At 37.7% G+C, this 71982-nt stretch overlaps 4 protein-coding genes and 1 non-coding gene across 5 annotated transcripts; 3 read left to right on the top strand and 2 right to left on the bottom strand.

Moving 5' to 3' along the window:
* The first annotated feature begins 21270 nt into the window (after nt 1-21270).
* On the top strand, nt 21271-24474 carry LOC113311963. Its single transcript, XM_026560745.1, has 5 exons — nt 21271-21753; nt 21937-22173; nt 22355-23165; nt 23273-23645; nt 23730-24474. The coding sequence occupies exons 1-5, from the start codon at nt 21271-21273 to the stop codon at nt 24472-24474; spliced, it is 2649 nt and encodes an 882-aa protein (XP_026416530.1).
* Nucleotides 24475-40650: 16176 nt separating this feature from the next.
* Nucleotides 40651-41289, top strand: LOC113311962. The gene has a single exon (XM_026560744.1). The coding sequence runs from the start codon at nt 40651-40653 to the stop codon at nt 41287-41289; it is 639 nt and encodes a 212-aa protein (XP_026416529.1).
* Nucleotides 41290-52162: 10873 nt separating this feature from the next.
* LOC113311961 lies at nt 52163-52618 on the top strand. The gene has a single exon (XM_026560743.1). It carries the CDS (start codon nt 52163-52165, stop codon nt 52616-52618), a length of 456 nt encoding a protein of 151 aa, XP_026416528.1.
* Nucleotides 52619-56679: 4061 nt separating this feature from the next.
* Nucleotides 56680-56768, bottom strand: TRNAY-GUA. Its single transcript is given in 2 exon segments — nt 56680-56715; nt 56732-56768. It is a non-coding gene; the product is annotated as a tRNA-Tyr (tRNA).
* Nucleotides 56769-61145: 4377 nt separating this feature from the next.
* Nucleotides 61146-62998, bottom strand: LOC113308160 (probable xyloglucan endotransglucosylase/hydrolase protein 32). Its single transcript, XM_026556640.1, has 4 exons — nt 62646-62998; nt 62459-62559; nt 62108-62325; nt 61146-61805 (listed from the first exon to the last, which is right to left on the bottom strand). The coding sequence occupies exons 1-4, from the start codon at nt 62860-62862 to the stop codon at nt 61439-61441; spliced, it is 903 nt and encodes a 300-aa protein (XP_026412425.1). The 5' UTR covers nt 62863-62998; the 3' UTR covers nt 61146-61438.
* Nucleotides 62999-71982: the final 8984 nt, after the last annotated feature.

The following is a 71982-nucleotide window of genomic DNA, read 5'->3' as shown; positions in this document are numbered from 1 at the left end:
TTGAAGATAGAATGAATCCTTGTGTATTTCGCAGTATTGATCATCCCTGATCCATATTCGTATGTATTACTGTGAGGCTCTGTAATGTGTCTTATGTTGAGCACGATACAACCAAGTTGATTATTTTTTATTAGCTTTGTTGGTTGTTCCGTAAGGTACTTTATGTTGAGCATTTTGAACTAAATTAATCATCTTGTTTGGTTATTTAGTTATTGCTCCGTAAGTTTCTTATGTCGAGCAAAACAATTGACAATTAAATTGATTACTTTCGTAATTAGCTTGGTTGTGTATTCCAATTAGATTAATTATGGGATCTCTTGTGTAATCTAGTTGAGTATTTTCGTGTCTCCGTAAGTTTACTTATGTTGAGCACAATCAATTAAGTTGACCACTTTTGCGTTTAATTTGATTGTGTATTCCGATTAAATTAGTCACGGGTTTACTTATAATTAATTTGATTGAGTTTTTGGATATAAAAAAATAAATCATTCTTATGGTTTTTGGTGTCCAATAAAATCCTTATTTTCTTTCGAAATTAAGGTCGCTCTTGTTGTTCTTTCGGGAATGACATCAAATGGAGGAGAGTTCTTTTGAACTTGTGCTTAATGGTCATATCTTGAGCGGTGTGCGGCTGTGGAATTTTAGAGGGGTTATCTTGTATCTTTAAACTCCTTGATGAATGCTATTAGCTTCGGCTATATGATTGCATCTAAATAAGATGATGTGTGTTCTTTCTTTTTAGTCATGAAATGTCTCTTACGGAAATTTCATTATGATCCCGTTCTTGTACCTTTGCCAATTTTATTGAAAAAAATGGGGAGAATTAATATGTAGTTCACACTACAAATACATATGGTCTTCGGGTCATTATGTAAGGGGGAGTGGTTTCCATGTGAGATGGAGTATTGACTAAGGGGAGTGATACATATCACCATAGTATTATTGTTGAAGTTGTGATACAATTGAACTTTGACACTGTGTAATAATACTATGACACCGTATAACAATGATCGAGACCGATGTTTTCTCATTTTTATAGCTACGGATCTTCAACAGCGGTGTTTCTAAACTTACAACCTTAGGGATCATAGGAGTACTTGGAAGTGACGAAGATTTCGTGGAATGTTGAAGATTAGACATGTGGAATAGGAGCTACTTAAGTTTCTTTATCTATTTTTGTATTCCATATGTATTGATAGTTTTGTCACTAAAATTGAACAAAGGGGGAGATTGTTAGATCATTTCTCGGTCGAACTCGCATGCGTTGCTATCTCAAGCATATTTATCAATGTTAGTGATCAAAACTATAAGTCTTGATTTCTAGTCTATTATAGCCAAGTCTCGGACTAGGATAGAAAGTGTAGTTGAGCTCAAGGATTTCATGGCGATTCATCATACAAGTAGAAGAACTACTCAAGGAACCGGTGGAACTTCTCGACAAAAAAGTATGTGAATACTTGAACTTATCTGTCACTCAAAAGTCTATCTACTCTATCTCCTACTTCTTGAGACAAAAAGTCGTATGCTATATATATAGACTTAGATTATACACATTTGGTATTTCGAGCCGAGTATACCTCGCCTATATATATCTCGAAATATGTGTTGGTAAGCTTTTCATTTCGACCAAGTTTATCTTTACCTAGTGACGAAAGTCATGATATGTTTCAATCACTTTGAAAATTGCTTTGACGAGAAATGGTGTCACAACTATATAACGTCCTCTAAGAATGTTTCAATGATTGGAATGAGAGTTTGTATTACATAACCAATGATGGACATAAGCATTGTTGTGGAAACACAGTTATGTATAAGTCCTATTCCTTGAACCAAAGTTTGCGAACTTTGTTGATCAAGAGAAACCGAAAGAATGGCTTGTTGCCAAGTCCACGAACTCAGTCCGCGAACTGCCGAAGTTCTCAAACCCGAGAATTTCTGCTGGAGTTGACAAACTACTTGCGTGAGCTAAGCCCGCGAACCCAGTCTGCGAACCGGCGAAGTTCTCATCCCGAGAATTTCTGCTGGAGTTTGTAAACTCTGTCTGGTGTCTTAAGTCCACGAACCTAGTCTGCGAATTTGAGAAGGTTATATATCTGAAGATGATTTCTGAACTTAAACTTTAAAAAGACTAAGGAATGTAGTTTGTAAACCGTGGCTATAAAATTTCATGAACCGATTCAAGTGAATCGAATCATCTTTGCTTCAATTGTGTCTTGTGTAGTCATATAAGATTTCCTTGCAATTGAACAACTCTCTAACTAGTTCATTTGAGTCATTTGAACTAGTTATGATGAAGAAGAACATGGTTGATATGAAATGCTCATATGGATAACCTTTTGGTTAACTATTGTTGAACCAACAATGTACACGTTTGGGTACGGTTAACAAACCTAGAAGCGTGCAGTTCATTTGTGTATAACAAGCTAAGTTTTCGATCTAACGGTTGAGAAATATTAGCTTGAATCTAAATCAGGTTTTGATCTAACAGTGAATATTGATTGCTTTGTTACCAAGGCAAAACCCTGATTTGAAAGAGTATATAAAGGAGACATCTAATATTGTGCAAAACTAATCCCCACACCTTACGTGTGATACTAGTTTGCGTACTAGAGTCGATTCTCCTTTAACCTTTGGTTTTCTTCTTCTAAAACCAGGTTAACGACTTAAAGAATTCATTGGGATTATGAAGCCAGACCGATACTACTTTTATCGTAGTTGTGTGATCTGATCTTGCATCTTCTATCGTACGAGTACAATCAAATTCATTTGCTTGAGAGTTGATATCTCCGATAGGCAAGATATAAAAAGTAATCACAAACATCTTCGTCTCATTTTTTGTGATTCCACAACATCTTGTTTCGCTACCATGCGATTAAGATTGTTGTGAGGTGATTCATTAATCTAGGATATTCTTCGGGAATATAAGACTGGATTATCAATTGGTTCCTGTTCACCTTGATTATTATCAAAAGACGGAACAAAAACTTTAGGGTTTTTCTGTGGGAGACAGATTGATCCTTTGATAGACTTGTCTGTGTGAGACAGATTTTGTTATTTTCAAAGCCTGCGATTTTGGGTCGTAGCAACTCTTAGTTGTGGGTGAGACCAACTAAGGGAATAAAGTGCGCAGTATCCTGCTGGGTCAGAGGCGTAGGGAGTACAACTGTACCTTGGATCAGTGGGAGACTGATTGGGGTTCAACTACAGTCCAGTATGAAGTTAGCTTGGAGTAGGCTAGTGTCTGTAGCGGCTTAATACAGTATGTGTTCAATCTGGACTAGGTTCCGGGGGGTTTCTGCATTTGCGGTTTCCTTGTTAACAAAATTTCTGGTGTCTGTGTTATTTCAATTTCCGCATTATATTGTTTGATCTTTATAATTGAAATAATACAGGTTGTGTGTTAGATCAATCAATTGGAGAATCCGACCTAACGGTTTTTGATTGATATTGATTGATACTTGGATATTGGTCTTTGGTACCATCCAAGTTATTCATTGTATTTTATTAGTACTTGCAGTTTCTGTTTGAGGAAATCAAATCAAGAGAGAGATATAAACTCGTTGATATACTTTTAATTGATTGAGTCTTGTTGATTCTATTAAAAGTATATTCGAGTTTGTCCATACAGATTGTTAAGCGAAATATTGGGTGGTGTTGTTAGACCCCCGCTTTTTCAGACACATAGATCTACGTCAAACTGATATATATCTTCCTCAGATATGCCTGAAACGACTGTCAGTCGATAAAAACACCTTGAAGATTGTATGTAATTATTATGGAGATATATAACAAGTAATTTAATTGCCTAAAACAGACCATCAAATATGCAAACTAAAATATATAAGAAAATATTTTGGTAATCACCAAAATAGGGATTATAATTTATTGTAGAAGATAAAATAATTACATACTAGTAGGAGATACTTATCTTCCCCCTTAAATTCCTTGAAAAATAAAACTCTCACGGTGAAGGATGATGGAACCCTCGCTTCTTATTGGCTGAAATATGGCTTATCTGAAGCAGGAGTAATGGTGTGGACACTTGGCAAAGTCTAATTGGTGAAATTCCTATTTGTGTGATGGAAACCCACTCTCCAATTGGCTGCTATGCTTAAAAATTATTACACTTCCTTTACACCTAACACTTAATTGTACAGGGTCGTGTAACCTAGTGTGAGCGGACAACACCTCACGTCGACGATCTGTTTTAATCCTTTTTAAGTAAACGTTTACTGTGAAATTTGATTACACTAAGACCCTAAACACCATGCACAACCTAAATTATTCCCTCCCATTGGTCTTCATATCTTCCCTTCCTCTATTCGGAACTCCAATTTTTTGTGTTATTTCTGGATGATCGAGATTAATGTTGAGCGTTAACCGATCTTTGTGCATGAAATCAAATGATTTTGAATTGAGTTTAGAACTAGATGAAAAGTTTTATACGTCCAACTACCGCTCTTTTACTTTTTTCCTCTTATATATTCTCATGATTAGATACGTTGTAAATATCTTAATCTCCAATCATCACTGCAACACTTTGTGTTATCAATTAGTGGTGTTGCAGGTAAGTAATTTACATTACTGAAAAGGAGAGGGTACCAAGTACACCGTCAACGTTATCGTTCGACACTTGTATGGACAAAACCTAATACAATTGCAAGAAGCCAACTTAATGATCCTTGATAATATGTATATATAGTTTATAATCGGTAACTTTTCTGAATCAGAAAGTCTAGACTCAGGAGTCCATGAACCTGATTATTAACGAGAGTACTTGGACATTCTCAAAAATCAATATCCAAGATCAATCTAGTCACATCTAAATAATCAAATCGTAATTCTGCCAAATATGAAACTTATTATCTATCTTTCAAGATGTGAATTCTACAAGAACGAGTCTCGTAATCGATCACAATTAATATGGATTTAATCTACTAGAATTGAATGTGTACTACTTGTGTTATTCATATTATAAAGATAAACAATATAATGCGGGAAAGGAAAACATACAACACACCAGAAATTTTGTTAACGAGGAAACTGCAACTGTAGAAAAACCCTGGAAAATCGTCCAGATTTGAACACCGAACTGTATTAATCCACTACAGACACTAGTCTACTATCAAACTTTAGATTTGAGTGTAGATGAGACCAAATCCACTCTCCAAACAATTTAGCTTCGGTCGTGCTCCTTACTCTTTACGCAATTAATTCCCTTAGTTGACGTCCTTTACATCCTAAGAGTTGCTTCAGTCTAAGTGAAGACTTTTGTTACTAATCCTCCTCTAACAGATATCCCTATTTGATTTCCATTTAGATCGAATAGATCAGGCTTGAAAATATATTTGCAATAGACAAAACTATCAAACCTCACAATCCCGGAACACTTACACTTAGTTAGCTGAGAATCTTGGATTTTTAACCACCTCTCGAGAACAATCGTGAACTAATCAATTAGGAATCGTTTTTAGATATCTATCTTGAGGAATCACAAAGTCTGAGATGGAGAGAATATTGCGATTTTTATCTATCTCATTCCTGAAAGAGATTACTAAAACCTCAATAACAGAATGAACAAGATTAGGATATACTAACTATAATGGTAAAGATAGTCGGACCTGCCTTCACGAATCATTAAGTGAAGTTTTTCAGCCGTAAACCTAATTATATTTATCAAAGTAAACCTAGGTCAATAGAGGACGACTCTAACAATCAACTAGGACACAGAAGTGTCAGGGACTAAATTTTTCAGTTGAATGAGTCTCTCTATTCATAGTTTTTCAAGATTGAGGGTTGTTTAGAATTCAAGCTAAGATAACTTAGAGAATCAAGCAAACATTTTCTCTGTTTAGATGAAACACTAGTTAGGTTTTCAAGTAAGCATGTGAAACTTATCTTGAAATCACATAGGAGAATATATATTGTGGCCCGGGTTCCGGAACCGTGTATAATAATACTTCTTAGCAAATATGCCTTTTGAACTTGAAAGCAATATTGTGTTCTTTTAAACACTTAAGACTTGAATCATGATGCATATACACAAGGTGTTTTAGAGATCATAGATGTCTTAGAGGTATATATGAAAGTCATAGCAACGCTAAACATATTTATTAAAACAGTCTTTGATTATATGCTAATACGTACTGAGATTGTTTGTGAATTGGTTCGTGAACTGGGTTAGTGAACCGTTGGCTATTTCACAAATTCAGATCACCACAGTTTATGAACGGGTTCGTGAATTGTCCCATTCAGAATTCTACGGTTTACGAACTTGGTTCATGAACCTACCTATATTACGGAACTTCAGATATCCATGGTCTGCGAGATGGTTTGCCAACCTACCCTGAGTACATATTTCAGTAGTTCTGATACACTCTCTTTTGATGTTGAAATATTTTCATTTTCCATAAATATAAAATATCATTGCTCGGGATATTTTCAAATGATCCATACAACAAAAAATAGTTCTTGAACAATAAATTCTTCTGAACTAAGATTGCTAAGGACCAATGAATATCCATTGCTTAAATAATATTACGAGATGTTTAACAAGACAAGCTTGATTTGAAATATCTTCTTTACAATTTTAAATCTACTAGAAGTCATACAACATAGTCTAATGATAGAATGATAATGCATGTGAGTAAATTAAATGGTTCAGTTTTCATATACCTCTTTGTTGATGAAGTTTTCCAAATGCATTCGTCGATTTTCAGTCTTCGAGGGTTATTCAGTGATGTCTGATACTCAACTACCAACCTCCATACCTAGTCCGAGACTTGACTTTAGTATATTAGAATCAATATATAGTTTTGTTCATCTAACATTGACAACAATCTTGAGATAGCAAAACATGCGAGTACGACCGAGCGGTGCTCTAATAATTACTTAAAGACATTAATTTTATCAATGAGTCCTAAAATTATTGATGATGTTCTACTCATGCTAAAGAAATAGATGACAGGTAGTTATTCCTAACTTCCTACTATTAACCTGTAGATACCAAAAATCTATTGTGCCACGTCGCACAATATTAAAGGTGGAGCAGCTTATTATATTGCAACAACCCACACTACATCTCTCCTTAAGATGCTTAGTTATGAAGCTCTCTCCCTCAACGTGTGGCGTACTATTAAAGGAGGGAGTAGCAAAGAATGCTACAACGGAGTACACCAAATCACTACCAAGATTGCTTAGTTATTAAGCAATAGGTTGTAGTATAGGCACGTGGGTGTGTCTGTCTGTCAGAGGTAGCTGAGCAGTCTGCACAACTTTTAGTACGAAGGAGTATTCCTCAACCACGTGGTCTCAGATTACGTGGCATCCTCTGACTGACGAAGGTACGCGGCCAATGAAGGTACGACTTGTATGAAGGTTTCACAGTTCACGATGGCACGTGGAGGAAGCTAAGGAGGCATCGTATGATTGGAGATGGTGTGCCGCCAACGAAGGTACTAGATTGACCAAGGACCATCATATCTCGATGGAACAGAAGACAACAAAGATATCATGGACACAAAGGGATCTATAAATACCCATCCTTACCACAAGAGAAGGGGGACAATTGGGTGAGCTAGGATGAGGGAATAAACTCACTTTCTCTCTCTACTTCCTCTTTTATTTTCTAGAGCTTCATACTTTCTTCAATGGAGTTCTTCCACCCAAATGTAATAAGATCAATAAACATATCATCTTTACCCGTGGACGTAGGTTAAGATTAACCGAACCACATAATCTCTTGTGTGTTGATAACTTAGATGCACTTATATTATATTCTCTCTTATAGATTTACTTACTGATTTATATCTGTTTTCTGAGTTATCTCTGTATTTTGAGCTATCTCTGTTTTCCGAGTTATCTGTTCATCTGAGATATCTCTTTATTTAGCTTATTTGCTTACTTATCTCTGTTTTACAGAGATACCTTTGTTTTCTTAGCATCTGCTCTTGCAAAGTATCTTTACTTACTTAGTATATGATCTTCTGAGTAGATCTCATTTCTAACATACCTTTTACTTACTCAACAATATCAGTTCAACTGAGGTATCCATACTACTTAGTATATGATCCTCTGAGCTGCTCATATTACGTAGACTATAGGAAAATTAGTAGTCACAGTTTGGCGCTAGAAATGAGCTGGACCGAAAAGCTCTCGATTTTCATTATTTTTGCTATTTTATCATCTTTTTTCTTTAGATCTTTGTTAGAAGATCGGATCTAAGAATAAGAGAGTTGGATCTTACTTTTTAGTAAAGATTTATCATTCTTTGACAAGTTTTCGAGTATTAAACCTTGGAAAAAGCTTGAAATCTTACGAATCTACAAAAAGTGGTTATGAAACACCATTAAAAACACTTTTTAAAGCTCAGAAAGCTATTATTTTATTATTATTTGCTTGCTCATGATCAAACTCTTTCTAGATCTCAATACCTTTGTCTTCGAGGGAACCTCTGTAAAAGTTTTGGAGTAAAATCCCTAAGGTTATTTATGAGTTGAGGGTCGTTTTCTTTCGCATACGCCTTCTTTTACCCAGCTTATGGTATTTTCTGTCATTTTTTAATATCTGAGCAAACCTTCTCTGGATCTGGATACCTCCGTTTCCGAAGGAATCTCAGTAAAAAGTTTTGGAGTAAAATCCATAAGGTTATTTATGAGATGAGGGTCGTTTTCTTTCGCATACGCCTTCTTTTACTCAGCTTGCAATACTCTCTCCCGTTTTGAATATGAGGTTCATTTAGGAACTAAGTCCCAAACATTGGACAGTTCTATTAAATACGAACTCAGCAAACATATCTCTGTTAAGTTCTATACTAAACTTTTAATTTTTTTATTTTTTTTATTTCCGTAATGGTGCTACTAGGAACGTACCCTACCCCTTTTTCTCTTTACTCTCAGAAAACGGAAATACGAAGGTCAAAATTACGAAACCTTGGAGCGAAAATAAAGCTTATCTTTGGCTCGAATGTATTTAAATACATTCTCAACAACCAAAGAAAATTACGAAGACTGTCCTTGGATCGTATGTGTCTAAGTACGAGCATCCAAGGGAAAAGATGGATCTTATCTTTGGCTCGAATGTATTTATATACATTCTCAACAGCCAAAGACTATTACGAAGATTGTCCTTGGTTCGTACATACCTAAGTACGAACTGCGAGGGGAAAAAAACAAAGGTTCTCTTTGGCTCGAACGTGTCCATATACGTTCTCAGCAGCCAAAGAAAAAGGCGAAGGCTATCCTTGGCTCGAAGGTATCCATATACTTTCTCAACAGTCAAGGACAAAGATAAATACTATTACGAAGATTGTCCTTGGTTCGTACATACCTAAGTACGAAATGCGAGGGGCAAAAAACGATGGTTCTCTTTGGCTCGAACGTGTCCATATACGTTCTCAGCAGCCAAAGAAAAAGGTGAAGGCTATCCGTGGATGGAAGGTATCCATATACTTTCTCAACAATCATGGACAAAGATATAGACAATTACGAAGGTTGTCCTTGGATCCTACGTATCTAAGTACGAGTATACAGGGGCAAAGACGAAGCTTATCTTTGGCTCGAATGTATTTATACATAGCTTGAGACAATTATGAAGGTTTCCCTTGGCTCGTACGTATCTAAGTACGAGTATACAAGGGCAAAGACGGAGATTATCTTTGGCTCGAATGTATTTATACATAGCTTGAGACAACTATGAAGGCTTCCCTTGGCTCGTACGTATCTAAGTACGAGTATACAGGGGAAACGAAGGAGCTTAACTTTGGCTCGAATTTATTTATAGATAGCCTGAGACAATTATGAAGGCTGACCTTGGCTCGTACGTATCTAAGTAAATGAAGACAGGGGCAAAAACGAAGCTTATCTTCGGCTCGGATGTATTCATATACATTCTCAACATCCAAAGACAATTACGAAGGTTGTTATTGGATCGTACGTACCTAAGTACGAGCATCCAGGAGCAAAGGTGGAGCTTATCTTTGGCTCGAATGTACTCATATACATTCTCAATAGCTAAAGACAATTACGAAGGATGTCCTTGGATCGTACGTACCAAAGTACGAGCATCCAAGGGAAAATATGGAGCTTATCTTTGGCTCAAGTGTATTCATACACATTCTCAACAGCCAAAGACAGAAACGAAGGTTGTCCTTGGCTCGTACGTATCTAAGTAAACGAATCCACGGGGCAAAAACGAAGCTTATTTTTGGCTCGTGTGTACTCATACACATTCTTAACAGCCAAAGACAATTACGAAGAGTGTCCTTGACTTGTATGTATCTGAGTACGCGAATCCAAGGGAAAATACGGAGGTTATCTTTGGCTCGAACGTGTTCATACACGTTCTCAAAGACTATTACGAAGGCTGCACTTAGCTTGTACGTATCTAAGTACGAGCATCCAGGGGCAAAGATGGAGCTTATCTTTGGGTCGAATGTATTTATAGACATTCTCAACAGCCAAATACAATTACGAAGACTGTCCTTGGCTCGTAGGTATCTAAGTTTGAGCAACTAGGGACGAATATGAAGCGCAAGGATAAAGGTTCATAATACAACTCGCATGGAAGGACAAAGCTTTGTTCCTCTAAAATTCTTAAGCTTATCGCTTTGCGAATTTCTGGGGGCAAAAGAATGTCATCGGAAGATATTACCTGCTCAAAGTTTGTAGCTTTGTATACTTAGTCATACGGAGTTCATCAAGCAACATCTATGTGAGCTACTATAACTGGGTAGCATCAACATCATCAACGAAGGTCAATCCTCCCAAAGCAGACCTATAGAAGAGGGTGGAGGTCATGCTAATTGAAGACAAAGATATCATCAATGGTTGTATTTTATAACTTAAGTCTGAATCCGAAGGTATGCAGGGGAGTGAAGCTCGTTAAAGGCATACTCACCACTTGCAACCATACATGGGAGCGAAGACCGTTAAAGGCAGATTCACCACTTCCAAGCATGCATGTGAGCGAAGCATGTTAAAGGCAGACTCACCATTGCGAAGAATGGGTTATTCAATCCAAAGATACGAATGTACAAGTCAACAAATCCCATGTGCGTAGGTGAATACATACTCAAAGAGGCTACAAACCGTACTCAGCTACGAGGAGTCACACGATGACGCATAAAAAGACGCAACTTGTCAACCACCACTATTGCGATGCTCCCAGTCTAGAAATGCACGAAGCCTGTATACATTTGTATACCCACAAGTGCACAACTCAAATGCAACGAAGAACGAAGTCTGTTTACATATGTATACCCCAACTCTCCAACCTGAGGAACATACGAAGTGCCAAAGACTAATGCAAGGGGAAGTTTGTTGCAAGAAGAAATTCTTCAATACTAAGAAGAAGCAACAATTCAATCTTAGAGGGTACCCTTCGAATACACAGGGTGCCATAGGAATTTGTATTTCTATGAAGGAACGAAGCCTACAAGAGCAACTCACTGCAACCATAACGAAGCCTACAAGGGGCATCTCACTACGTGCAATGTACCATGTGAGACCCATTAACTAAAAGGAAGCTCCCCAGAATGAACATGTAGCCGACACTGACGAGGATGCAACCTTAAATTACACAGACGAAGGCTCCATAAATGCAAATACTTTTCCTTTCAAAAGCTGCAAGAACTAGATTTCAAAAGCAAAAGGGGACAAACATACATCAATCATGGCGCCTCTATAACATCAGTTAAAAACAACAAATACATGGTGAAGGTAATACAATTGTAAGGTATGCTTATATACATAGCAATCAATATAAAGCTTGGATTTGGAATATAGCTTTTAATGCGTGTGAAATGAAATAAACATACAAAAACAAAGGGTTAGAACTGACACCCACCATCAGAATTGACGACAAAAATGAAGAGTTAGAAATGATACCCACCGTCAGAATTGATGGTGAGGCAAGGCACGGAATAACTGCGCATATGTCGATCTTGGATCCTCAGGGCAAATGAATCCCACTAAGAGGAAAATAATAAGCAATATATCCCACAAATAGAGATACCTTGTCGAAGTAAAGCAGCCTTCGCGTTGAACGTGTAGGGTTACAGGAAAATTATTGCCCACGTAGGGACCCTCACCACCACGGTACCTTTTGGCCAAAGGATATCCTGGTAGGACGTTGAATGTCCCACCAAGGTTAATCATACCTTAGCACCGAACGATGACTTGATTGTGCAACAAACTAGACATATTATGTCATAAATATTGTGCAACAAAGCAAGAAAATGTTGTAACACACATTACCAAAAGGTGACAAATACCAAATGGCCTATGTACGTATTTTATTTACGCAGGTACAACAATACGGCGAAAATCTTAACCAAAGATAAAGGTTCCAAAAGGTATCATTCCATTGCAAAGGTGTGAAGTTACAACAACGAAGGTACACTAGGAAACAACTCCTTACCAGGCAAGTAAAGAGACATCGTAGAGTCACCTTAGCCGAAATAAAAACTAAAAGGTAAATAATATACACCTGAGCAATAAGTTCAAACTTATCTTAAACTCAGCTACATGCTATGAGGGGATACCTTCTGGCCACATTATATCTTGCTCGGGTGCCGACTGGTTCAAAATGATAGCAAAAATACCTAAGCAACGAGCGAGAGGTGAAAACTACTATCCCAGTCTCAACTTTCATTAACGAAGGCGTGGACTTCGTAAACAAATACATACATACATACATACATTCATGTATTTGCGTGATAATAGTAGCATCAGAACCTTGTTCAGTACTTCGAGGGTACCTCAGTAAATTACTTCGATACTTATATACTTCGAAGGTACCTCAGTAAATTACTTCGATACTTCTCTACATTGACAAACTACTTCAATACTTCGAGGGTACCTCAGCAAATTATTTCGAAGGTACCTCAGTAAATTACTTCGATACTTCTATACTTCGAGGGTACCTCAGCAAATTACTTGGATACTTCTATATTTCGAGGGTACCTCAGAAAATTACTTCACAACTTCAATACTTCGAGGGTACCTCAGTAAAATACTTCGATACTTCTCTACATCAGCAAAATACTTCAATGGTACCACAACGAGTTTACTTCCATGGTACCTAAGCGAATTATTTTGATACTTCAAGGATACCTCAAAAAGTTACCCCGAAGGTATCTCAGCTAACCAAGTCGAAATTTCCATGATATCTCAGCGAAATAAACGAAGGAGGATAAGTATTTTTTTCTTAAGGATCGTTCTTCGAACAACCCTCAAGAAAAGGGGCAAACTATAGATACCAAAAATCTACTGTGCCACGTGGCAAAATATTAAAGGTGGAGCAACTTATTATATTACAACAACCCCCACCACATCTCTCCTTAGGATGCTTATTTATGAAGTTACCTTCCTTAACGTGTGCCATACTATTAAAGGAGAGAGTAGCAAAGAACGCTATAATGGAGTACACCAAATCACTACCAAGATTCCTTAGTTATTAAGCAATAGGTTGTAGTATAGGAACGTGGGTGTGTCTGTCAGTCAGAGGTAGCTGGGAAGTCTGCACAACTTTTAGTACGAAGGCGCAGTCTTCAACGACGTGGGCTCAGTGTACGTGGCATCCTCTGACTGGCGAAGGTACGCCGCCAATGAAGGTACAACTTGTACGAAGGTTTCGCAGTTCACGATGGTACGTGGAGGAAGCTAAGGTGGCATCGTCTGATTGGAGATGGTGGGCGCCCAACAAAGGTACTAGATTGACCAAGGACCATCATATCTCGATGGAACAGAAGACAACAAAGATATCCTGGACACAAAGGGATCTATAAATACCCATCCTTACCACAAGAAAAGGGGGACAATTGGGTGAGCTAGGATGAGGGAATAGACTCACTATTCTCTCTTATTTTCTAGAGCTTCATACTTTCTTCAATGAAGTTCTTCCACCCAAATGTAATAAGATCAATAAACATATCATCTTTACCCGTGGACGTAGGTTAAGATTAACCGAACCACGTAATCTCTTGTGTGTTGATAACTTAGATGCTCTTACTTTATATTCTCTCTTAGAGATTTACTTAGTGATTTATATCTGTTTTCTGAGTTATCTCTGTATTATGAGCTATCTCTGTTTTCTGAGTTATCTGTTCATCTGAGATATCTCTTTATTTAGCTTATTATTTACTTATCTCTGTTTTACAAAGATACCTTTGTTTTCTTAGCATCTGCTCTTGCGAAGTATCTTTACTTACTTAGTATATGATCTTCTCAGTAGATCTCATTTCGAACATACCTTTTACTTACTCAACAATATCAGTTTAACTGAGGTATCCATACTACTTAGTATATGATCCTCTGAGTTGCTCATATTACGTAGACTATAGGAAAATTAGTAGTCACATAACCAAAATCATTGAAGGAAAATATGCCTTTTAAGGAATTAGTGTGTTTTTTTATGCTAAGAAACACATCCATAGATTTAGAAAGAAGAGAAGTACAAACATCATTCAGTTAAAATTTGGAGTTTGGGATGTTATCAAAAATTTAATAAAGAAACACACCCATACTTCTAAGGAATTAGTGTTTGAAGTATAACATATTCTTCGCTGATTTTTTTTTAGTTAAATCTGTGTCGAGGCTACCATTCCTAGCATGTTTCTTTATTAAATTTTTTATAACATCCCAAACTCCAAATTTTACAGGATGCAATAACTTCCTTTATTGTGTTGAAGTATTATGTTACTAGAATCATGTTCATAACGTCCTTTATAGTGATCCCAGGAACACTAACTGAATACCTTATTACATTTTCTCTTTTCCCATCGAGAATGGCTTGACACCACCGAGCAATACCCAATCCAAAATTGTATATATTCAGTCTTACCCTTGGGAATCTTAACTGAGGCTTATGTATTTTAGCTAAAATACTTGTATATATTACATTGTATTTTAGCTAAAATGTGTGACTATTTATTGTCGTATACGTTGTTTCCCATATTTTGTAGACTTATGTCAAACCAATGTTTTTTTCTTTTTTTGATGCCCTAAACTAGTGGTCCCGAACTACATCCAAACTCCTTAAATTGGAGTGGATTTCAGCAATTACAAGGTTCAAACCCTACCTCCGCAGTGGGAAGGATTTGCATTTTTTCTCTGATACACAAAATTGTTGATTGGCATGTCAAACAAATATCTACATTTTTGGAATTTGCACTTTTTTCTGATACACAAAATTGGTTAAAAAAACCAAAATCAACAATTCCTGAGTGAAAAGGACATTTAGATTTTGATACTGTTTAAGTGGACAAAAATGTAAAAATAGCAAGGATGTAAACAGTTTCATCCTACCCATTTTCAAATATTTTTTTTACTTTTATTTTACATCAGGATGCATTCAGTTTCACCCTCGCTATTTTTTAAGTTTAAGTCATGATGAATCCAGTTTCATCCTTGCTATTTTTTTGTGTCCATTTCACCCATACTAATTTTTACTCGTCCATTTAAACCACGTTTTAAAAATATTTGGACAAATAACCCATTTTCCGTTTCTGATAACAACTAAGATGTTAGCCGTCTTCATGTTCTTCTTATGGAATATGGGTGATCTTTTAATTGTTTCTCCGTTTTGTTTGAAGGGGGTTTCGGGATAGAAGAAAAATCAATTACAGTTCATAAATAAGGGAAATCTGGAGCTAGTTGTACACGGTTTTTTTTTTGTCCATACTAGAAATGAGGATGGAAAAATATTGGCATTTACAAATGAAATCATTGATGTTCGACTCGTTTTACCCGCAATATGTGTTAGTAGAAGTTCGATCGCTTAATGGGATTGGGAATAGACCTGATGGAAATAAATTCAATTTTGCAGTTCTTTCACTATACAAGTTTTTGATGCAGAAGGTAACAAAGTTCCATGTGACTTTTGTTTGCAATAGGTGACATTGTGTTTAGCGATGGAAGACCAACTTTAGCCTTATGTTTATTAACACTATCGACAAAACAGAATTTAGTATTCTCAATATGTCGAGTCTATTTTTGAGTGTTATCCAGTGTCAACTATTCTCGATTTGGTCATCTTACATTGTCCCATTCTATTTCTTCAGTTTACCATTTTAGCATTCGACTGAATATATCAGCAGGCACATATATTAGATTTGAGGTATGTTATTTTGATTTTAGGCAAAGCTACACACAAGTTTGAGTTTAATCGTTCAATACGTATCGTTGCATACTATAAGAAATTAATGAAGTAAATTACATGATATGTCTTACTAAATTCGGAAAATGGGTCATTTGTCCAATTATTTTTAAATCACGGTTCAAATGGACGAGTAAAAAATAGTTTGGGTGAAATGGCCAAAAAAAAAATAGTAAGGATAAAACCAGTTTCATCCTAGCTTAAATTTAAAAAATAGCAAGGATGAAACTGGATACATCCTGTGTAAATTAAAAATAAGAAAAAATATTTGAAAATGGGCACGATGAAACTGGTTACATCCTGCCTATTTTTACATTTTTGTCCATTTAAACAGTATCAAAATCTAACTGTCCATTTCACCCAGGAATTGTTGATTTTGGTCTTTTTAACCAATTTTGTGTACTAAATTATTAGTCACTAAGAGAAAAAGTGAAGCTCTGATCCGTCACTGTGACGTCAGAATTTCTCAAGAACATCAGATGCAATTTAGTGATTTCTATAGCAATTCTAGGAACCCCTGCTCTATCATTAACTGTTTACTAAGCTTCTTCATTGTTCTTCTTACTAATTGGTGCATTTCCATTACAAGATTCAAAAGCAAACATTTTTAGAAAACTGAAATCATCATCACTGCTATTCACAATACCAAAAACAACTTAAAACATATTCCAACCCCGCCTGTCATTCTTACAGACTTACATCTTAATTCCCACTACCCAATTTACAATCATCAATACCAGCACCAAAACATCTCCGACCATAACAAACATCCATCTACCATCATTCACTTCACAAAAAACAATATCATTTCCCGTAACCCACAAAAAAGAACAAAAGCTTCACTTACCAAAACCAGAAGAAAAGGAAGAACCACCAAAAGCCTCTTTACCAACATCATCAGCAAAATTCAAAGAACCAGGAGTAAGCATAGAGGCAGCCATTTGGGAAAAAACTTGTTAATCATAATCAAACTCTTTTCAGAGTCTGAAAGCTTGGCATCCCTCTATACCCCAAAGGAGAACTTTAATAGTCCTCCTCATCGTAACTCCAGTCCTCCTCATATCGTTCGCTACAGCTGCTGCCTGACGAAGCAGGGGATGTATCACTATCTCCTGATGACGAATCTTCATCACTTTCTTCATCCCTGGATGCGTCAAGGAAATCTTCATCAGAATCACTGGAACAAGCAACTCGAGGGTGACTTATCGCAGGATTCTTCTTCTCAACTCTGGGTTCTCCTTCATGCATGGTTCTCACAAATATCTTGGGATTGGCTCTCTCAAACTCAAAACGCCTTCGTAACTTCCAATCAAGATATTTCTCCATCTTTCTCTTGTCTTCAGCAACAGCGTAATCATCCTCACTGGTATTTACTTCTTCCAATGGGTACTCAAACCCTGCATCAGATCCTCCCTCAGAGTCACTTTCAGTCCCACTGCCATATTTCAGACCTTTCTGGTACTTTTCAGATCGCTCATCTTCCTTCCGATCAACTCGTGCAAGATGATATGGTAACCATGCACTATAAAGCGACTAAGTTTCTTCTTCTTTTTATATTCTCTTCCTCTCTTCCTCTTCTCTCTGTCGATGTGCCTCTTCATTCGCACGCCTGTTTATCTCAGATTGAACTTCATCCCTTAGCCTCATTAATTCATCCATCGGAAGTGAAAAAGCTTGATTTTTGGCTATTTGGTACTGATCAGAAGTTGCAGCACCGGCCGGAATGGGGTTACTGGAACTTGCCATGTTTAGAGATCTTATATCTAATTCTTTTTTCTTCTGGTCAAATTGCTAATGGTTATGCTAATCTCATCCGAAACCAGCCTTTTAAAGGGAAAAATGCTTTCATTAACTGCCATTTATGGCCTTTGGTTATCAGTCCCGTCGCTTGGTTACTCACGCCCCTTCAAAGCCATGCGTACTCCATCCAACTTCCTCGTCATAATTACCCTACAAACCCCTATTTTCAACACCTAACCTCTTCATTAGCCATAACTTCCCTTGGAACTGCCTTCAAGTGGTGCATTGGTAGGTCATCTAACTTCCACAAAGCAATTTGGGGTCTAATAAAATTTTTGTGTTTTTTGCAGACTAGAAGAATGCAGCATCAGTCGAGAGGCACCATTGCGGTCTGGGGCATGTCTGCCAGATGGATTACTATCTCTAAAACCAAACCCATGTCACCAATCGAACCCCAACAACCCCCCAACCCATCACCTACATCAGTTCTTTTTCCCCGATACCCATCTGTACTACCCATCCTATATTTATCCTACCATTATTACTCTTGGCAGTTTGCTCTACTATACCTATGTCTATCAAAAAAAACACAAACACATTAAATATCCACCAACCCCAAATTACATCAGGCTTACATACCACCATCTTCTATTCCAGGAAAACCAACAATGTATTATTGCGTTTGTCCCTATATGGTTCTTTTATCATCAAACTCACGTGAATATCTCAAATCTAAAGGTACCCATAAAGTATGGATACAAAAGTAACACTTCGTATGATAAACTCCTCCCACAACACAGTCTTTGCAGTACAACTACAGATACATTACACCAAATTTCTCCTGAAATATTTCCTGTTAATAGTCAACAATTTTCTCATTCCCTTTTTAAGGTTCAAACATATAAACAAACAAACCTCTCTTGCCTTCTCTCTATCCATATTGTATGTGATCAATATCAGTACAGTACCACCAAGAGATTCTTTTCTCTACAAATGTATTTTATATTAGTTACCTATAACACTGATCTCAATCAAATTAATTCATATATACCCAATTCTCTTACCTGATGGAACTCCCAAACTCTACAGAAAACACTCGAAATTTGAATACTGATATTCAAACCCTTTCTACTCAAATGGCTGAGAAACTAACTCTACCATCTTCTCTTGATGAACCAGTTTTCATAGACAAGAAAGTTGTTCTAGATAAATCTGATAGTAACTGGAAATGGTGTATGGTGGGATACTTATGCTGTGAAACCCTGGTCCCTACTTCTTCTATCCGTTTCTACATATGCAATAACTGGCCTTTAGTTCAACCCCCTACTGTCACCACATTCAGTGGCTTGCGCAACAAAATTTTTATTCATTTCTTAGCTGAAGATGATTTCAACAGAATTAATTCTCAGAGACCTTGGTTCGTTTGTGGTTATCTAATGGTATTGAAAGTGGTTCCAACTGAAGGGTGGCCAGCAAATCATCAACTCTATTTCGATGAAGAAATAATGTGGTTCATTCTATGCAATATTCCAAACGAGTGTACTAGTTTGAAGATCTCCAAAAACTCACTCTCAAAATGGATGAACTCATTGATGCTCAAGCTCCTTTTGGCAAACATCCCCTAAAGAAGAACGTCAAAGTGTGTCTCAGAATTCCAGTGCAGATAGCTTTTCCAGTGGGCATTCCCCTATTTACCAGTGGTAGAACTTAACCATTTCTGATTGAATGTAGATACATCAAGGTGCCAAGCGTATTTTTGCACTTCATGTCGTGTTCTTGATCATAAAGATCAAAACTGTCCTGCTTGGAAATTAAAGCAGAAAAAAATCAAAGAACTTGATGCTTTTAGCAACAAGTATGTATTCCCAGCCGTCTCCAGGCTAATGATTCCTTCTCCAACAATAATCAAGCAAGTAGATTTTCCCTCTGCTTGCATTAAAGATACCATCATGCAACAAACTGAAACGGTACCAGAAACTCAAATTGATTCTCCTGTACTTGAAATGTGCAATAATGGAAAATCAAAGGATATTGATCAGCGAATGGAAAATACTACTCAGAAGGGCTTGTCAGACACTTCTCAGATGGGTCCTTTTGTAAACAGATCCACTACTCTGAGGATCTTTGATGTTGGTCCTGTTCAGCAACATTCGACTCAACTGGAGAATGGCTTACCAATCATTCTCAAACAGGTTACTACTCAAAATGTTACTGTTGAAGCTTCTATTTATGGTTCCGAGCCAACCCCTAGTGGTCCGATTCGTACTACCAACTCATCAAGAAGATTCAAAACTGCTTTTGTCCCAAATACCAACCCAATCATCACTAGAGGAGCACTTCACTCAACTGGACATGATGCTCTAGCAAATCTCAAAAGAAAGATCAACCCCAGAGCTGATTTGAGGAAACGTACAAGGGTTAATTCTAGTTTTGCTAGCATAGTGGTTATCCCTGAAGAACATGATACTACAGAACCTGATTATGCTCAATTGTGTCCTCCAATTACCATATTAGGGGATTTACCAGCCATTGACCTTCCTACCTGTTCTCTCAATACCCAACCAGTGTTTAATTCCTTTGAGAGCTACAATGTACCTGCTGATAGTTCCCCAAACGACAATGGTGCCTGTAATAATTCTCTTCTCAATACTCCTACTTCTAGTCTCGATTCCTCCCAAAATGCTTCTCAAAGTGGTGATGATACTAGTGTTTCTCTTGGTGATGGATCTGACTCTACCACTCAGGTAAATCAACCTCAACCAACCTCTTCAATTGATACTTCAAATAATAATATAAACCCTTTCCCTGTTAATAACATCAACCTGATTGCTTGGAACATTAGAGGCTCTGGAAAGAAATCTGCTAATAAGGAATTTAGTCACTATGTATGAATATCAACCCAAACATTATTTTTCTCTCTGAAACAAAAAGGAACAAAGATATGGCATCCAGAAAACTTAAAAATATGGGTTTCCTATATACCTTTAACATCCCTAGTGTTGGTAGAAATGGTGGTCCTGCTCTTGCTTGGAAGAAGGAAATTCATCTCAACATATTATTTCATCCAGTATGAGGGGTATCTATGTTACATCTACTGACATCATTCATTCTAAGAACTTTCACATTCGTTTCATGTATGGTGAACCTACTAGTAGTCTTAGACAAGCCTTTTGGGAACAACAATGTCAGCAACCTAATGCTCCCTTAGATGAACCTGTTTTCTTCATAGGAGACTTTAATGCCCTCTTAGGAACTGAAGATAAAAATGGTGGTCTAGAAGTTGATGATCCTGATTTTGAAAACCTTAGAAATTTCTTTTTTGTTTTTAATTTGCATGATCCTGGTTTCTCTGGACCTAGGTTTACTTGGTCCAATATGCAACAAGGTCCTGATTTAATTCTTGAAAGACTAGATAAATGTCTAATAAGCCAAACTGCTGAAGATCTTTGTCCTAAACTTTGTGTCAACAATCTCCCCAGGGACTCTTCTGATCAATGCCCAATGCATATATGTTTTAATTATGAGGATATTTGTATGCCTAGACCCTTTCACTTTATGGCTATGTGGATTAAGGACCCTACCTGCAGAGACATTATTGCTAACTCTTGGTCAGTTAATATGGTTGGTTCCCCTGCCTACAAGCTTAAAGCTAAATTGTTAAGTACTAAGAAAGGTCTAAGAGATTGGAATAAGTCTTCTTTTGGTAATATTCAAACCAATATATCTACCATTAGAAAAGACTTAGTTGATCTCCAACTCTCTAACCCAACTGATACCAATAATACTTCTAGACTCAAAGCTAGACTTGAGTACCTTTATAATTTAGAAGAGTTATATTGGAAAGATAAATCTAGGGAGGTCTGGCTCATGGAAGGTGACAGAAATTCACCCTATTTCCATAGAATAACTCTCTTTAGGAGAAAAATAAATGTCATTAGTTGGATTAAGAACTCCTTGAATATTATTCTAACTGATAGAGATAGTGTTGGAAATTCTTTCATAGACTATTTCAAAAGCCTTTATTCTTCCCACCCTCAATAGTTTCAAGATGAAATTCTTGCCGACCTTCCTATTAAATTTTCTGTTGAGGATATTGCATTGTTAAATATGCCTCTTACTCCAGAGGAAATAAAGAATGTTGTTTTCCAAATGGGAGGAAAAAAGGTTCCTGGACCAGATGGTTTTACTGGTCTTTTTTACCAAAAATATTGGGATATTGTGGGAGATGCTGTCATTGATATGACACAAACCTGTTTCAGGACATGGCATATTGCTAAGGTTTTTAACCATATTAATATTGCTCTCATTCCTAAAGTCCCTCTTGTGAACTTGTTACTCAATACAGGCCAATAGGGCTCTGTAATTTTATCTATAAATTCTTCCAAAAACTCTATCTAATAGACTAAAACCTTTTATGAAAAATATAATTTCCCAAAATCAAAGTGTCTTTATTCCTAAGAGGAGTATTTCTAGTAATATTCTGCTTGCCAATGAGGCCATATATGTTTTCAACCATAATGACAAAGTTGAAGGCATAGCTGCCATCAAACTTGATATGTCTAAAGCTTATGATAAGCTTGAATGGGATTTTGTAGAAAAGGTTTTAACTGAAATGGGTATGTCTAACCAATGGGTTAAGCTCATAAACCAGTGTGTGCCCATTGTCTCATACTCTGTCCTTCTTAATGGGAGCCCAACTGGTTTTTTCCAGCCTGAAAGAGGTCTCAAACAGGGAGACCCTCTTTCTCCCTATCTTTACATCATTTGCTCTGAAGCTCTATCTTCCTACACTTATAGTCTTCAAAAAAAGGGTATTTTAGAAGGCATCAAAGTTTGTAAAGATGCACCTGAAATGACTCACTTTTTGTTTGCTGATGATTCTCTCTTATTTTCTAAAGCTATTACTCAGAATTTTCAAGTCATTAAAGACTATCTCCAAAAGTACTGTCTAGCCTCTATGCAAGAAATAAATTTTGAAAAAATTGGCATTATGTTTAGCATGAAGAATCCTGAACATAGGAAAGCCTTTTTGGCCAATATTCTAGAAATTTCCAGCAGGGATTTAGGACAAAAATATCTTGGCACTCCTACTGTGTTTCAAGCCTCTAAAATCCAAACTCACATGGGTATTCTCCAAGATGTTGATGCCAGAATATCTATCTGGCTTCATAAGCTCCTATCCCAAGCTTCTAGGACTACTCTAATTAAGCACATTGGCCAGGCTATCCCCCTTTTTCAAATGGGATCCTTTCTTATTCCTAAACATCTTTGTAAACAAATGGACTCCCACCTCTGCAAATTCTGGTGGGGGGAACCTTAGACCCAAAAGATAGAAAGTTGCATTTGCTTGGTTTGGACATTTTATGCTCCCCTAAAGCTGAAGGTGGTTTGGGTTTTAGGAAGGATGAATTAAATAATCTGTCTATGCTGGCTAGGAATGCCTGGAGAATCCTGGAAAATCCTAATTGCTTATTGGCCACTGTTCTTAAGGCTAGATACTTTCCTAGAGCTGATTTCTTGAATGCCAAGTGTACTGGTAAGTGCTCTTGGACTTGGAAGTGTCTTCATGCCATAAAGGAACTAATCAAGCCTTTCATATCTTGGATTGTTGGGGATGGTCAATTTATTGACGCATGGTGTGATAAATGGATACCTACTTTGGATTCTGCTACACCCAACCCTCTAGTCCCTCCTGATCCTAGTATTAAAGTGTCTTATTTTATTGATCCTCAATCTAGAAGTTGGGATGTGTCTAGACTTAACACCCATTTTGATAATGCTTCTGTCTAGAAGATTATCACTATTCCCTTAAGCCAGCTTTGCACTCCTGACAGGAGGGCTTGGGATCTTTCAAAGAACGGTAAGTTTTCTTCTAAATCTGTCTACTTGGGTCTCAGAGGCCTTAGTCCTTCCCCTTGTAAAAACCTTTGGAAGCGTATTTGGAAAGTTAGAGTTCCTTACATAATTCAGGTCTTTTTATGGAGAGCAGCTAGAAATGATTTGCCCTCCAGAACTATCCTTCACACTACAATGCCTATGCATAGTGTGGATTGTCCTAGGTGTTCTGATCCTCATGAAACTATTATGCATGCTCTGGTCACTTCTCCCTTTGCTAGCAGAGTCTGGTTCATCTCTGATTTCAACATAAAAACTCAGTTTTTCCAAAATAAGTCTTTTATTGATTGGCTTCTTTTCTGGTTAATTGAACCTCAATCTAAACTCCTTGAGGATGATCAATGTCTTTTTGTGGCTATTTTATGGTCTCTTTGGACTAGTAGAAACAATTTCATCTTTCAAAACACTAGGGAAAATCATACTTCTGTCCTTGCTAGAGCCAAAGCTATGCTTCTCACTAGGAAGACTAGTTTGCCTGGCTCTACTTCTTTCTCTGTCAGTATTTGTGATAAATGGATGCCTCCCCTTATTGGTTGGATTAAATGCAATACTGATGGTTCCTTTGATATTATCTCTGGAGTAAATGGTGCAGGGTATGTGATGCGATATTTCTCAAGAAAAGCAACCTTTTGTGCATCCTTAGTTTTTGGAGGAACGTCTAACTCACATCATCATAGAAAGTGATGCCAAGTCCCTTATCGACCAATTTTCTGCTAGGAGTTTCGAGGGGAACTCACGTACGGATGATATTTTTAAAGACATTCAGTTTTTCTATTTTAAGTTAGTTGCCTGTGTCTTTACGTTCCAACCTCGTTATTGTAATTTTGTAGCTCATGAGCTTGCTTAGTGGGCTAAAAACAACAATTCCACCATGTACTGGTCTACCCCTCCTATCTGGCTCTTACCAACAGTTGAGGAGGACCATTATCCTTGTTGAAGGCCTTCGTCTATAAAAAAAGAAAAAAAAAATGTTAGTCACTCATAATACCCAGTTCCAGAAAAGACAAGTCTTCTATAAGGAGTGAGAAGCTCTGCTCAGTAAGCATGACGTAAGCCATTTTTTTTCTCAATGAATGTGTCGAAAATTCCCTTATGCAATTCTCAGTTTCTCCTAGAAATTCCGGATCAACTCAACTCAGTCTTCTATTTCTTTCAATCTGTGGATTTCTAAGCTTTTTCATCAATATTGCCATCAAATTTTGTGCTCCCAAGACTAATTTCATCTACATTGAAATCAACAGGAAAAAGCATCCCTACAATATTCAAAGTACTTTTCAAAGATATAACATTACCAATACCACAACTGGAAAAGAACAGGGAACAAAGTACTTAGATCACCAATTTTTACAACCTTTTGACAATCTTGAACTTCACTACACTCAGTCTAAACACACTACATCCAAGATTTTCAACAAAACAGACCCCACCACATTCAGTAAAAAACACAATCATTGTTCAACATCAAACTACTAGCAAATTAAAAAACAAAGACGGTCGCCAAGAGAAGAAGCAGAAGCAAAAGAAGATTTCCGTCATCCATATCAACAACAAGAAGGAGAATAACAAGTACCGAGAAAGCTACCTTGTAAAAAACTTGTTAATCAACTTCAAAATTAGTCCAAACTCTGAAGATATGGTTGTTCTCAGTACCCCAGAAGTGACCTCTAAAAGTCATCTTCATCGTAGCTCCAATTCTCCTCCTCTGCATATTGATCACAGTACACACTTCCTGTTGATGCAGGAGATACTGGACTGTCATCTGAAGATGAACTCTCAACTCTGTCACTTCCTTCACTCTCATCACTCTCATCCTCCAGAATCTCTTCATCATCACTTGACTCCCCTTATTGCATAGTGTTTGTGGGTAAAAACTGTTTCTGCTGGTTTTGGCCAATTTGGGTGTGTGGATGAGAAACGAGCCTAAACCTTAAACAAATGCACTGCACGGGAGTACTTTAGATTCGAGATATCAATATGTACAATCCTGGCCTAAACACAGAAATGGCCATTTCAGGCTTTCTTCAGTCACAAAGTGAAGGAGAAGGGTTGGTCTTAGGGAGGGAAGCGAAGAAAGTTTTGAGACCAGAATGGTTAATTCTAAAGTTGTAGCTATTTTATGACTTGTATCAGAATGTGGAACTGGCTTGTGGAATGTAATTTATCAGTTATTTGGTGTTTTCTGGATACTGTGTTGTTGTTAACCAAACTGTTGCCATTTGGCTGAAATAGGCAGAACCTATTTATACAAGTCATATTGAATGCACCCTGATCTCGTAGAAAGTGGGAATGATTGCGTGATGGAAAAGTGGGGTCGTGTGTAAATGCCAGAAAACCACGTTCCCATTATGAAGGAGACGAGTTAGTTTACACCCACTACTTCTTGCCGCCACTAACTGTCCTGCTTTCTGACACTTTCGTATAATGGGCGTGTTGCACGCCGCACGCTGTAAACCGCCAGACCAATACCCTGATGAGTATCCCCCAGTTTCGTGGAAAACGTGTAGCAGGTTGCTATGTGTAGAAAGTCAAAGTCAGGAGACTTGCCGCATGAGAATAGTATGTGATGCTATTAGGCTTGTCTTGGCCGGTCGCCTAAGACTTGCCACATGCCTCTCAATTCTGTGGCGAATTTGGACGGCTAAGATTGTGACCCATGAGAAAGGGTGGCCATTGATTATGGTCACATTCTGTTGGCGTCTGATAATGACACAATGGCGTGGTTGGCATAGTTTGTGCATGCTAGTGGCACGGTGGTGCAAGTAGCGCCTGACATAGCCATGGCCGCTAGATTTTGGCATATTGGTGTTAGACCCAAATATGGTTGGCAATATTAGTTCTAGTTGCCACATCAATCTCAATGCTCTGGGTAGCATGATTTGGCTTGGTTGGCGTAGCAACTTCACCTAAATAATGGTTTGGCGTGACGAAACCCTAATTAGTGCGTGTGGCATGCGGTCGCGGCATGGTAACGCTTTTTGTGAAAACGGCTCCATAGTCATGCCAAAGGAACTATAGTAAGGCCATAATGTGGAAACGGCCACAAGAGCAAGAATTGCTATGAGTGACGATGATATGGCGTCATTCCTAGGGTTTCCTGGGTCCCGCATGGCTCGTGGCATGTTGTGGGGACCAAAGTGGCATAACTTGAGCCACAACTGGAAATTAGGTTTTTGTTAATGCGCCTAAAGCAGAGTCGTTCTTCTGACTAGAAAACCCTAATTTAAGCACATCATGGCGTTGGCCACGAACTGGAGGTAGGTTAGCACGTAGGGCGATATTTACAACGCGTTGGAATGTTTTGGCATGATGCACGTTTGGCGTGGCGGAGTGGCATGTTGGCATGTCGTTCAGCCTATTGGCGCAACATGGCACGTTTGGCATGTTGGCACGGTTTTTGGAAAACCAATGGCTTTGTGGCCATTTGGCATAGTTTGCATTTTTTTAATATTGTGAAAAGTTTGGAGTAACCTGATTGGTTAATATAAGAGAGGCCGGCCAAGCATGGGCGTGGCCACACTTCTGGTATGTGTGTGGCAGATTTAAAGTGACCTGATTGGTCGATGGGGAATATGGCCGGCAAGTATGGGCCCAGCCAAAACTCATGTGCGTGTGGCAGGTTTAAAGCGACCTGATTGGTCGATGGAAAGAGGGTCGGCAAGCACTATGGGCGCAACCAAGTGCATTTGGAACACAAACTTGGCGTAGTGGCCAAATGCGTGTGGCGCATTTAGAGCGACCGGATTGGTCGATGGAAAGAGGGCCGGAAAGCACTATGGGCGCGTCCTCATTCCAAATGCGTGTAGCGGATTTAAAGAGACCTGATTGGTCGATGGGAAATAGGGGTCGGTCAGGCAACATGGGGTGTGGCCACTTGCAAGTGGCGCCGGCTGGTCTATGGCATGGCCACACCTCCCTTTGTTGTTGCTCCTATCCCGCGGCTCTTTTTATTCCTTGTTTTCTGATTTTGGGTAGATTTTGCACCTACTAATCCATGGTGGATCAATTTCCTAGTTCGCCTAAGCTTAATTTCGACCGGCAGAGTCTAATATACTGCGCAGGGCGCAAAACCCTAATTTTTGCAAATTAGTCAAGGTAATATCTGAATCTTGTGAATTATCACAAACTTTATTTAATTCTATGTGTTGACACAAAGTTCTTTTAAGTTTATTGCCAGAGAGCAGTATGCTTTCCGACTGAGTACTTTTATGCAAGGACCTTAACCTTGATACTTGGAAATTCGTGTTACTCTGCTGCGAGTGAACACAAATTGTCATGCCATATCAATATTAAGGGTTCAGCCGGGGAACATAGCACAGAAAACATTCAAAGAAACTTATATTAATTGAATAATATAGGCAGGGTGCCGAAATTTACAGAATATATGGGATTGTTGCTACATGCACCATTCTGGATAAATTTCATGAGAAAATATTGAGTTGCTCAATAAATGCGCCAGTGGCGAGGTTGAACACTCATCTGTTTTACATGGCTCCGTTTCTTTGGAGAGTGACGGCATATCAAATGCGAGGATTTTATAATTTTAACCCTGAACTAAAAACCACCATCAACATTAAGTCCCCTGCTTAGCACGTAACAGTGGCATTGTTGTGGGGTAAGCATGAGATGGTGACAGATAAGGATAAAATCAAAAGGGAAAAACATGCGGAGATTGCCAGGAAAATTTTGACTGACCTTTGGCAAGAGGCATGAGTGGTCCTTGATCCTTATGTTGGCGTATTTCTGGCTTGTCCACAGGGAGTTGGTGCTATGGAGTGTTTGCGCCGGTTTGGCCACGGAGCTTTGCGTCACGGAACATTGGCGTTGGTTTGGCCATGGAGCGTTGCAGGTTGAGCGGCTGGTGTTCCTCGTGCTGGCACACTGCTAGCTTGGCCACGGAGCGTTGCAGGTTGAGCGGATGGCTTGGTTACAGAGTATTGGAGGTTGAGAGAATGGTGTTCCTCGTGCTGGCACGCTGCTGGTTCGGTCATGGAGGTTGGTGCCATGGAGCGTTGGCGCTACGGGCCCAGCCGCCTTCTTCCGTGCATGGTCCAAAAGAAAATCCCTCCTCTACTCGAATTCCAAAAGCGCTATGCATATAAAAGGGCGTGATAACTTCCTCCCCTTTCATTATTCGCTCGTCTGCTTCTTGCGTTCATTTGCAGCAGCTCGATCATAGGTGTGCCAATCGTCTTCGTATTTTTAGCCCGGAGTGTAATATCCGTGAGTAGTTGATTAAACTTGGACATTTAGCTCAGTGTTAATGACTTTCTTTGTTAGCGGCGGTAAAGCGAGCGTCAAAGGCAACAAAGCAATCTCCAATAGTTATAATCAGCAGTAAGGCGAGCCAGGAGAACTCAAGGTAGGTTCTCTTTTCTATTTTGCGCATGTAGCCACCCAACAGTACCATCGATCTTCTCCAGAATGTGTAACAAACTCCATTGTACTCTTGGGATGGATGGATGAAATATATGCTCGACAATGATCATGTCAGGGATAATATTGGAGAGTGTAGCCATGTTGTTGATCCTTCCTTGACTTAAAGTTATTTGGTGTGTGGACTGCTGAGTCGGTGTCTGGAAGGCTTATTCTTGCCTTTTTGATTGCGGTGATGATATGTTGAAGATGCTTGTATGGTCAAAATCTTCAGGAACCGCTGGGTGAAGTAGAACAGGCTGAGAGGCATTGCGTTGCCGACGTGCTGCAATCAAGTCTCCAAAGACTTCATTCCAAGCGACATCATTCGAACCATCTTCTGAGTCTTGGACTATTCTATGGAATGTGATGCAATGAGCAGTCCTCAGTTACACTTCCGTCTGGTCATAGATCTGATGGCGTGGCCTGATATGTGAATACCTCCTCGACGTGCTTTTGGAGTCTTTGACACACGTGTGCGGCTTCATGTTGAGGAATTCTTCTATTGCATTTGCTGGTAAGGTGGTTGACGAATTGATGAAGGCGACAATCTTTTGGATTTGTCATTCGTTGATCAGTAGGCGGGAGTCGCACTTGATAGCTCTGCATTGTATCCAACTTCTGGCAGCCCATGCACCCCTTCCATAAAAAAATGGAAATCTAGAAACACCGAATTTGGCTTTGCCGGCGATATGCAGCTTCATGCAGGCCTTAGGTAGGCGGTGATGAGTTCTGAGTAGGTGATGTGGCAGACATGGTGTAGTTGGTATGTGTGGATTGCTGAGGCGCGACTTTCCTCTTTGATTCTTCACTAAAAACAACGCTTATGAATGCCTGAGCCAAATACTGCTTGTTGGCCAGGCGCCTTCCAGATAAGGAGGTGGTGATATCCTTGCGCTACATCTTTTAAGAGTGGTGACCTTGTCACGGTTATGACTTCTTGTGTGACCGTGTCACAGTTATGACTTCCTATGTGACCGTCTCTTCTGAGTTGAAGAGGTCCTTGACAATGAAGGAATCTCATGTAGAGCCTTAGTCCCCAAGTTTGGTTTACATGTTTCTATCTTGTATGATCGGTGAGTTGACCATGATAAAGATATCATCTTGCATCCGTACTGGTGACTCTATTACTTATTCCATGTGAAACTAAAATATGGAGAAGTATGGATTACCTTTGTAGTGGTTGTTGCTATGGTAAAGCTCTGGCTGGTATCAACAAACAAAAAGAAAAATTTCTTGGCAGTAGAAGCGACTACATTGTCGTGGGAACAAAAATAGGTTGGCTGGAATTGCATGGGTGTCCATGGAAGCAAAGGGATTGGTTGGATGCGTAGGCGAGTAAACTGCCACGACCACGAGCTTTGGCGAGATGAATCAAAAAGTGGCCACAACTACGAACCTTGGCTAGTTGTGATCACGATCCTTGACAGGGAGGAGTGTGGCGGCTAAGGCACGATCTTTGGCAGGGAGGAGTGGCGACTTCTGGAGAGAACGTTGAAGCGGCTTCTGGAGCGAAACGTTGAAGCGGAGCGGCTCTTGGAGCGAAACGTTGAAGCGGCCCCTGGAGCGAAACATTGAAAGCGGAGCGGCTTCTGGAGCGAAACGTTGAAGCGGAGCGGCTTCTGGAGCGAAACGTTGAAGAGGCTCCTTCTTAGTTGTTTCCATGTTCGTCTGAGTTTTGGCAAGAACTTCTTGTCTCTCCATTAATTCGATAATCGTAATGGGAAGGTAGGTTTCTTATGGCTCCTCCAATCTCTCGTCCTGACGAAGAAGTGGTGGCAGCCCTAGTGATGATTGGAGGCGTCATGCTCGAAGAAATATTAGGAGTAGCAGTGGCTCTGGCTCTGGTAATAAGAGGTGTCACGTCAAAGGGGATGCTTCCAGTGCTGCTGGTGTTGGTGGTAGAGGATGTAACGCCATGGGACGTGTTGACTGCGCTTGCGGACGGTACATCGGCGTTGGCCATTCCCTTTTTTCTCTCGTCCGATACAGACACATACTCTATTTGCTTAGGGGTCTCTCCACAAAACTGAATTTTCAGGTTGCAAATCCGAGTTTATTGTGTGACGCAATCCTGGCCGCGAGAAGTCCCCAGTCATCCTTTATTGTCTCTGTAACATCTCTATGTCGATTCGCGTCAAGGCGGAGAACCTCCAGTCCCCAGGCGTGATTCCCCTGAATCAATCTTTTCCTGGATAATGCGCTTCAGAGCGTTGCATTCGTTGGTAGGATGATGAATAAACCTGTGATAGTAGTTGGACTACTCCCTCTCGTACCCAAATTTCCAGTAACTCTATAACTCTTCTGATAGACAACAGGAAACGTTGATATTTTGAGTCTGGCTTCTCCCGCATCAGTAGTTGCTGTGGCAAAAATTCTTGCAGGCTTTTGCATGAAGCTCTCTTTGAGGGCGGAACTGACGCTTGAGCGATCATTGATTCATGAGCGGACCGTTTACTTCTACCGTATTGCTGAAAGGTAATTTCTCTTGAGGGGCATACGTCAGCGACGACGACACGTGGTGGCTGAGCTGGATATTGTTCATTGGCGCAGTGTTCGTTTCCATAAGAGTCTTGGTAGATTTCCCCCTCTTCAGGTGCTTCTCTCTTCAGCAAAGAAGTCGTGTACGGACTGTTTGGACAACTCTTTGAACTTCTGCGAGGGTTTGGTGATAAATGTTTTCCAGCAAGGCTTCATAGGCTAGCTCTTTACCTTTGTCTTGTAGATGTTGTGGCGCACCTGGCAAGTCTCCTCCCCTGGTCTTGTAAAATTGTCCTGGCTCTCTGTGTTGGCAGAATCCAATTGGCCGCTCTTATGCTGCTCCCTTATGATGTGGCTACATGCTCCATCAGCATCCTCATTGGTAGAGGCGCAGGCTTTATCCAAAGATTTGACATACTTCGTATTACTCTTGAAATTGGCGGGATCCTTCGGATAAGCCTTTGCTGATTCTTCCCACAATCGGCTTATTATACTCTTCAGGATACAAAGCGTCTCGTTTTGCCTCCTGATAATATCGATTTGGCTGGCAACCATATCCTCTAGGATTTTTTTTCATGTCTTCCATGGTAGTTGGCTTCCAGATATTCATTGCTTCTACAAGGTTCGAATGACCCGAATACATCTGGAAAGAATCTTGGACTGAAATGGGTTTCAATTAACGATTTAATTGTGCCTAAGACCAATTGGGATGGAAATGAAATTGAGAATTAAATTTGCAACCGATAGATTTAATCTCCCACTGTGGTCGCTAATTGTTTGTGGGTAAAAACTGTTTCTGCTGGTTTTAGTCAATTTGGGTGTGTGGATGAGAAACGAGCCTAAATTTTAAACAAATGCACTGCACGGGAGTACTTTAGATTCGAGAGATCAATCTGTACAATCCTGGACTAAATCAAGAAATGGTCGTTCCAGGCTTGCTTCGGTCACAAAGTGGGAAGTGAAGAAGGTGTTGAGACCAGAATGGTTAATTCTGAAGGCGTGGCTATTTTATGACTTGTATCAGAATGTGGAATTGGCTTGTGGAATGTAAGCTATCAGTTCTTTGGTGTTTTCTGGATACTGTGTTGTTGTTAACTAAACGGTTGTCGTTTGGTTGAAATAGGTAGAACCTATTTATACAAGTCATATTGAACGCACCCTGATCTCGAAGAAAGTGGGAATGATTGAGTGATGGAGAAGTGGGGTCGTGTGTAAATGCCAGAAAACCACGTTCCTATTATGAAGGAGACGAGTTAGTTTACACCCACTGCTTCTTTCCGCCACTAACTGCCCTTCTTTATGACACTTTCTTATAATGGGCGTGTTGTACGCCGCACGCTGTAAGCCGCCAGACCAATATCCCGATGAGTATCCCCCAGTTTGTGACATGTTTGATGTCTCGAGTGTTTTCGTGGAAAACGTGTAGAAGGTTGTTATGTGTGGAAAGTCAAAATCAGGAGACTTGCCGCAGGAGAATAGCATATGATGCTATTAGGCTTGTCTTGGATGGTCGCCTAAGACTTGCCACAGACCTGTCAATTCTGTGGCGAATTTGGACGGCTAAGATTGTGACCCATGAGAAAGGGTGGCCATTGATTATGGCCACATTCTGTTGGCGGTAATCAATGGGGAATACTCATCAGGGTTAAATGCTAATTTTCTGAAGCTGCTTCCTAAAGTTAATAATGCAAAGAAAGCTAAACAGTTCAGGCCAATTGGTCTTATGAACTTTAGCTTTAAAATTTCACAAAAATCCTAGCAACAAGACTTGGAAAAGTAATTCACAAGAAAGTATCACCTCAGCAGGGAGCCTTTATCAAGGGGAGAACAATTCAGGAGCAAATTGCCTTAGCATCTGAGATGATAAATGAGATGGGAGTCAAAAGAAGGGGAGGAAATTTTGGATTGAAACTTGACATCACCCAAGCATATGACTCACTGAGTTGGAAATTCATGTTTCAGGTATTAAGCAAATTTGGTTTCACTGATAAATGGCTTCATTGGTTAAAGATTTTAATGCAATCAGCAAAAATCTCAGTGCTAGTTAATGGAGGGCCTGAAGGATATTTTCAAGTTGAGAGAGGACTGAGACAGGGTGATCCTCTCTCACCCCTCTTATTTGTTATAACTGAAGATGTTCTTAGTAGAAATATATCTACAATGGTACAAGATGGGAAAATAAAGTCAACGGTAAACAGAGAAGGCATACAACCATCTCATATCTTTTTTGCAGATGACATTTTTCTTTTCATTAATGCAGAAAAAAGGAATGTTAGGAAATTAATGAAGCTTCTGCAGTCTTATCAAAATGCTTCTGGCCAACTAGTAAATTTGGATAAGAGTAAATGTTTCATTGGAGGTACTAGTGAAGCTAGAAGGATACAAATTGCAGAGGAATGCAAAGTAACATTATCTGACTTTCCAGATAAATACTTGGGAGTAAATCTGGTACCAAGTAACATTAAATCATATCATGTATGGAATGTAGTAGAAATGATGCATGAAAGATTGGCTGGATAGAAAGGAAAATTGCTATCATTTCAAGAGAGGCTCAATCTGATCAAGTTTGTTCTTTGCAGTCTGCCAATATACTCAATGTCTGTATATAAATGGCCAAACAGGGTAATAAAAGAGTGTGAGAAAATAATAAGAATTTTTCTATGGTCAGGTGATCCCTCAACCAGAAAAGTAATAACACTGAAGTGGGGGAGGACTTGGTTTGAGGAGATTGGAGGTTATAAATAAAGCTCTTTTAATGAAGCTATTCTGGAAAATGAAAAATGGATCAGATGATTGGTCTAAATTCTTTCAATCTAAATTCAATAATAAAAAGGGTGAATGGATCACATACTACAAGAAATCTTCAATTTGGCCAGGCATGAAATGGGTGATGAATGAAGTAGAAGAACATACAAGATGGATAGTTGGTAATGGAAAAGACATATCTGCATAAAATGATAAATGGGTGGTGGAGAAATCATTGAAGGAAACATTCCCTGAAAACAATTATATCAAGCAATTCCCTGACATGAAAGTTGCAGATTTTCTTTTGGATGGAGAGTGGATTATTCCTACAGATTTCTAGAGATGATTGGAGTAAATGAATTTCCTGTTACAAATAGTGATAAAGACAGAAGGATATGGACTGGTACAATAACAGGTGATTTCACAGTATCTTCTGCAGTTGAAATCATTAGACAGAAATTTCCTCCAATTCATTGGACTACAAAGGTATGGAATAACTCAGTTCACCCAAGTATAGCTAGTAATTTGTGGAAATTAGCTAGTAATATAACTGCAATTGATGATAATATGAAGAAAGGGAATTTCAACATGGTTTCAAGATGCATTTTCTGCAAAAATGAAGAGGAAACTAGAGAACACATCCTTTGGTTCTGCAATTTTAGTGAAATAATCTGGAAATGGCTTGGAGACATGTTTAGTTTCAAAAATCCCAAATCTTTTGAAGATGTTTTGCAATTTGCAAACCATAAAAGTCATGCAATTAAAGAAATCTGGAGATTGACTTCATTTATAACAATGAAAGAGCTCTGGTTCCTACGAAATGAATGCTTATATGATAAAGGAAAATGTGATATTATGGTCATTAAAAGAAAAGTATTGAAGACTATCTCTGACAGTGAAGTAAGAATGAAGGCAATGATGTGGAACAATCAATATGATCTGCAGGTGCTAAGAAGTCTTGGTTTAAAATCAAGAAGAGTTAAAAGACTCATTGTCAAAGAAGTTTTCTTTACACTTCCAATGCAGGGACAAATACTATTATGTTGTGATGGGGCCTCTAGAGGAAACCCAGGTATATATGGATATGGAATAGTTGGGAGAGATAGCAATGGCGCATTCATCATAGCAATATCAGGTGTCCTGGGGATATCAACTAACTATTATGCAGAAATCTATGCAGTTATCATTGCAAGAGAGTGGGCTATTCAGAACAATTTCCTTAATATTGTTTTCAGAACAGATTCAAAGGCAGTGATTCAAGCATTTGCATCACAGAAACTTCCTTGGTTTGCAGAGACAAGATGGAGAAAAATATGCTCATCTGTGACAGATTGGAGTTTTATACACAGCTACAGGGAGGTGAATTTCTCAGCTGACAAAGCAGCAAAGAAGGGTGCAACCTTAAACAGGGGAGAAAAACATATTTTTGATAGAAAACCAAATTTCTTAAGTTGTCTGGAAAATCCAGATCAGACTTATTATAGAATTAGCTAAACTGCCATTTTAATGACTTCTTTTTTGTTTTTCTTCTTTGGTATTCTTTGATTTCCTTGGTTGTTCTTTTGTAAATTTCTTTGGTTTTTAATAAAATTGGTTATTAAGCAAAAAAAAGGCACATTTTATTGGCGCCTGATAATGACACAATGGTGTGGTTGACATAGTTTGTGCATGCCAGTGGCACGGTGGTGCAAGTAGCGCCTGGCGTAGCCATGGCCGCTAGATTTTGACATATTGGTGTTAGACCCAAATATGGTTTGGCAATATTAGTTCTAGTTGCCACATCAATCCCAATGCTCTGGGTAGCATGATTTGGCTTGGTTGGAGTAGCAACTTCCCTAAATTAGGGTTTGGCGTGCCGATTTGAAGCGACCTGATTGGTCGATGGGAAATAGGGGTCGGTCAGGCAACATGGGGTGTGGCCACTTGCAAGTGGCGCCGGCTGGTCTATGGCATGGCCACACCTCCCTTTGTTGTTGCTCCTATCCCGCGACTCCTTTTATTCCTTGTTTTCTGATTTTGGGTAGATTTTGCACCTACTAATCCATGGCGGATCAATTGCCTAGTTTGCCTAATCTTAATTTCGACCGGCGGAGTCTAATATACTGCGCAGGGAGAAAAAACCTAATTTTTGCAAATTAGTCAAGGTAATATCTGAATCTTGTGAATTATCACAAAATTGATTGAATTCTATGTGTTGACACAAAGTTCTTTTAAGTTTATTGCCAGAGAGCAGTATGCTTTCCGACTGAGTACTTTTATGCAAGGACCTTAACCTTGATACTTGGAAGTTCGTGTTACTCTGCTGCGAGTGAACACAAATTGTCATGCCATATCAATATTAAGGGTTCAGCCGGGGAACATAGCATAGAAAGCATTCAAATAAACTTATATTAATTGAATAATATAGGCAGGGTGCCGAAATTTACAGAATATCTGGGATTGTTGCTACATGCACCATTCTGGATAAATTTCATGAGAAAATATTGAGTTGCTCAATAAATGCGCCAGTGGAGAGGTTGAACACTCATCTCTTTTGCATGGCTCTGTTTCTTTGCAGAGTGACGACATATCAAATGCAATGGTTTTACAATTTTAACCCTGAACTAAAAACCACCATCAACACATGGTTCTGACAAATATTGCTGGATGGGCTCTCTCATCATCAAATCTCCTGCACAACCTCATGTCATGATATGCCTCAATTCTCTTTCATTCAGCTGCAGTGTCGGAACCCTCTTCACTGGTGTTCATCTCCTTTATTGGTTATTCAAACCCACTCTCTGACTCTTCTTCAGAATCACTATCATTGGCACTCCCTACACCCTTTGGTTTCTTTGCTCTTTCTGCTCGCTCTTCCCCTTTCCGATCAACTCTCTCAAAGTGTTTCACCTTCCAAACCTCAAACAAAGCGTCAATCATCTCCTCTTCTCGCCTCTGTCGATCTAACTCTTGTGCAGCAATTTCTTCAGCTTCTCGTCTCTGTTGAATCCTTTCAATTGCACGATGGTATAATTCCTCCAACAATTCTATCCTCAATTTCTCTATCTCCTGATCTTGCAAAGCCAAGGAGAGAGTTTTGGCTTGTTCATATTCTGTCGATGTTGGTGGTGAAACGACGGGAAGAGGATTCTGGGTATTATCAGGGAGGTTTTGATCACCATTGCTTGCCATTTTCTAAATATATCTCTCTTCTCTTAATCTTTGCCTTTTATGGTTATAATTTCTCCGATCATCCGATAAACACATTTTATAGCCTCCTAATTAATATCGTTCATAGCCATTTATGGCGTTTGGTTAAGAGTCATGTCCCTAGACCATGCACGCCGGTTCAATACCCCATACACAGTACTCAAAGTCATCATGATGATTTTAAAATTATCCCACATAACCAGTTTCCTCTAACCTTTCATTTCTGGCTTAATTGCATCTCTTCGGCTTCTCCGCCCAATACACCAAACCTAATTCTCTAACCACTTCTAGCCCATATGGTTCCACCATTATGAATGAAATTGGTAAGCTACCATGCCTTATATTTTCTATTTGGGTTTTAATCTTGGTCTATGATTTTATGCAGGTTCGGATATTATAGCACCTGTTAGGAGGCACCATTGGCTTTTGGGGCACGTCGAGTAGTTGCATGAAGTTTCGCAATACCAACCATGTCACCATAAATGCTTAAAACTCTATACCCAAAAGTAACCAATATCCTTATCATGCCAAGTCTCACCCCATCATTATCACCTACATTCACCCACTGTTATTTCATACCATCCCTCATTACACCTCATCTACCATAATTACATTTGGAAGCATTCATAGTATGCTACAATTTTCAAAAGTAAACAATAATCCAAAAATGTACTTCAAGACCTATAAAACTAAATTCCACCTGAATGAGTATTATTTTTATTGTGCCTCTACCATTATTACGAATGTCTTACTATCCTACCTGTTGAAAACGCTCACATCAATGAATTATCAGTAGGACACAACTATCACGGGCTCTGCAGAAATCACTGATCCATTTCCCAATGCCACTGCCGGTGAACGTCACCAACTAATACCTATCCTGAATCTTTCACAATTTCTTTCTCATCTTACCAGCAGAAACTATAATCTCATTATCATACTTTCCTTTTTTAAGGTTCGATCTTCTAGACGGGTTTATACTTCTTTATCTCTGAATATCTCTATGACTTGTCTTCATTCTTCTCTGATACCCATTGTCTTTTGGCATTATCAACTTCAAATATAAATTCAAATATAATTTTTTTATTTGCATCCAATCCTAGTAGTGCAGATACATACTTATCTCTTAAGTTCACCATTCCTTTTATTGATTATATGGAGAAGTCTAAGTCTGCAAGTGAAGCTCATTCTTCTTCTTCTATTCAAAACCTCTCTTCTGAAACGGCTGAGAAGCTTTCTTTACTCAAAAACCTTCCTGCTTCTCTTTATGAACCTGTGTATATTAATAAAACAGTTGTTCTAGCTGAAAATGATAATAATTGAAAATGGTGTATGGTGGTTCATTTATGTAGTGAAACTTTAGTGCCCACCTCTTCTATCAGATACTACATCTGCTCTCAATGGCCGCTATCGCAAACTCCTACCGTTACGAACGTCAATGGCTTGAGAAAAAAAGTTCTGATCATATTCTTAGCTGAAAGTGGATTTTATCAGAGACAATGAACAAGGCCCTTGGTTTGCCTGTGGTTTTCTTATTGATTTACGAGTCATTCCACCAGCTGGTTGGCCTGCAAATGCTCAAATCTCTTTTGATGAATAAATGATGTGGCTCATTTTGTGCAATGTTCCCAAAGAATGTGTTGAGTTTGAAGACCTGAAACAGCTTACTCTCAACCTTGGAGAACTCCTTGATGCTAAAGATCCTTATGGCAGTCATCCTCCCAGAAAGAATGTAAAAATCTATGTGAGAATCCCAATCAACCGAGCTCTCCCAACTGGTATTCCGCTTCTTACTAGGGGAAGAGAAGAACCCTTTCTCATTGAATGTAGGTACTTCAAGGTCCCAAGAAACTTTTGTCACTCTTGTGATCGTGTTATTAATCATAGAGATGTTGTTTTTCCTAACTGGCTGGAAAAGCAAAAACTTATCAAGGAAGCTAGCTCATCTGCTTCAAAGAATGTCTACCCAGCATCTTCAAGACTAATGATGCCATCTTCTCAAGTACAGAAGCCTCCAGAAGTTACCTCAACCACCCTTGCAGTTAATTCTTCTTCTACTCAAGATGAAGTAGTACCCGATTCACAAAGTCAAATGTTGATATCTCCTGGCTCAGTGGATAAAGGAAAGGCTACAACTATTTACCAAAATACAAGTTTCTCTAATTAGGAGTCCCCTAACTGCTTGATCAATATGGGCCCCTTTTGTAGTATATCCACTTCTCTCAGGATTCATGAAGTAGAAACTGCTCAAACTAAGCAGCTCATCCCTTTGGTAAATGGTTTACCACTTATCCTGAAGAAAGTCCATATTAAAGTTGAAATCCTACCTATACCTAATCCATTACCTGAGTCTGGTAACTCAGGACCCATTCGCACTAGTAACTCGCCTAGAAGGTTCAAACCGGCGGCTACCCCTACCCAGAAAGTTGTTATTCCTATGGCAGCTGAGCATGATGCTCTATCCAACTTAAAGAGGAAAATTAACCCCCGTGTTGAGCTCAGAAAGAGAACCAGATCTTCTTTTCCTCTCCTGGTTGATCCTGTTGCTATCTTCCTCAAAATTGATAACTATGAAACAGATTACTCTACTCTCTGCTCTCCCATCACTAAATTGGGGGATATATCCACCTTCAACTTATCTCAATGCACCTTCAATACCCATCCCTCTCATGGATATTTTGTAAACTTCACTGTACCTACTGATGATACTTCAAATGGTAATGGTGTCTGCAACGATTCCTCTCATGAGGATGCTGATCTGAACCTGGATGCTACCCAAGGAACTAACTCTGCTAGTGGAAATAACAATTCTCAATCTAATGGGAATCAGGGCTCTGCCAATCCGGTTTCTTCTTCTCCCACACCCATTATCTCTGCTTCATCTCATACTGATCCTTCTTGTTTTTCCTGTTGATAATGTGAACATTGTTAGTTGGGATGTGTGTGGTCTTGGAAAAAAAATCAGCTAATAAGGAACTTAGTATCCTCCTTAGGAATATTAACCCTGACATTATTTTCTTATCTGAAACAAAAATGCAAAATGACTTTGCTGCTAGAAAATTGAGAAATATGGGTTTTCCTTGTACTGCTCACGTGCCTTGTGTTGGAAGAAGTGGTGGTCTTGTGCTGGACTGGAAGAAGGAAATTGATCTTCTCATTGTTTCCACTAGTAATAGGGGAATCTATGTCACCACTAAGGATATTATTCACTCTAAAACTTGCCACATTTATTTTATTTATGGAGAGCCTAATACTGCATTGAGACAAGCTTTTAGGGAGAACCAATGCAAATTACCACCTATACCAATAGATGAACCAGCTTTCTTTATAGGTGACTTTAATGCTCTCCTAGGCCCCGAAGATAAAAATGGTGGCCTAAAGGTTGTTGATATTGATTTTGTTAACCTTAGGAATTTCTGCATTGCTTTTGATTTACATGATCCTAGTTTCTCTGGTCCTAGATTTACTTGGTCTAATATGCAACAGGGTCCTCATATTATCCTTCAAAGACTTGTAGATGCTTTATTAACCCCTAAGTTGAATCTTTATGTCCTAAGTTTTGTGTTAATAATCTTCCTAGGGATTCATTCCTCTGAGCACTTCCCCATGCATATTGGTTTTAATTTTGAAGTAACTTTCTTGCCTAAACCCTTCCATTTTATGGCTATGTGAATGGAAGATCCTACTTGCAGGGATATTATATCTAGTGCTTGGTCTGTGAATGTTACTGGTTCCCGTGCTTTTAAACTAAAAGCTAAACTCCTTAACACTAAAAGAGGCCTTAGGGATTGGAACAAGACTTTTTTTGGTAACCTTCAAACCAATATCAAAACTACTAGGGAAGAACTGCTAGACCTCCAAATTCATAACCCTACTGATTCCTCTTCACATCTAGATAAAGGGCTAGACTTGAATACCTATATAATATTGAGGAAATTTATTGGAAAGATAAATCTAGGGATATTTAGCTCTTGGAAGGAGACAAAAATTCTCCTTATTTCCATAGGGTCACTCTCTTTAGGAGAAAAATGAATTCTATCAGTTGGATTAAAAACTCTCTTGGTATTCTGATCACTGATAGGAACAACATAGGTACCTCTTTCTTGGATTACTTTAAAAATATTTATCCTCCAAACCTCAACAATTTCAAGATGAAATTCTGGATTGTTTACCAGTTAAATTCTCCCCTGAGCATAACTCCTTGCTCAACCTCACTCTAACTGCTGAGGAAATAAAAATTATGTCTTTCAAATGGGTGGTAAGAAAGCTCCTGGTCCTGATGGCTTTACAGGCTTATTCTACCAAAAAAATGGGATATTGTGTTAGAGCATTGCTCGGTCGAACTCGCATGTGTTGCTATCTCAAGGATGTTTGCCAATGTTAGTGACCAAAACTATGAGTCTTGATTTCTATCCTACATAACTAAAGGTTTCGGACTAGGATAGAAAGTGTAGTTGAGCTCAAGAACTTCATGGCAATCATCATACAAGACGAAAAACTACTCAAGGAAATGGTGGAACTTCATCGACTAAAAGGTATGTGGAGACTTGAACTTATCTGTCACTCAAAAGTCTATTTACTCTATCTTCTACTCTTGAGACAAAAGTCATTTTGATATATAGACTTTCATTATACACATTTGCTATTTCGAGCCGAGTTTATCTCGCCTATCTATTTCTCGAAATGTGTGTTGGTAAGCTTTCGCTTTAGCAGAATTCATCTTTCCCAAGTGACGAAAGTCATGTTATGTTTCAATCACTTTGAAAATTTCTCTGACGAAAAATGGTATGTGAATAACGGCTATATATAACGTTCTCTGAGAATGTTTCAATGATTGAAATGAGAGTTTAGATTACATAACCATTGGTAGGATATAAGCATTGTTGTGGAAACACATATAATGTATAAATCCTTATTCCTTGAACCAAAGTTTGCGAACTTTGTTGATCAAGAGAAATGGAAGTGGCGTGAGCCAAGTCCGCGAACTTGCGGAACTTCTCGGACCGAGATTTTCTGCTGGAGTTTGTGTACTCCTTCCATGAGCTTAAGTCCGCGAACCCAGTCCGCGAACTTGAGCAGGTTATATATATAAAGTCGGTTGTTCTTGAACTAATGTTTAAATAAATTAAGGAATGCTTTTGCAAACCGTGGCTATAAAGTTCATGAACCGATTCGAGTTAATCAAACCGATTTTGCTTCAATTGTGTCTTGTATAGTTGCATAAGATTTCCTTGCAATTGAAGAACTCTCTAACTAGTTCATTTGAGTCATTTGAACTAGTTATGGTGAAGAAGAATAAGGTTGATATCAAAGTAATCATATGGCTAACCATTTGGTTGAATTGTTGAACCAACAAATGTTAATGTTTGGGTACGGTTCATAAACCCAAAATTGGACATTTCATTTGTGTGTGACAAGCTAAGTTTTCGATCTAACGGTTGAGAAATATTAGCTTGAATCTAATCAGGTTTTCATCTAACGGTGAATATTGAATGCTTTGTTACTAAGCTAACATTGATTCTTAACCCTGATTTGAAAGTGTATATAAGGGAGAACTCTAGCAACTGGGAAACCTAATCCCCACACATTCTGTGTGATACTAGTTGTGCTAAGATAGAGTCGATTCTCCTTCAACCTTTGGTTTCTTCTTCTAAACTAGGTTAACGACTTAAAGACTTCATTGGGATTGTGAAGCCAGACCGATACTACTTTTATCGTAGTTGTGTGATCTGATCTTGCTGTTTCTATCGTACGAGTACAATTGTAATAATTGGCTTGAGATTTCTATCTCCGATAGGCAAGATAAAACGTAATCACAAACAAACTTCGTCTCATCGTTTGTGATTCCGCAATATCTTTTTTTGCTGCGTCGATTAAGATTATTGTGAGGTGATTGATAATACTAAGCTGTTCTTCGGGAATATAAGTCTGGTATTATTTATTGGTTATTGTTCACCTTGATTTATCAAAAGACGGAACAAAACTCGTAGGTATATTCGTGGGAGACGGATTTATCTATTATCGTAGACTTTTCTGTGTGATACAGATTTGTTTATTAAAGTCTCCGACTTTAGGTCGTAACAATTCTTAATTGTGGGTGAGATCAGCTAAGGGAATCAAGTGCGCAGTATCCTTCTGGGATCGGAGGCGTAGGAGCACAACTGTACCTTGGATCAGTGTGAGATTGATTGGGGTTCAACTACAGTCCAGATCGAAGTTACTTTGGAGTAGGCTAGTGTCTGTAGCGTCTTAATACAGTGTGTGTTCAATCTAGACTAGGTCCCGGAGTTTTTCTACATTTGCGCTTTCCTCGTTAACAAAATTCTGGTATCTGTGTTATTTCTTTTGCGCATTATATTTTGTTATATAATTGAAATATCACAGGTTGTGCGTTGTAAATCAATTAGAATATCCGACCTTTTGGTTGTTGATTTAAATTGATTGACACTTGGATATTGGTCTTTGGTACCATCCAAGTTATCTCTATAGTATTTGATAAGACTCGCAGATTTCTGTTTGCTTGAGTATATATCAAATCGAGAGATTGAGATATAAACTCTCTGATATACTTTTTGTCTAGATTGAGTTTGTCTGTCTAGTTGATTCTCTAGAAAGTATATTGGAGTTTGTCCATACATATTGCTAAGCAAAATATTGGGTGTGGTTGTTGTACTCTCGGATTTTCAATTGGTATCAGAGCAGGGAATCACGTTTAAGACCTTACAAGTCTGTGTTTGTAGCGATCTGAATCTATGGAAAGAGGTGATATCTCAATATACGTACCACCAGTCATCGATGGAGGAAATAACCTCAACACCCTCTCCAAAAATACCTCTCTTGGAAAGGTAAAAATACTTGATCCAAATTCTGTTCAAACTCTTGCATTCAATGTTGTTTCTGACACAAGTGAAACCTATAACTTGTCTTGGGATGATGAATGTTGTTCAAATAGTGATTGGTTCGACAAACCATTGATAACAGAAAGGATCAAGGATTTTGTAAAGAGAAGCATGAGATGTGATAAACATCCTCTGTCAGCCTTTGCTGCTAATGATTCTGAGAAAGAAAAATCTTTAAGTGTCAACATTTTGAATACATCTAATGGACGTGATGAAACCGCAGCTCTCGCAGCAGAAACGTCCACATACTCAAAGTCTGATTCAGAAATTGAGTCTGACACGGAGATATTTGAATTCTTGAATAGAGGTTCTTCAAGAAAATCTTCAATTAAAAGCTTCATAGAAGAAATTAGAATCATTAATCCAGGTGAAATATCTCGAGATAGACTGTCTCAATGATAAACTCACCAGAACCATTGTTCTAAAGGAAAAAGAGATTGATACTCTCAAAGATGATCTACAATGATTGTCTGGAAGTTCTGTTAAAATCTCAGCAATGTTATTTAGTCAGAAAACCTTTGGAAACACAAATGGTTTAGGATTTAAAAGTAAGATTGCAAGTATTGTCAACCCTGTTTCGAAATGTCATGGGAAATTAAAGGTTGACAGTTGTGATAAACAGAAGTAACTTCAACAAGACAAAGGATCCTCAATTTGTTCGTTTTGTGGAAATTCGAATCATGTTCAAAGCTCGTGTTGGAGGTTCAAGAGGAACAACAAAAGAATGTCCAGCCTGCAAAAGAACATGCAAAAGATGAATCTGGATAATCAACATAAGTCTCATAAAACCAATGATTCCAGAATCAGAAGAGGTAGGAAACCTGTTTATACAACAAACCTTGGTAAATCACTATGTGATAAAAAGGGGGAGCGTTTAGCTCACAACATCTCTGTCTAGTCCCAGAGACGTTCGCATCCTCATTTTTAACTTGAGAAAATCAGGCTCTGCATCTTTGTGGCTCAAGTATTGTATTTATTTTTGTTAAAAAATATATATTCTCCTAACAATATAGATAATGAATCTTTAAACAATGAAAGACTTATTCTTCTAGGGTTTAGACGTTCACAAGTCTATTTATTTAATTTGTAGACTCCTTTCTTTTTTCCTAAAAGGATACATTTTCATGGCTCCTATAACTAGAAGCATCAAGAGCATAGATGCAGTCGAAGCAATCAACGTGTATCTGTGTAAAGGAATCTCTTCCTCAAGGGTAAAGAAAGTGAAGACTACAAATTATGGAGAAGGTTCTTCCTCTAACTACCTCTTGTCTTTTTATCATCATGATGATAACTTTAAGGGTTTGGTGAAAGATTTCATCAACAAAAGAAACAATTTAAAATCTCAAATTGTTTCATCTTTAGAAGAGATAGCTCACTATGAACAAATGTTGTCTCTAACCAAGAACACCTTGCGTGGGCTAAAAAGAGAACTTAGTGAGTTGACTGATATTTCTGAAGATTTGGAGGAATTGAACGATCCCATAATCAATGGGTTTTTCAATAATGAGAAGGAATTCTCAGTAGATGCTCTGAGAAAGATCTACAACGGCTAGTAAGTCTTCGGATGAGAATTTTATGTTCTTGTTTTTATTAGAAGAATAACTAGAGTTTGGAATAGCCATTATTGTGACTACACATAACTATGTCCAACGTTTTCATCTTCATGTTTTTAGATTTATTAGTTTAAATTGTAAACTTGTTTGGAAGATGATTTTTGCAGTATTAATCTTTTTGGTTTTATATATTGCAATATTGTTGTGGGATGTGTTTGTTTACGTCCGTGAACATGACCGTCCCATATCTTGTCAAAAGTAAAGTCTTTCGTATGTCGATATGCATGTATTGATAAAAGAATGAATGGACTTTTGACAAATACAAAAGTTAAGCCTATATTGTCAATTATTGATATAAGATATGTTAAAATCTTTTGTTTGCAAAGATTATGTCTATTGTATGTCATTGTGCAAATAGTGATGGAAAATAGAATGAATCCTTGAGTATTCCGCAGTAATTGATCTTCCCTGATCCATATTTTATGTATTACTGTGAGGCTCCGTAAAGTGTCTTATGTTGAGCATTAAACAACCAGGTTGATTATTTTTGATTAGCTATGTTGTTGTACCGTGAGGTACTTTATGTCGAGCATTTTCGACTAAGTTAATCATCTTTTTTGGTTATTTAGTTTTTGCTTCGTAAGTTTTCTTATGTCGAGCATGACCAATTAAATTGATTACTTTTGTGATTAGTTTGGTTGTGTATTTCAATTAGATTAATTATGGGTTCTCTTGTGATTAATCTAATTGTATTTTTAAAGTCTCCATAAGTTCACTTATGTTTGAGCATTTGTCGATTAAATTAATCATGAGTTCTCTTGTGGTTAATTTAATTGAATTTTTTGGATTCAAATTCATACTTGTATGTGATTTGTTATGTCCAAAGAAATCCTTTTGTTCTTTCGAAATTAAGGTCACTCTTGTTGTTCTTTCGGGAATGACATTTAATGGGGGAGAGTTCTTTTTGAACTTGCGCTTAAGCGCCAAATATTTGTGGGGAGTGCGGCTGTGGAATATTATAGGGGTTATCTTGTATCTTTAAACTCCTTGATGAATGCAATTAGCTTCGGCTTTATGATTGCATCTAAATAAGATGATGTGTGTTCTTTCTTTTGGTCATGAAATGTCTCTTTCGGAAATTTCATTAGGATCTTGTTCTTGTACCTTTGCCAATTTTATTGACAAAAAGGAGAGAATTAATATGTAGTTCACATTACAAATACATATGGTTTTCGGATCATTATGTAAGGGGGAGTGGTTTCCATGTGAGATGGAGTATTGACTAAGGGGGAGTGATACATATCACCATAGTATTGTTGTTGAAGTTGTGATACAATTGAACTTTGACGTTGTGTAATGATACTATGACACTGTATAACAATGATTAAGAACTATTGTTTTGTTGTTGTTGTAGCTACGGATTTTCAACAACGATGATGCTAAACTTACAACCTTTGGGATCATTGGAGTACTTGGAAGTGACGAAGGTTTCGAGTAATGTTGAAGATTAGGCATGTGGAATAGGAGCTACAAAAGTTAATTTATTTATTTTTTTGTATTTCATATGGACTAATAGTTTTGCCACTAAAATTGACAAAGGGGGAGATTGTTAGAGCATTGCTCGGTCGAACTCGCATGCGTTGCTATCTCAAGCATGTTTGTCAATGTTAGTGATCAAACCTATAAGTCTTGATTTCTAGCCTACAAAGCTAAAGGTCTCGGACTAGGATATAAAGTGTAGTTGAGCTCAATAACTCCATGGAAATCATCATACAATACGAAGGACTACTCAAGGAACTGGTGGATCTTCATCGACTAAAAGGTATGTGGAGACTTGAACTCATCTGTCACTCAAAAGTCTATTTACTCTATATTCTACTCTTGAGACAAAAGTGGTTTTGATATATAGACTTTCATTATATACATTTTTTATTTCGAGCCGAGTTTATCTCGCCTATCTATTTCTCGAAATGTGTGTTGGTAAGCTTTCGCTTTAGCCGAATTCATTTTTACCAAGTGACGAAAGTCATGTTATGTTTCAATCACTTTGAAAATTGCTCTGACAAAAAATGGTCTGTGAATAATGGCTATATAACGTTCTCTGAGAATGTTTCAATGATTGAAATGAGAGTTTAGATTACATAACCATTGGTAGGATATAAGCGTTGTTGTGGAAAAACATATATGTATAAGTCCTTATTCCTTGTACCAAAGTTTGCGAACTTTGTTGTCAATAAAAATGGAAGTGGCGTGAGCCAAGTCCGCGAACTCAGTCTGTGAATTTGCGGAACTTCTCGGCCCGAGATTTTCTGCTGGAGTTTGTGTACTCCTTCCATGAGCTTAAGTCCGCGAACCCAGTACGCGAACTTGAGCAGGTTATATATATAAAGTCGGTTGTTCTTGAACTAATGTTTAAATAAATTAAGGAATGCTTTTGCAAACCGTGGCTATAAAGTTCATGAACCGATTCGAGTTAATCAAACCGATTTTGCTTCAATTGTGTCTTGTGTAGTTATATAAGATTTCCTTGCAATTGAACAACTCTCTAACTAGTTCATTTGAGTCATTTGAACTAGTTATGGTGAAGAAGAATAAGGTTGATATGAGAGTAATCATATGGCTAACCATTTGGTTGAATTGTTGAACCAACAAATGTTAATGTTTGGGTACGGTTCATAAACCCAAAATTTGACATTTCATTTTTGTGTGACAAGCTAAGTCTTCGATCTAACGGTTGAGAAATATTAGCTTGAATCTAATCAGGTTTTCATCTAACGGTGAATATTGAATGCTTTGTTACTAAGCTAACATTGATTACAAACCCTGATTTGAAAGTGTATATAAGGGAGAACTCTAGCAACTGGGAAACCTAATCCCCACAAATTATGTGTGATACTAGTTGTGCTAAGCTAGAGTCGATTCTCCTTTAACCTTTGGTTTCTTCTTCTAAACCAGGTTAACGACTTAAATACTTCATTGGGATTGTGAAGCCAGACCGATACTACTTTTATCGTAGTTGTGTGATCTTATCTTGCTGTTTCTATCGTACGAGTACAATTGTAATAATTGGCTTGAGATTTCTATCTCCGATAGGCAAGATAAAAATTAATCACAACAAACTTCGTCTCATCGTTTGTGATTCCACAATATCTTTTTTCGCTGCGTCGATTAAGATTATTGTGAGGTGATTGATAATACTAAGTTGTTCTTCGGGAATATAAGTCTGGTATTATTGATTGGTTCCTGTTCACCTTGATTTATCAAAAGACGGAACAAAACTCGTAGGTATATTCGTGGGAGACAGATTTATCTATTATCGTAGACTTTTCTGTGTGATACAAATTTGTTTATTAAAGTCTTCGACTTTGGGTCGTAGAAACTCTTAGTTGTGGGTGAGATCAGCTAAGGGAATCAAGTGCGCAGTATCCTGCTGGGATCAGAGGCGTAGGAGCATAATTGTACCTTGGATCAGTGTAAGATTGATTGGGGTTCAACTACAGTCCAGACTGAAGTTAGTTTGGAGTAGGCTAGTGTCTGTAGCGGCTTAATACAATGTGTGTTCAATCTGGACTAGGTCCCGGGTTTTTTTTTGCATTTTCGGTTTCCTCGTTAACAAAATTCTAGTGTATGTGTTATTTCTTTTCCGCATTATATTTTGTTATATAATTGAAATATCACAGGTTGTGCGTTGTTCAATCAATTAGAATATCCGACCTTTTGGTTGTTGATTTAAATTGATTGACACTTGGATATTGGTCTTTGGTACCATCCAAGTTATCTCTTTAGTATTTGATAAGACTCGCAGATTTCTATTTGCTTGAGTATATATCAAACCGAGAGATTGAGATATAAACTCTTTGATATACTTTTTATCTAGATTGAGTCTGACTGTCTAGTTGATTCTCTAGAAAGTATATTGGAGTTTGTCCATACATATTGCTAAGAGAAATATTGGGTGTGGTTGTTGTACCCCCGCTTTTTCATATTGTTGGAGAAGCTGTCATAGACATGACACAAACCTACTTTAGAATTGGTCACTTAGCTAAAGTCTTCAACACCACTAACATTGCTTTAATCCCTAAGGTCCCTCTGGTTGAGTTAGTCTCCCAATATAGACCCATTGGCCTATGTAACTTCATTTATAAAATCTTATTTAAACCCTGGCTAATAGACTGAAACCCCTTATGGACAATATCATATCCCAAAATCAAAGTGCCTTTTTCCAAAAAGAAGTATCTCTGATAATATCCTGCTAGCTAAAGAAGTTGTTTATGTTGTTAACTATCATAAGAAGAAGGATTGGTATTGCTGCTATCAAACTTGACATGTCTAATGCTTACGGTAAGTTAGAATGGTCTTTTATTAGCAAAGTTTTACTTAAAATAGGTTTTTCTAATCACTGGGTTAATTTGATCCATCAATATGTTTCCACTGTGTCTTACTCTGTTTTGTTGAATGGTAGTTCCACTGGTCTTATCAAACCTGGGAGAGGCTTGAGACAGGATGATCCCCTCTCTCCTTACCTCTACATCATCTGCTCTGAAGCCTTAACGGCTTATATCAATCATTTGACTAGTAAAGGCAGAGTTTGTAAGAATGCTCCTTATATGACTCATCTCTTATTTGATGATGGATTCCTTTTGTTCTCTAAAGCCACCGATAAAGACTTTAGAAACATTAAGGATTATCTCCAAAAGTATTGTCTTGCTTCTGGTCAGGATATCAATTTTGAAAAATCTGTCATCCTATTTAGTAAAAAGTTGCATGCCCCTCTTATGAATCATTTGTCTAACATTTTGGGTATCCATAATAGAGACTTAGGGGAGAAGTATCTTGGTACCCCTATAGATTTTCAGGCTTCTAAGATCCAGACCCATATGGGTCTTCTCCAAGCTATTCATGCATGCTGGGATTACTTCTTGGCTCCATAGACTCCTTTCTCAGGCTGTTAGAACTACTTTGATTAAGCATGTTGGCCAGGCTACTCCTCTCTACCAGATGATTGCCTTTCTTATCCCCAAACACTTTTGCAAAAAAATAGATTCTCACCTCTGCCAATTGTGGTGGGGTGAAACTCTTGACCCTAAGGATAGAAAATTGCATCTCCTAGGATGGGATGCTTTGTGCTCCCCAAAGTCAGAAGGAGGGCTTGGCTTTAGGAAAGCTGAGATTAATAATTTAGCTATGTTAGCTAGGAATGCTTGGAAAATCATTGAGAATCCTGATTATCTGTTAGGTACCGTTCTGAAAGCCCGTTATTTTCCTAGGACTGACTTTTTTAATGATTTTTGCCCTGATAATTGTACTTAGACTTGGCATTGCCTTTATACCATTAAATAATTGATTAAACCCTTCATCTCTTGGATTGTTGGGGATGGAAAATTCATTGGCCCATGGTGTGACAAATGGATCCCTACCTTAGGCTCTGCCACCCTTAATCCTTTGGTCCCTCCTGAACCTTGTGTTAAAGTCTCATACTTCATTGATGATTCTACTAAATCTTGGAATTTAGATAAACTAAATACTCACTTTGATGTTGTTTATGTTCAGAAGATCATCACCATTCCCTTAAGCCAGTTATGCACTCCTGGGCTTGGGAGCTTTCAAATAATGGCAGGATCTCTTCAAAATCTGCATACTTAGGATTAAGAGGGTCTGGACCCTCCCCTAGTAATAAACTTTGGAAGTGCATCTGGAAAATTAGTGTTCCTCATCGTATTCAGCTTTTTACTTGGAAAGTTGCTAGAAATGTGTTGCATGTTAAGTCTATTTTGCAAACTAGAATGCATATGCACTGTCTCTTGTGTTAGATGCTTTGATCCTTGTGAAACTATTATGCATGCTCTTGTTCTGTGTCCCTTTGCTAGTCATGTTTGGAGTCTGGCCTCCTTCTGTGCTAATACCTCAGCTTTCTCTTCTAGTTCTATGATTAATTGGTTGAATTTATGGTTAATTGATCCTCTTACTAAAATTCCTATTGATAGACACTGATTTTTTGTTGTTATCCTATGGTCTTTATGGACTAGTAGAAACAACTTAGTCTTTAGAAACCTTCAGGAGACTCACCTTGTTGTTATTCATAGAGCTAAGGCCATGCTTCTCACTGTCAAAGTTAGAATTCTAAACCCACCTAGTTATACCCTTTCCTTTAGTGACCACTGGATGCCCCCTATTTTTGGATGGATTAAGTGTAGCACTGATGGTGCTTTTGATGACACTACTAAGGATAATAGTGCAGGTTATGTGATGAGGGACTTCTCCAACAAGGCTTCTTTGTGTGCTTCCATTGTGTTTGAAGTGGAATCTGCTGAAGAGGCTGAGGCTAGAGCTATCTGGGCTGGTTTGAAGAAAGTTGTGGAGTTAAAGCTAACACGTATCATAGTGGAAAGTGATGCTCAAGGTCTGGTTTCCCAATTCTCTGTTGGCTCTTTTGATGGGAATCCGAGAACTGATGCAATTTTTAAGGACATTCAATATTTTGTTTCCTCTATTAGTGGTTGTATCTTTTCTTTTCAACCAAGAACTTGTAACTATGTTGTTCATGACTAGCTACATGGGCAAAAACAAACAAGTCGTCTATGTAATGATCTGTCCCTCCTGTTTGGCTTAGGCCTTTTGTTGAGGAAAACCATTAGTATTTTTGAAGGCCTTTGTTTCTTAAAAAAATAATAATAAAAGTAAATAAAATAATTATTATTAGTCACTCTATTGCAGGTTTAAGTAATGACAGACCAAGAAAAAAAGTAGATGATGTTTTCAAGGATGGAGTAGTGCTCTTGCAACAACAGTACTGGCAGAATATGAAAAAAGAGTTCTCTTAATATCTTCATACTTTATTTTGCCGTTTCACTATAATTTGTTGTACTAGCGTGGATGATAAAATTGAGCAAATTTCTACAAGTATAGTTAATATTAAACTTGATGTTGGTTGTACCTGGAAGTCACTTAGATAATTGAAAAGTTTCTAAGGAGTCTATGAGGTAGGATAGAAGATGGGGCATTTATCGAGCCTAATGAAGGAAGAATACATATAACGCAGGGAATTTATCGCGGATCAGCATTAACGCGTCGGCTAGCTCAAGTGAGGGTCCCCGATGTCAGGTTCATGGCATGCTGAAAAGCGACAATCCAATTAAGTGAGGAAAAAATTGGAGGCGAACCGTGCAACAACAGCAGAAGTAACATCCTAATATGAACTGCAAATTCAGTTAATGTGATATATAGGCTTGAAATCATGTGTACCAAGTAGTATCGATATTAGTTGTAGCAGTGCAAATGACAAATTAACTTCGGAGAAAGAAAAGAAAACGCTTGTCTCTCCAAAAACTCTCTGTTGAGACCTCAACAATTAGCATTATCATTTTGCTCAGATTTGGTCCTTTTTAACCAGATTTGAGCAAGGATTATTGTTTTTCTTTAATTTTAGTAGATTTTCTAATAAAATAAGATGTTGTTTTTTTAATTTATGGTGTCTTTTGGCACATTTCTTCACCATTTTGGTGATTTTATCTTCGTTTTTTGGGCGATTTTTTCTTCGCTTTGAGAGCGATTATTTTTATACTTTGATGGTGACTTGTTCAATCTTTGTGGGTTGTTTCATGGCTTGTTATTCTAGATTTGAGAACATCGACGATCAACACGGCGTCGCTTTGAGTTCATCTTCAACAAAAGGGATTTAGGGCATCCGGGTTTTTCGTTCATATATATAAGATTAAGGGCTAAGCACTCCTTTCTTTTTGGAGCATCTCTTGTTATAGAAGACAAACATTCAAAATGGTCGGAATTGATTCCGGATTATATCATCTTTTCTCTCTACTTTTCGTACAAAAATTGGGTACATTTGCGGTATTTTGCTCTTTCTCTTCGCGAATTACATGGAATTGGTATCTTAATCTGTATTTGAGTTTTAATTTTCTTGTATTTTGATGTTCTTTTTCTTGTAAACAATCATGTATTCACCTTTTTGGATTGAATGAAATGTGATCTGATTGTTCATAAAAAATAAAAAAAAAATTGTAGCAGTGCAAATTCTAGGGTCAAGCATGAGAGGAGTAATATCAACAGACATGGTTATTGTGTGCAAGGTGGCCTTGCGAAACAGCCGAAGCCAAGTGTTTTAGTTGGTACGGTTTAAAAGCTTGCAGTGGTGTCAGCTCAGAACCTGTGCAGATAAGGTTCAGTTTGATATCAACAAACTGAAAACCTGAAGCTGCGGCAAATTAACCATTAAATATCTATATTTTGTTTTCACCGATGAGTGAGAATTGAAGGGTGCAAAGAAAGAAAATAATAAAGCCATCAGTGTGTATGGGTAAGTAAATATTAAAATTCTGGCTTTCACTTTGGTTTTTTGCGGCTTGCATTTTTCAGTTTTTGTTCAACAGTTGCATTTCGATTATCAGTGGTGTGTATGAGTTAGTGGTTCAAACGGTTATAGGTGTCCTAACAAAAAAATACAGGCTACTATCAATTTTTTATCATCATATGTTAGGTGAAAAATTATCAGGAGAAGTTAACTATGCACCGAGCACCAATCTAGTATAGTTATATAGACATTACCTAAGGAACTGTTATTGTGGTGCGTGATTCTACGGGTCACTGCATTGGGACAAAAGGAACCTATAGAAATGGAGTATTAAATCAGAGATTGTTGAGTGTATGGCTATTCGTGAGGCGTTATTATGGGCAAAGAGCTTGAACCACTCAAGGATACATATAGAAACAGACGCAAAGCTAGTGATATAATTCATAAATGGTCATTCACTTCTCATCCAGTGGAAGAATATGAATTTAATTAAGGAGATTAAACATTTAAGTTCTAAGTTCAATTTATGCACTTTTGATTATGTCAGTAGAGATGAGAATCAGGTGGCTGATGCGTTAGCAAGATCAGCTAGAGAAACAACAATCTCTACTGAATGTTTTAGTGATTTTGATTCTACTATATGTAATACTCCTGCTAGGAGATTACATAAAATTTTATTATATAAATAAAATTTCTTTTTTATCAAAAAAGATATAGACATTACCTAGATATACTCGATAAATCTCGGTTGACGTTTCTTTTTTTAGATAAATCTCATAAAATTTAATTCATTATAAAATAGAGATTACATGGACTTCAAAAACATCAAGATCAAAGATTGAAATATAATTAAAAGGTACCAAGCAATCCGAAGATTGAAAGAATGGTTTTGAGATTATAGTCCAACCATTTTGATAGGGTTTTTTTCCTGGCATTTTTAGGGGCACCCCGAAGGAATTAGGGGCGACTAATGAAACAAAATAGGGTTACCCAAAACTAAAATTAACCCACCCCTTATCTCCCATTTTTTATAATGGTGATTCTACCCTTGATAATCGGTGGTTACATTTACAATCGGAAGAAATTTGTTATATAGAGGATTTTTTTTTTTTTTTATTTAGTTTGAATGCCATGAAAAACCCAGAATCGGTAGATAATGGAGTACCATATCTACTGATTGTAAACTACTGAGCCAAAATATATCTATAATCGGTAGAAAATGACATTTAATTAGCTTCCGATTACAATGTAGCCCCAATATAGGATTGTGCCAAAATCCTTAAATTTTCGAATTCTCTACACAAACATAATCGGTAGTAAATTAAACATATTTAACTTCCGACTACAATCGGTAGTAAATGAACTAACATAATCGGTAGTAAATGAAGTTCATTTAACTTCCCGATTACAAAGTAGCCCCAAAATTGATTTTGCTAAAATCCTTAAATTTTCAAATTCTCTACACAAACATAATCGGTAGTTTCATGATGTTCATAATCTACCGATTGTGATTGTAGTCCCAAATTCAAAATTTACAAAAAATCCATTGGAATTTTGAATTTCTCTATTTTTACAATTGGTAGTTTCGTGATGTATATTATATACCGATTGTACAATCGGTAGATTCGTGATCGATGTTCATTACCTACTGATTGTGGTAGTAGTCCCAAATTCAAAATTTTCAAAAACCAGTAGAATTTTGAATTTCTCTATTTTCATAATCGGTAGTTTCGTGATGTTTATCATCTACCGATTGTACAATCGGTAGTTTCATGATGTTCATCTATTTTCACAATCGGTAGACACGGGTGGATTTTATCTACCGATTGTGCTTAAATTTTAGCACAAATTGAAGTTTTTTACGCAAAAAATGGTAGTGGAGGACGATATAGACAATTTCTATTTTTAAGACACCCCATAGCCATCGTTCTTGGATGGGAATAAAAAAGTCGCCCCTAATTCTTTCGGGATCGTCCCTAATTCTTGAAAAAACAAATCTTCTCATAAAAATATGAGAACAATATACCCAAAAGTCTTGAATCTTGATCACCATATTCAAACTTCCACCCAAAATCTCCATTCAAATCACAAAGAAACGACGGAGAGCGTATAGAGAATCTCTATAAAGAAGAAGACATGAACAAAAAGGAACAAAACACCCTAAAAAAACATCATAATACTATATTAGGCTTGGGCTTTTACGTGCCTTGTCGGACTATTTAGAAAAACATATCTATGCATCACAAGTCATATCCGCTTCAAGGAGCATGGAAGGAGAAAAAGGTCTAAAAAGAAAAATATCATTTCCGACCTACCGGATTCGAACCAGTGACCTAAGGATTATCTGTTGGCAACAACTACAGTCCTCCGCTCTACCAACTGAGCTAAGGTCGGGTTTGTTTTAAAGTCGACAAATAATACTATTTAAATCTTAATCGTAAGTGTAAATTTTCCAGATGTAAGAACTACACACAGTTCATTTGTTTTTGAAATAGCAACCTACCTAAAAATAGAATAATGGAACAAGAATCATGATTGCCTAGTGGCAACTAGTGGCAAAGACTCAGCAAAAATAATTTATGATGATTGAACCTTGACATTGCAGATAAATATACAAGAGCAGCTCAATCAGTTAAGAAACTCAAGGCAAAGATATCTTCACAAAAAAGCTGTAGGCTCTCTCTTTGCCAATACTCCAAGACTGAGTTTGGATCTTTGTACGAATGAATGCTTCTTTGATAATTGTCAAAACCATTATTACACAGAAAAGATCTTAAATTGATGGAAATTGTAAAGAAATGGTTGATTGATTGGTGAACAATTCCACGTGGAATTTCCTTGCCCTTAACAAAAATATTGGGACCCAATCATAAAAATAATATGAATGGACCCACAGTTCATTTTGATCGAAAAATACTTTGAAAGAAAGGGTGATGGTTACAGCTGAACAAAGCCTAAAGCTGATTTGACCATTGCAGAAGGGGCTGTGTCCCTAAAAGGGTCCACTCCAAGATCAGATACCACTTGAATTCCGTTTAGTCTTGTGATCAGACCATTAAAGTCTAATATAATGGAGTTCTCAAGCAATGGCAATTCCTTTAACGAAAAACGTCAAAAACCCAAAGGATAACAGGAGTTTTCAAGCATGAGATGATCACTTGTTTACGTATTTAGATTGCGCTCAAAGATTTTCTTTATTATTTGATACGATCGGAGTCTAGGACTCTAGATTGACATATTTGTATGAAAAGACACTTGAATGGAGCGGTGATTGATTGACGAAAATTGTTGACAAATTCATGAAACTTGACCTCGACGGGCTGATTTGATCTTAATTTCCTGCCGACATTACCTGGAAAAAACTCCAAACTTTAACCCAAAATAAATTATGATTGAGGTTAAGCTGGCATTTCGATTCATTCCTAGACTGTGTTCTCGTGTAGACATAGATTATCGCGGGGCATCGAAATGATTAGGAAGAAAAGAAGTAGAATAAACAGCAAAATGAGTCATTCACGAAAAGAGAAATCACGATTAGGACCTGAAAAAAATGTCAAGAGGTTGGCGAATTATGAAGCATGAATCATAAACCCTGAGGAAGTACGTAAGGTTACCAAGCTAATTTTTGCTATAATCCATTCGTCAACATGACCGTGACAATACGTAACGGAATTATAAACTTCTATAACAAGCGGAAACTAGAAAACAAACCTGTCATTTTTAGGGGCGATCCCGAAAGAATTAGGGGCAACACAAAAAGACAAAAAAAGTCACGCAAACGTAAAATGTAGCCGTCCCTTATCTTCCGTTTTTTTTAATGGTCAAACTACCCTTTACAATCGGTAGATAACTTCACAATCGGGAAGCTAATCCACAATCGGGAGTCAATTTAGTTTATATAACTTCCGAATATAAAGTATCCCCAAAATAAAATCCTCTATGTTTTGAATTTTGATTATCCTATAATCGGTAGTAAAAAAATTTATCTTGACTCCCGATTAAAGTAGACCTTTGGCTAAAATGCTACCATAATCGGTAGTGAATTTAGTTTATTTAGCTCCCGAATATAGAGTAGCGCCAAAATAAGATTTTGCAAAAATTCTCAATTTTTTGAGTTTTGGTTGAGCCTATAATCGATAGTAAATGAAGGTATCCTGACTTCCGATTATACAAGGCTCTCTTTACAAATATTCTACTATAATCGGCAGTCAAGGTAGTTCATATAACTACCGAATATATAGTTGCCCCAAAATGTGATTTTGGAAAAATCCTCAATTTTTTGAATTTTGGTTGAGCCTATAATCGGTAGTAAATGAAGTTATCCTGACTTCCGATTATACATTAGACCTCTTTACTGAAATCCTACCATAATCGGTAGTCAAGATAGTTCATATAACTACCGAATATAGAGTTGCCCCAAAATGTGATTTTTCAAAAATCCTCAATTTTTTGAATTTTGGTTGAGCCTGTAATCGGTAGTAAATGAAGTTATCCTGACTTCCGATTATACAGTGACTCTCTTTGCAAATATCTTACCATAATCGGCAGTCAAGGTAGTTCATATAACTGCCGAATATAGAGTTGCCCCAAAATGTGATTTTGCTAAAATCATCTATTTTTTGAATTTTGGTTGAGCCTATAATCGGTAGTAGATGAGTTAAATCGTGACTTCCGATTGTACAATGGCTCTCTTTGCAAATATTCAACCATATTCGGTCGTCAAAACAGTTTATATAACTACCGAATACAGAGTAGCCCCAAAATGAGATTTTCCAAAAATCCCTTTCTTTAAAATTTTTGATTGAGCCTACAATCGGTAGTAAATGAATTTATCGTTAACTTCCGATTAATAGTAACTCCAAATACGCATTTAACACAAATTTATATCAATCGGTAGTATCTTTGTGTTGCTTAACTACCGATTTAATATTAACAGTCGGACACAAAATAACTTCCGATTACGGAAGGGCATTAACGTATTCTTCTATCTTTTGAACATCCCTTAACCTTGGCTATGGGTTGGGAATAAAAAGATCGCCCCTAATTCTTTCGGGGTCCCCCCTAAAAATGCCAGGAAAACAAATATGAATAAACAGAAGAAAATTCTATCAGCTACGGTCAACTTCGGAGAAACATTCCATGAATTATGCTAGTAGGCTCGGTCTTGTGAGTTGTGAAAACATCACCAGTGACGGAGCTGGAAAATAAAGATAGGATGGCTTGAAAACTAATTGGATTGGTGGAGATGGGTTAAGCCTATGTCTTAGGTATGATTTTTTATTTTTGCCAAACTTAAAACCACCGTAAAATTTGTTGTTTTTCTGGACTTTGGGTTGGCTTAAGCAAGCCCAAGTCTATGTGTAGTTACGCCCCTGAACATCGCGATTTATAACGGGGAACGAGGGATACCGGTCCTATTATAAAGGATTGTTTTGTCCCATATGAAATGGTATCAGCCCCTAGTAGGACTGGTATCCCCCATTTGAATCATGAAAAACATCATCAAAAGGTATGGTTCACCCGGCAGGAGGTAACAAAATTATAAATCACAATATAGTCGATATCGAATTTTGGTGAATATCGTCCGGAACGGAAATATCGTATTTCGGCGAATATCGGTGAAATATCGGCGAAATATTAGCAATATCGACATCTCGAATAAATACCGAAACCGATACCATCGGCGGTATCTCGGTCGAGATTAACTACATTCACAACAAAAGCGGATAATGGCTAGCATGAAGTCATGAAGCATTTTCTTACTTCTCGATTTTTCTTTTTGTAAATTTTACATGACATACATCGTGACCTTTGTGAATGTATGTCATAAGACCATACTGTCATTTCTTATTCTTGCACTAATTAATTCATGTTTTTTTTTTAAATCTGAAATTCAATTATAATAATATTATTATTGGATAAAGATTATTATATTAACTAGTTGGAAGCCTAACAAGCTAAGCTCCAACAACATACTACTACATTAATTGAACAGGTTGTTGTGTGAGCCTACCAATGAGTCTCATGGGTAACCTAGCCAAAGGAGCCGAAACGGATGGGAGGGTTGAGATTGTGTCACAAGGGGACAAGCTAACTCTACCTTCCATGTTAATTCCTGCAATATTACGTCATTGACGGCTCGAACCTGAGACCTACTGGAACGCATGAAACTTTCATGTTTTAGTTTAACATGTATCATTTCCCTTTCGACACAACCTACTTAGCTTCAAACTTTAGAATCTCATTTCCCATTTTGACAAAATCTAACCAAGATAAACTTATACGGTAATCTTAATTGTTAAGCATGCAACATTGCTGTTATTGAAGGTTAGGTTTCACAAACTCTGTTTCTTTCAACTTTGAAACCTTACAAGCGCGTTTTGTGCATAGTTCTTTGAAGCAGCAGCTTGTAAAATAAAACCAGAAGACGCGAATTTAGACACTGGCCGAAAGCAAGTGGGCCTCACGCGCATACCAAAGCTATTGTTTAACATGTTCTGTCAAGTAGTTTTCCACAACAAACGGTGTTGAAAATCAATTTGTGCTATTCACTCGCCCTGTTCTCACCATTCCCCGCTCATCTTGTGTCAGGAATCCCTATTGAATTTGCGACGGAATCTTTAGCAAATGTGTAAACGTCGACATAACTCTTCAGTGATCGGTGAGCATGAATTAAACGTCGTCATAACTCTTTAGTGATCGGTGAGCATGAATTAAACGTCGTCATAACTTTTATTGTATACTCACCTTAATTAGACTTCGACAGAAAGATGAAAAATGAACTCAATTTCGATATCATTCAAATTTGGAAACATGATAATAACATAGAATAATAAGTAACAAAAACAAAATATAAATCTCAATTATTGCTGAGAAACCTGAATGCATTCAGCGGTTCAGCCCTTGTTTCTTGAATTTCTCTGTCTTCTCTTTGGGGAAACTAGATGCTCAGCACTACACTTCTTTTACTACTGTTTACATACACTTGGAAAAGTAACCACTTAATAGAAAGATGAGTAGATTATAAAGAGAGTACAAAACTTAATTAATTATGGCTAAACAAATCAAACTCTACACTCAGGTGTAAGAGAATGGTCTCTTTTATAATCGTTGCAATAGTTATAAACCATGTAGTACCTTTGTGCCCACCTCATGGCCCAAAACTGTTTTCGGCTTAACACACCGGACCTATAAGGAGAGGCGGAGACAGGGCGGCACGAGGGTCGTGCATAGGCGGAGCAACCACTTAGTTTGAAGTTTGAATACCTTCCGACGAAGGGCTGATACTGATAATTGGCTTTGTATTTACCATCTTCGGTGGCCCATGAGGATGCATCCCATATCGATCCATATACCCACATTGGCCTCAAGGGGAATGTATATGCACTTTTCTTCCGGTAGCTCCTAATGGGTATGTCATCAACGAAAAATCTGTATCGCAAGACCACCATATGATCATAATGAGTCATTGAGTTTAGTGTTTCTAGAAAAATCTACTGTTCAAAGCTATTGGTTATGTTCACCCAGTTTGAACATGGTGATCATAATGAGGCTACATACTGTGAGACCCCATTTCACTATGCATAGCAAGAAAATGAATCAGTGAGCAATAAAAATTTGGATCATTATTAATTATAGGTCCTATAGCTATAGGTTCAAATGACTTAACCTAATGTATACTATGTTTTGCTAAAATGTCATTATCTCACTTTAATGAATATTCCAAGACTTACATAATCTCCTTGGGACTCCAGAGTATGGCATAATTATGGAAATTTGCAGTTGGATCGAACCAGAGATGAAACTTCATTTCTCTTCCTATAATCTTCCCATCCCCACTTCCTTGAATGTACACATTTGTCTGTAACGTGTACGGTTTCCCCGGTGTTGTTCCAAGAAACTCGATATCAACTTCGTCGTGATGCCCCGGATGAACTTCACTGTTCGAAAGCTGGAAACAGAGAAAAAAGAAAAGGAAAAGAAAAGAAGTACACAAACGATTGATTGAGTTGTTAAATTCCTGCTAGACGGACATAATGCTAATAACCAGTACGTATTATGCATGATGGATTTTCAAATCTTACGTAGAAGGATGTTATGACTCCTGCAGTGTAACCAGGTTGGAGTTTGATTGCAGTACTGAAGTACCCGGATCGAAACGGCTGAATCGACTTAAACCCACTTCCTGTTTCGGTGTACTATGATGAGTAATATGACATTAAAACAAACATACCATTGTTGATCAAGAAGATCGGATATACAATAACTTACCAGTGTTGCTGTCAAGCCAAATAGTCAAAGATTTTTTGTCTACTCTTTGATGTTGAGGACCCCATAGATTTCTATATCCATGATAAAAATCAATGGTCTTGAATTTGTAACTTGGATAGTAACCAGGAGACGGTATAGCACTCTTTGATGAAGCAGCAGGGAGGATGATCATAACGATTATCAGAACAATAGAGCAGAGAAATATATGATCAGTCATATTGAAAAAGAAGGGAAGAAGCTAGCAATTTTTTTGTTTTTGTTTTGGATCAGAAAGAGACGTTATAAAGAAATAAACATAGAATGATTGTGAGCTTAATTTTTGAGTGAGAGAGAGAGGGAGAGAAGAGAAATGGGTAGCTGTTGGAGTAAGGCATATCAGTACGATCGATATTAATAAGGAAGTGGAAAGGACCCACACACTATATAAAGAGAGATGCTGAGATGTAGTGGCAATGAGTTTGGGACTATGATGTACCAAACTAGTTGGTGGTGCTAATGTAAATTCAGATGAATACATATATTTGAAAGAAAAAAAAAAAGGCCGATCTCCTGTAGAAAATGCTGCCATCATAACTTATTGGTTTGACTTAATAATTGTTGGAGACACTTACTTGGTTTTTCCCTTGGAGAGAACTGTGTATGTTAAGCAATTGGTTCTGAAACCATGTTCAGGTTCTCTAAACAGTGTAAATCGGGGGAAGCCTTAGAAAAATTGGTGTTTTCACGCTAACTACCTTAAAAGAATGCGCAGAGTTCTAGTTACATGGTCCATAACAATTAATTAGTTGACGGCACTATTTTGAAATCCTAGCTCCGCCCTATGCAAGTCGTTTAATAGGGACAAATTCAACTATACTCTTCACGCGAATGGCTGTTGTTTTTACTAGCCCAAACTATTAAGACTTGAGAGCATTGCCTTCTTCAAGTGTAAAAAATACGGGGTAATTATTATTATTAAAGATAAGTAGATGAGGTCTCTTTAATGTTGTGTTGAAAAACTTCCTATCAGAAGAAGAACTCTCTTGCTTCTTTGAATGTATGTGTTTGGGGCATTTGATTTTTGCCCAAGCAATTTTCCAACATTGAAAGCTATGTACAATTTTGTCGAATCATTAAAAGCATTGTTTTACTTTTTCCTCTTTTCTTTCATTTTTTTGGTTAGAATTACAATGGATTGCTGATTACCCATGTGACTTCGCTTTTTTTCACCTCGGGCCGTAATTCGGGTTCAGGTATCAGCAGGGTCCGTACACCGTCTTGAGTGGATTGCAGACCATCCTTGTGAATGATTCCTTTCATCCTAAGTATTAATTCAGGTATATCAACTGAGAAGGAGAGTACGACATGGACCATCGTCATACAATGTTGAGAAAACCATACAGATGAATCCCCATTACTACAGCTTGAGTCTTAGATTTGTAGAATCCAGAATTCTAGATCGAGTTCTTGTGGGTGCCAAGATGTACCAGGATTTGTTATTCTACTTCCAGAAATTCTCATAATTGTCAGAAATATTACAAAGAGAATTAGACGGTGATTATTATTTTCACAAAATTGGTTAAAAAAACCAAAATCAACAATTCCTGGGTGAAAAAGACATTTAGATGTAGATAATGTTTAAATGGCCAAAATTTTAAAAATGGTCAGGATGTAACCAGTTTCATGGTTCCCATTTTCAAATATTTTTTCTTATTTTTAACTTACACAGGATGTATCCAGTTTCATCCTTACTATGTTTTAAATTTAAGCTAGGATGAATCCAGTTTCATCCTTACTATTTTTTTTTGTCCATTTCACCCGAATTATTTTTTACTCGTCCATTTGAACCATGATTTAAAAATATTTGGACAAATAACCCATTTTCCGTATTATTTTCTTATGATATCTGGCTTATTAGGTTCGTAATAACTTGAACGAAATAGTATGTGTCGGTTGTAGGTTAGAAGTCCGACATTCAAACCATGAATGACTGCAGAGGACGATATATGTACCTCATTGTACAAAAATCCACAACTATACGTTTGAATTTAAGAAGGATCGAGTGCCACTATCTGTATTTATGGCATGATTAGTTTCCAATTCACTAGTTTTATCGCGGCCTAAATACGTGTCCCTTTTTGTTTTGATCGATAACACTGGTTGTACCGTCTATAAAATAGACCGGAAGCCCGTTAATTAAGCCCGCTTAGCCCGTGAAGGAAGATCCTAAAAGTTTCCAGAAATCTTGTTGTCCAAATTGCTTGCACATGAAGTTTGTATTAGAATTAGGATTACATACACTCTATAAATACATGTATCCTAAACCCTAAAAGATGATGTAATCCTAGGTTAGCTAACCACAATTATTATCAACCTCATATTAATACAATATTCTCTATGAGATTCCTCCGTGGATGTAGGCAACACTTGCCGAACCACGTTAGTTTTCTGTCTCCTTTATTTATCGTTTTTCTAGTCCTAATTTCACATCATAATCATCAAATCATCGTGTTTAGTGCCTAAAATTATTTTTGGGTACAAACACACACATCCGTACTCCCTATATATTTTTTTTTAAAGTTCAGCACTTTCGCTGGGGCAATTTTTGAGGATTTTTTTCCTCATTAAGAGTGTCTCCATTAGAAAGTAAAAATAGATTGAAAAACAAATATCAAGGATACATAGGATTTTTCAAAATGTTGGTTACCCTTATATCATGATTGCAATATGAAATATTGATATCACCCGACATATTGTTGATCTTAGAAACAAAAAGGGAAAAAATAACTGAATTTGAAAACGGAAAGTCTAAGTCAATAGCAGGGTTAATGTAGCTCGGCAATCTAATCCATTATTTTTTTATGGGTTCCTCATTTTCTTGTTTTCTTGGACAAGATATCTACGACCCATTGCACCTCTATAGTTGAACAAAGTACCCAAGAAGTTGCACATGAATGTAGAATCTTCATTGTTTCCGCTACTATCGCCTGATTTCTCTAGTAAACATTGCTTGCTTTGTCATAAGCATAAAGGATTATTCTTTGGCATTCTCCTTCTATCTAAAAGTGCTTTAAGACCATAATTTTTTCCTAATATGTTGTTTCTAGCAAGCTCAAAGCTTACTCTTCTTCTGCATCGGAAGCTTTGTTGCTTCCAGCTCTAGCTTGGACAGCTGCACCTGAGTCAGAACATAAAATTAAACCATATCCGACAATAGAAGAAGAATCAATCCAAGAAGCATCAAAATTCACTTTGGATTGATTAGATAAAAGTTTTTTCCATTCTTATTTAGTAAAAGGTTATTGTTTCTCTCCGAAATCCAGAGTCATTGTTTACTCTGCTTTATAAGTTATCATCAACAATTATCTTGAGTGAAGACCAGAATTGCAAATGTCTCTTAATTGCTAAAGCAAGTTGCATACTTGTGGTTGATTTGGAATGAAAGATTCTAAGACATTATTTCTTTCAAATTAACCAGCATTTGTAGCCATTATTTCTATGTCGTTGTTTTTACAATTTCCTGAAGTCCAGTTTGAGTACATTGAAGCAAAGGAAAACTCTATATCATTACTGAGATTCAAACCTGCAAGAGGAGGTAGAATCTAAAAATGAGGGGGTACCAAAATACACCACCAACTTTTTCTTAGGCAACCTGTATGGACTAAACTCACATACAATTACGAGAATTACAACTTAATTAATCTCAATCAGGAATTATATTAAGAGTTTATATCCCATTCTCTCACAATCAATATGTAAACGGAAACAAGTCCGTGAACCTGATTATATCGTGAGAGTTCTTGGAAGATTCCAAAGATCAATATCCAAGATCAATCAAGTCGTATCCAACAATTACGATGGACATATCTACTTTGATTGATTTATGTACAACTTGTGATATTTTAATTACAATGATTAACACTATAATGTGGAAAAAGAAATAACACAGACACCAGAAATTTTGTTAACGAGGAAACCGCAAATGTAGAAAAACCCGCGACTTTGTCCAGATTTGAACACCAAATTGTATTAAGCCACTACAGACTCTAGCCTACTATCAATACTTCCGACTGTAATGTAGTTGAGACTGAATCCACCGTCACAGTAATTCAGTTACAATCGTGCTTCTTACGCCTCTTGAATCTCGCAAGACTCTGCGCAATTGATTCCCTTAGCTGAAGTTCTTTACATCCTAAGAGTTGCTTCAACTTAATTGAAGACTTTTAACCAATCTGCTTCCCACACATAAGCCTATATGTGATTTTTGTTTTGATCAAAAGATCAAGGTGAGACAGGAAAACGTTTGCAATAAGGTCTAGCAAACCCCAAAATCCGGTACTTACAACTCCCGAAAAGTAGCCTAGATTATTATTTACCTTACAAGTAAAACCTACTCCGATTTCAATAAAAAATCGTTATAGAGGAATATACTTGTGGAATCACAAAGTCTAAGACGAAGAAACTTTGTGATTTCTATCTATCTTTCCTGATTGGAGTGAGACTCAACAATCACTAGCAAGATCAGGATACATGAACTATCAAGATAAAGATAGTTGGACCCGGATTCATGAATCCCTAAGCGAAGTATTTTTAGTCGCTAGACCTAAAAAGGTTTAAAGGAGATGAAGACTCTAGTTTACAATTAGCACACACAGGAAAAGTGTCAGGGATTCAAAGATCCCAGTTGCTTGAGGTTCTCCTTATATGGTCTTTCAAAATGAAAGGTTGCTTTAGATTTAAGCTAAGGTAGCTTTGGAATCATTCAATCAATATTCACCATTAAATGAATCTTTGATTTGAGATTAATATAAAAAAATATACACTCTGGTTGGGATAAACTTTAACCGAACCGTGTATAATGACTTGCTCATGAAAAATTAGCCGAAACTAGCCATACGAACTATAAGCTTAACCATTTTCATATAATAATTTAACATTTTAATCTTGAGTCACAACCATAGGTTATAATGTGATCAAATGTGTATAGATTTTAGAGAGTTGTTCAAATGCCGATTATCTTATAGAAATAATTCAGATGCATATGAAAATATTCAACTGGGTAAGTACGTGTACTTACTTTCCAGTTCGTGAGTTATTTTGTCATGGTACATGTACCGGGTTTGAATTATTACAAATTCATAACACTTGTGGAATGTAAGCTATCATTTCTTGGTGTTTTTATGGATATTTGTGTTGTTGTTAACCAAAACGGTCGTTCCCCTTTGGTCGAAATAGGTAGAAACCTATTTATACAAGTCATAATTGAACGCACCCTGATCTCGTAGGAAGTGGGAGTGATTAAGTGATGGAGAAGTGGGGTAATTTATAAATGCTAGAAACCACGTCCCCATTATGAAGGAAACAGGTTAGTTTACACCCATTACTTCTTGCCGCCACTAACTGCCCGCTTTCCTGACACTTTCTTATAATGGGCATGCTGCACGCCGCACGTTGTAAACCGCCAGACCAATACCCTGATGAGCATCCCCCAGTTTGTGACATGTTTGATGTCTCGAGTATTTTCGTGGAAAATGTGTAGCAGATTGCTGAGTAGGTCTTGTGTGCAAGACATGGTGTTTTGGTTAATCGTACGCCAGCTAAATGGCGGATAATCATGTGTGGAAAGTTAATTCGTGAGACTTGCCGTAGGAAAATGGTGCGTGACTCTATTAGGTTAGTCTTGGTTGGTTACTTGAGACTTGTTATAGGACGTTAACTCTGTGGCGAAGTTGGATGGCTGAGATTGCAATTTATGAGAGAAGGTGGTCGTTGATTATGGCCACATCTTGTTGGCGCCAGTAGTGGCATAATGGTGCAATGGCGCTTGTCAGTGGTGTAGTGGCGCCTGCCTAAATTAGGGTTTGGCATGCCGCAACCCTAATTAGCGCGTGTGGCATGTGGCGTAGTGGTGTGCTTGGGAACGACACACAAAAGACTTGCAAGTATACAAGGTCAAGTTTTAGTATAGAAAGTAAGAATGGGATCAGTCCACAGGGAGTGGGAGCATACAAGAAATTATCCTAAGCTATCAATGGGTGCAAAGCACTATGGCAGTGAGCAAGGCAAGGTAATATGGCAGATGCAAAGAACCAAAACAGTTAACAAACCAAAGCAGTTAACACAAGATGGCAAAACAGCAAAGATTAAATGGCAGAGGATATAAAATAAAAATAGGGAACCAAGGCTGTAAGCCAAGGGCAGGGGAGTTTGTGCACTGATTTCAGTGCACAACAGCTACAAATTGCAAGAAATTAAACAAGCAAAACAGGTAAGAGATAAACTAAACAGGAAGCAAAACAGAACTGAATTTAAGTGACTGTAAAAGGGATTGTGGCTAAGCTAAGGGCTTAGAATCCACCTTTGTGTCCTAGCCAAGCAATGTGATCCTAGGTTGAGTTGAAAATCCTATGCATACATCTAGAATGGGAGGAAAACTAATTTGCTCACTAGTTTGCCCCTAGCATTGACTGTCTTTTGACAGAACAATCAATCACAGGCACTATGAGCATCAATCTCTTCCCATTGCTCAATCAAAACAGACAACAGGATAACTATCCTAGCAATTCACCATTTGACAATGCACTAGGCTTCATCTGAGCCTCAGCCTAATGCAGTTTAGCTCATGCTAAACATGTAACTAGCAATAACATTCATTGAGTATGATAATTCAAGCAACATTCAACATTCGAGATAATTGAAAACAACATGCACACATTCACTGTTAACTGCATAAGAAGAACTGAAATTGGGATTGCATCAAAATAAATTTGTTTCAATTCTCTACTGGCTAGTCCATAGATCGCCGAATTTTACAACCCCTAACACCCTTTTATAGTTACCGCCAAAAAAAAAACTAAAATCCCCAAATCAGTGAAATTAGGGTTTTACAAAAAATCCTTACCTAATCTCTGAAAACGATTGATAGCTCTCACCCATGCTTCCTTGTCGTCTGCTGATACTACCCATGCCTTCGATTTATTCTCTAACCTCACCTATTTCATCAACTCCTAACCTAGGGTTCCTGTGAGATGAAACGATTAGGAGGTGATGTAATAAGTGGCTAGAAAAGTAGGTCAAGTGATGATGGCTCGAGTGGTGATGGTTGAATGATTTGGGGGGAGAAGATGGTGGAGTGATTTGGGGGAGAAGATGGTGGTGATGGAGACAGCGTCGCTGTTTCAGAAGAGGGGAAGAAGGAGATGGCTCGATGGGTTTTGGCAGAAGGGTGCGTTTGGTGCGGGTAATAGGGTTAGGTTGCTTAGGTGTTAAACGGGATCATCAAATTTGATGTTTTGTGAAGGGAATCCGTGGGATGATAACTTCTGAAACGGATCTAACGGCGAGATGGAGACAGATTATGAGCGGCCGTTGGATGCAAAATACAACGAAACTAACGGCTCAAGATGGAGTTAGGTGCTGTAGTGTTGGTAAGGTGCATCGAAATATGATGCATGATGACGCAGCGACCGTTGGATGATGGAATGGATCCAATCTTACGGTTAGAAGGAAAACGGGTTTGGGTATTGAATTTGGGTTTAGGATATGGATTTGGGCTTAGGAATTGGATTTGGGCTTAGGTAATCTTGAGCCCACTTCTTCTTTAAGAACAATTTCTTCCTTTTTAAGCCCATTTTTATCCTTGAGTCTTCCATAACACATTCTGCACTTCTTTTCCGCTAGAGATTCCACCGGCTTTCTCCCGTGTCTTTGCTCTTTTGGCTCCGCAACTCATCTAGTCTTTATTTGGTACCTAAAAATACAAAATTAATATAAAAATATTTATTCTTGAAAACAATGAAAATACAGAATATGGGATAAAATGTAGAATTAATGCACAAAAGATGAGTTAAATGCCAAGAAAATATATAGAAATATGCACTTTTTAGCACTCATCAAATACCCCCAAACCTGAATTTTACTTGTCCTCAAGTAAAACAAAACTAAGGAAATCCTACCTATACCACTGTCGCTGGTCTCTCGAATGCATTTAGCATATGCACTAAGCCTTTTAAACCACTAAGTGTCCCTAGTGGACGAGTGAAGTCTCGTGAAGGTTTGCTTAGAACGTACCTACAAAGTTCTAGGTCAAAATAAGCTCAGATTCCATCAAATGTGACATGTGCAAGACAGTTTAATCTCACAGCAAAATGGAGATGTCAATCTAGCTATCAAAGGCACAATCCTAGCACTGATAACAAATAAAGACATGTGATAAGAGTGTAAAGTGTATCTACACATGTGTAAAGAAAGATCGGATGTTATGACTACTAATCACCAAGAGATAGTTTCTCAGGCTAAGAACCAAGGTCGAAATCTAGCTAGCTGTCCGGACTTTACGAGAATTGTGAATGAGTTGGAGGTATTTCACAATTACTCGCGTTGTACATCAATGGCATACACCCTTCCTTGCTTATTACAATAAAACAAAAGATGACTCTTTACATGACTCTTATTTACATTGACTACTCTCTTTTATTTTGGAACAAGAGAGGATGGAATTGATAAATACTTGATTGATTTTTTCATTTTTCTCATTTTTTTTTTTTTTTTTTTTTTTAAAGAAACACTTTTGATACATGAGCAAAAAGAAACAAAAAATTACATGACACTTTGCAAGAGGTAGCCCTTTTTGATGCACCCAGTTAAATTCGATGGTTGTTTTTCTTAATGTAACCTCCACCTTCTATCCCAACCAACCAAAGAACAAGCTAGTCAAGTTTCATTCAGTATTCTAAAGTGATTGGCAACTAAAACTTCCGATAGAACACCTTGAAGATCGAGGCTATACATGTATTGGTAGATCGTGCGCGTGCAAGTTTCTTATCACTATGTGAATTGTGCTAGAATCAGGGTGCCTAAATATCTAGACTAAGACTCCTAATAATTACATATTTGCACAAGAGTCAACATTTCAAGGTAAATGAGCTCGATTTTTATGTTTTGTTTTTTCAATTTTTAATTTTTTTATTTTGATTTTTCAATTTTTTTTGGAATTTTTCAATTTTTTCAAAAAGATGGAGTTTTGTTTTCAATTATGGCATATTATCGTGGTATCTACTCTATACCCCCAAACCTGAACTAAACATTGTCCTCAATGTTTAAAAATATGGAAAGAATTAAAATACAACATATGGAAAGGGACAAGTGGTGGGCCCGAAAAAGCGTATAAAATTGAAGCGAAATGAAACGGGCCTACAGTAATACCGCAAGTGCACGGTCGTCAGTTGTAGCTCGTGCAAGTACGGGTTGATCCACAGAGACTGGGGGTGTTTGGAGTTTCTAGCTATTTGGGCTCTAAATTGCTATTGTGCTTCTAATTGTGCTTTGGGCTTAGTGGGTTTGTAACAATGAAATGGTT

The sequence above is a fragment of the Papaver somniferum genome, chromosome 9, assembly GCF_003573695.1.
Source record: "Papaver somniferum cultivar HN1 chromosome 9, ASM357369v1, whole genome shotgun sequence".
Classification (NCBI taxonomy): Eukaryota; Viridiplantae; Streptophyta; class Magnoliopsida; order Ranunculales; family Papaveraceae; genus Papaver; species Papaver somniferum.
The sequence above is the reverse complement of the archived record's forward strand: the minus strand, read 5'-3'. Positions and strand labels throughout refer to the sequence as shown.

What these genes read in the sequence shown, in the direction of transcription:
- LOC113308160 (XM_026556640.1), bottom strand. Translation starts at nt 62,862, where the DNA reads ATGACTGATCATATATTTCTCTGCTCTATTGTTCTGATAATCGTTATG. An exon ending in TTGGCTTGACAGCAACACTG is followed by an intron (nt 62,560 to 62,645) that starts GTAAGTTATTGT and finishes ACACCGAAACAG; the next exon opens with GAAGTGGGTTTAAGTCGATT. An exon ending in GAGTCATAACATCCTTCTAC is followed by an intron (nt 62,326 to 62,458) that starts GTAAGATTTGAA and finishes CTCTGTTTCCAG; the next exon opens with CTTTCGAACAGTGAAGTTCA.
- LOC113311963 (XM_026560745.1), top strand. Translation starts at nt 21,271, where the DNA reads ATGCAACAAGGTCCTGATTTAATTCTTGAAAGACTAGATAAATGTCTA. An exon ending in GGAAAGATAAATCTAGGGAG is followed by an intron (nt 21,754 to 21,936) that starts GTCTGGCTCATG and finishes CACCCTCAATAG; the next exon opens with TTTCAAGATGAAATTCTTGC. An exon ending in GGACATGGCATATTGCTAAG is followed by an intron (nt 22,174 to 22,354) that starts GTTTTTAACCAT and finishes TTTATTCCTAAG; the next exon opens with AGGAGTATTTCTAGTAATAT.
- LOC113311961 (XM_026560743.1), top strand. Translation starts at nt 52,163, where the DNA reads ATGCTTCTCACTGTCAAAGTTAGAATTCTAAACCCACCTAGTTATACC.
- LOC113311962 (XM_026560744.1), top strand. Translation starts at nt 40,651, where the DNA reads ATGCAAAATGACTTTGCTGCTAGAAAATTGAGAAATATGGGTTTTCCT.